The 72,089-nt window shown below is 40.1% G+C and overlaps 2 protein-coding genes and 1 pseudogene across 5 annotated transcripts; 2 read left to right on the top strand and 1 right to left on the bottom strand.

The window, feature by feature from the left end:
* The first annotated feature begins 5,282 nt into the window (after positions 1-5,282).
* Positions 5,283-12,910, top strand: LOC145800988 (ubiquitin receptor RAD23d-like). 2 transcript variants are annotated; one of them, XM_082890938.1, is made up of 6 exons: positions 5,283-5,460; positions 8,979-9,062; positions 10,181-10,226; positions 10,374-10,483; positions 10,566-10,644; positions 11,933-12,910. In XM_082890938.1, exons 2-6 carry the CDS (start codon positions 9,052-9,054, stop codon positions 12,119-12,121), a joined length of 435 nt encoding a protein of 144 aa, XP_082747064.1. In that variant the 5' UTR covers positions 5,283-5,460; positions 8,979-9,051; the 3' UTR covers positions 12,122-12,910. The 2 variants fall into 2 exon arrangements, with proteins under 2 accessions (XP_082747064.1, XP_082747065.1); XM_082890939.1 differs by lacking the exon at positions 5,283-5,460 and having other exon boundaries at positions 8,784-9,062.
* A 12,505-nt stretch (positions 12,911-25,415) lies between these two features.
* Positions 25,416-51,334, top strand: LOC114310597 (L-type lectin-domain containing receptor kinase V.9-like; annotated as a pseudogene). The gene is made up of 4 exons (XR_014341427.1): positions 25,416-25,560; positions 45,394-45,522; positions 45,683-46,441; positions 49,981-51,334. The product of XR_014341427.1 is annotated as an L-type lectin-domain containing receptor kinase V.9-like (transcript).
* Positions 51,335-63,029: 11,695 nt separating this feature from the next.
* On the bottom strand, positions 63,030-68,743 carry LOC114314250 (uncharacterized). Of its 2 annotated transcripts, none has more exons than XM_028260711.2 (8): positions 67,436-68,743; positions 66,837-67,114; positions 66,343-66,432; positions 65,264-65,408; positions 65,036-65,146; positions 64,874-64,956; positions 64,734-64,794; positions 63,030-63,368 (listed from the first exon to the last, which is right to left on the bottom strand). In XM_028260711.2, the coding sequence occupies exons 2-8, from the start codon at positions 67,092-67,094 to the stop codon at positions 63,289-63,291; spliced, it is 828 nt and encodes a 275-aa protein (XP_028116512.2). In that variant the 5' UTR covers positions 67,095-67,114; positions 67,436-68,743; the 3' UTR covers positions 63,030-63,288. The 2 variants fall into 2 exon arrangements, with proteins under 2 accessions (XP_028116512.2, XP_082747063.1); XM_082890937.1 differs by having other exon boundaries at positions 65,273-65,408; positions 67,436-67,615.
* Positions 68,744-72,089: the final 3,346 nt, after the last annotated feature.

The raw sequence follows: 72,089 nt of genomic DNA, 5'->3' as shown, positions 1-72,089 counted from the left end.
GGATAAGTTCCAAGTGAGAATTCCGCAACGAAATCGGACAAGGTTTGGGCCTTTATAGCGGTGCGTGGCTGGAACTTAACATCAAATTGACCCAATTCGACCTCCCACTTGAGAATTCGGCCAGAGAAGTCTGCCCGTTCAAACAAGGCCTTGAGGGGGAATTCGGTTAAAACGACGATGGTATGGGCGTGAAAATAGTGTGCCAACTTCCTTGAAGCCATCATTAATGCTAACGCAAGCTTTTCCAATGGCAAGTATCTCGACTCTGCGGGTAGCAAGGTCTTACTGACGTAGAAGATTAGGAGGTGCTTGATTCCTTCAGCTCGGACAAGCACCGCATTGACTGCATGCTGTGAGACGGCAAGGTAAAAATAGAGTTCCTCGCCCGGCTTTGGTGTAACCAATAGTGGCGGAGAAGACAAATACTCCTTGAGCTCGGCCAAAGCCCGGTCACAATCTTCGTCCCACGAGAACTTTGATTTCAATGCCTGAAAGAAAGGGCGCAGCGATCTGATGACCGACTTATAAATCGATTAAGCACGGCGGCTATCCCGGCCAGATGCTGCACATCCTTAGGCGAGCTGGGCTGCTTCAAATCTTGCACGGCACTGATCTGAGTGGGGTCTGCTTCGATGCCTCGGTTCGTGACTAGGAATCCCAAAAACTTCCCGGATCCCACACCAAAGGCATACTTAGACGCATTCAGGCGCAGCTTGTGTTTTTTGAGAATGGCGAACATTTCGGCCAAGTCGGATAAGTGGTCTCCTGCATGCCGGCTTTTAACCACCATGTCATCAATGTAGGCCTCCATTGTCCGCCCAAGCAAAGGAGCAAACATCTTGGTTACCATCCTCTGAAAAGTTGCCCCGGCATTCTTCAAACCAAAAGGCATGACTCGATAGCAGAAGAGTCCTCTTGGAGTCGTGAAGGAAGTGATCTCTCGGTCGGGCCCATGCATGGCAATCTGGTGGTAATCGCGATAGGCATCCAAGAAGCTGAGCCGATCATGTCCAGCCGTCAAGTCCACAAGCTAGTCAATACAGGGCAAAAGGAAGCTATCCTTCGGACAAGCTCGGTTGACTGTCTTGTAATCGACACAAACTCGCCACTTCCCATTCTTCTTGGGCACCACTACCGTGTTGGAAATCCACCGAGGGTAGTGCACTTCCTGAATTGCTCGCGCCTCAAGCAAGTTTTTCACTTCCTCTGCAACTACCTCGGCGTGATGCAGCATGGATCTCCTTGTTCGCTGAATGACTGGCTTTGCTCCGGGGAAGACATTGAGGTGATGGCAAATAAAACTTGGATCGAGGCCGGACATATCGTAAGGCGACCATGCGAAGACTTCGATGTTGGTCATCAAAAACTCAACCATCTCAGTCCTTTCTTGGGCCGTAGGGCTGGAACCGAGCAGAAAGAACTTATCCGGCCGATCCATATCAACTCGCACCTCCACCAATTCCTCAACAGCTTTGTCATCTGCCTTGGTTCCCACATCGTCAAGAACTCCCCGGTCTTCCAGTCCTTCTATCATTTGAACGAAGCCTTTGGCAGCCCGACTCCCGTTCACTGCCACGAAGCATTGTTTGGACATGACTTGATCTCCCCAAATCTCCTCGATTACCCCCATAGCCGAGGGGAATCTCATCATCTGATGGTAAGTCGACGCTACGGCTTGCATGGCGTGAAGCCATCCCCTTCCAAGGATTAGATTGTAAGTAGAAGGAACTTGTAACACCCAGAACTCCACTTGCTTGACCACGGATCCCGCTTTGACCGGTAGGATAATCTTTCCCAAAGGCCACTCCGGTTATGAGTTGAAACCAACCAGGGGCGAAGTTGCCGGAGCCAAGTCTGTCTCCCGGAGCTTGAGCTGCTTGAATGTGTCGTAATACATGATCTCGACCGAGCTTCCCTGATCGATCAAGATCCGTTTGACATCGAATTCTTTGACACAGAGTGTTACTACCAAGGCATCGTTGTGCGGCATCTAAATACGCTCTAGATCCCTTGAGGTGAAACTAATCACATCTTTCTCTACGGTCTTCCCCCTCTTGATGGCGGGCTATACCGACAAAACCTCCCTCATATGTTCTGCCTTTTTGATCATGCCCCGGAGTTCGCAAACACGCTCTGGTTCCACAATACCGTGGATGACATTAATAACTCCTTGTGGTGGCGCATCTCAGTCATCCTGTCCCCTGGGCTCAACCGGAGCCTGGTTCGCCTTTACGCCCCCGTCAATGTAAAGGTCTAGGTGTCCAGCCGCGACTAGCTCTTCCAGGTGTTGCCTTAAAGGCAAACAATCCTCAGTCCGGTGGCCTCGCTCCCGATGAAATGTGCAACAATACTATGGATTGTAGCTCTTTTGTCCATCGCCCAACTTAGCAGGAAACCGGACATACTCCTCGTCTCGAATTTCACTAAGTATGCGATAGATTGGAATCTTCTGTTTGCGTCGGCCACATCATCTCGAGGGTAGTCATCCTGGTCATTCCGATGTCCTCTACCCCGGTTTTTGCGATTCGAGCCACGGTCTGATTCCTCTGCTCGGTCACTTGAGCGGCTGGACTCTTGCCTAACTGCGTGCACTTTGCCTGCTGTCTTCTTGTCTGTTGCTACCAGAGTTTCTTTCATGGTAGATGCTGACGCATCGTCCTTGACTCTGATGTGCTCATTGATGCGCTGCATGAGCTGGCCCATGGACGTCGGTTGGTGCATGGTAAGCGAGTCCCGCAATCTATGTCCGACCGGGATACCACGCTTGTATTAAGTGATTGCAAGGTTGACCGGGCAATCCAAGATCTCGTTGAAGGTCTCCCAATATCTGGAGTTGTACGCCTTCAATGTGTCGCTCAGTTCCATCTTGACACTCAGTAGGTGATCAACTTCTTTTGGTGTTTTGGTGTTGGTTTTGAAGCGCGTCACAAAGGCTTCGGCCAGCTGATGCCACCTCTCAATACTCCCCTCCGGCAGCCTTTCAAACCACTTCAAGCCCAATTCGCCCAAACTTGACGGAAAGATGAGGCACATAAGAGCATCATTCCGCCTATGTCCGGCCATGACTTGTCGGAAATGACTCACATGCATGTAAGGATCGGTCTTCCCGTCGTACAATGTGAACTTCGGCTGGTGGAAGCCTGCCGGAAGCGGTGTTGTTTCTATTTCCAGGGAAAAAGAGGTGGCGCTCAACCTTGCCAAGTCGGAATCCACAAGGAGTGGCGCAGCTAGGCGGGGTGGATGCATTCCGACCTCCTCGCTGGCATGAACCCCATAGGATAACTGCTGGAAAGCCGGTATCCTCTGTGCCTCCCGCCGGCAAGCCCGTTCCTCCAAGACTGCCCGCAAATCTTCTGATCGAGCGAAATAGGTGTACCTCGACGTCATCGCCAGACGTGAGGGCTGGTAAGTGCTATCTTGCGCATTGGACTTCTCTGCGCGCACATCAGAATCACCAACCTTGTAACTTCGGGTAACAGAGATGGACGGTGTGTGCCGCTGACTCCGACTATCTGAACGGCGGGGTTGGGTGTGCTCACTGTGGTCTCCCACTCCAACTATACCCTTCCCTTTGACATGCCGCTTCAGCTCCTCCATCTCCGCCGCCATTCACCGGATGACGGCGTCCTGGTCGTTCAGCTTATTTTCCAGACGTATGGCGTGTGATTCTCTCCTCCGCCGATGACCGTCTGGACTCCGCGAATGACCATGACTTCTTCCGCGCTTATCCCGCGCGTCTCCCGACTGTCTTCCTGGGAATGTCTCCAAGTCCCTCATTGGAGTAATGGTGGGGTGTCCCTCTCTCCGTCTGCCTGACTTCGGAGTGACTCCATCGATGGCGGACAGCGAAATCTCTTCGTTGTTCGCCATAGAAAGCAATCGGATGAGTTTAGAAGACAAGGTTTTATCTGCAAAGTCTCTCACAGACAGCGCCAATTGTACGGAGAGCAAATATTCAGGCAAGCCCGTACTCCTTTCTTCCAAGGTCCGCTTCTATCCAATCACCTGCGTATACAAAGGCGGTGAGCTACCCGGCGGTGTGTGGCCGGAAAACCCCTCCGACGGTCAAGTTAGAACACACACTAGGGGATAGATAGAGAGGAGAGAGTTTAGTGTAAGTATTTCTTTTACCAAATGTTTATCTGCCCCCGTATGGGGGCCGCAGACATGCTTATATACCTTCTGCGCCCCAAATGTACTCCCAGTGCCCTCTCAACACGTGGCACTACTATCCCATCTGTCAGCATAAACCTTGCTGAGCACCACCTAACCCAACTGCCTGCCCATTCTCCTGGGAGCTCGGCTGCCGGGCAATACCATCTCGGCCATAGTCTGCCATGCTGCGCTTCATGCCCAAGTACTCCAACAGCTAAGCTCAAATGAGGACCGGACTCGGCGGAATCTCGGCAAAGCCGAGCTCGGGACAACTCACGCTTGTCTGCGGTCGACCTGCCAACCGAGCAAACAGGTACCTCGGTCCAACCTTGCCATTCCTGGCGCTGGACTTTTCACCTAACCGGCTTCGTAACCACGGATCCTTGCAGCTCAGTCAATCCACGCGCTGCCTTAACTGAGCAGCTTCCTTCAAGGCCGAGCCACACAACTCGGCCCAACACCTGTTCGGCCCAAATCTGTCTGGCACAACTCTGTCCGACCCAAATTTGTCTGGCCCAATTCCATACCATTAATCTCCCTCTCAATGATTAATTTAAAGGGTTCCAAAATATTTTATTTGGTCCATGTATGGTTAGTCAATATTTATTTATAAATGTAGTTTGACCCATATTTATTAAAATGAAAATATATATTAAAAAAAAATGTTTGAACCGAAGAAGAACAATATATATAATATATGGGCCCTAATTTTTTTTTTTAACATTCTTTATCTATTAGATTTAGTGGAATAAATAATCTTGCCCTAGTTTTGTTACCTAAGTCTTTATCAGTTTTAATTGAATAAATTTTTCCTAATTATTTTGCCCTAATTTTGTTTCATTAAATTGTTTTGTTTATAATTTTAATGATTGAATGTGCAAGTAATTTTTTTATGATTACAAATAATAAAAAAATTATAACTTATCTTTTTATCCATAAACTTTTTTTTTTTTTTTTTGTAATGTAAGAGGAACTCTCATTTTCAAAATTTACGTTAAACCCCATGAATCTCACGGCGGGCCTAGCCGAAACCTCCGCCTTCTCTTCGTGGCTTTTTATAGCCAAGTCCATCACCTGCAAAAACAATAAAATAGTATAATAATTAATTAATTTATATAATAAGGGAGAAGAGTTTTTGAAAATGTATAAAATGTATGTGAGATATATTTTGATCTAATGGTTTAAATTGTCTCAACTAAATTTCAATGGTCAGGATGTATTCGTTTCCCGCCCAAATGCTCTTTGAGCATCAACGGCATCAAAATCTAATGGTCAGAAAATCTCTCTCTCTCCTCTCCATCACAGGTACTCATCTCCTCTCTCTCTCTCATTTCAATTTTTGAACTCTCTCTCTCTCTCTCTCTCTACCTCCATCGGAGCCCATCCCGTGCGACGACCACCGACCATCGCGACGCCGACGACCACCGACCACCTCCTCTCCTCTCACCCTCCTCTTTCGTCTCTCTCCCCTTGCAAGGTAAACTAGAACTTCCAACTTCAATTCATGATATTTTTTGCTTGAATCTGAATTTTTTGTGGGTTTGCAATTCATAATATTTTTTTTGCTTGAATCTGAATTTTTTGTGGGTTTGTAAAGTTAAATCTAGATATTTTTGACATGTGGGTGTTTGGTTGGATTGATTTTGAAATGAGTTTGAATAGATTTTGAATACACTCTGTTTCATAGATATAGATTTTGACATGTGGGTGTTTGAATAGATTTTGATTTTGAAATGAGTTTGAATAGATAAACGTTGGATATGTAAACCCAAAATCTGTTTCATAGATTTTGAAACATTCTTAACCGTTGAATAGATTTTGAAACATTCTTAACCGTTGAATAGATTTTGAATTTGTTTCATAGATATGTAAACCCAAAATCTATGAACCCAAAATCTATGTAAACCCAAAATCTAATTTAACCGTTGGATACACTCTGTTTCATAGATAAACCCAGTTCATACACTCTATATATAAACCCAGTTGAATATATAAACCCAGATTTTGAATATATAAACCCAGTTGAATATATAAACCCAGATTTTTGAATATATAAACCCAGTTTCTACACTCTGTTTTCATAGATTTTGAAATAGATTTTGAATCTGGATATTTTTATTTTTAAAAAATTTTGGGTTTGATATGGGTTTCACTTGATAGATGTATAGTCCAGTGTATAAAATTGATATTCTCCATGTTCTCATAGTCCAGTGTATAAAGTTGTGGGTCTGAAATAGATGTAAAGTCCGTGTATAAAATTGATGAAGGGTTGAAGATGTTCGTAGTAAAATGTTTAAGACCATAAAATATGGTAAAAAATGATTGAAATCTATCACATTCTTAACCTAACTCCCTGAAAGAAGTTCGTGAAATGTACCTTTGTTTTGATGATCTCAATGTGCAATATGAGATGATAGTATGGTCTAATTTGATGCTGACTTTAGCTTATTTTGGGAACCGATTTTTTTTTTTAATTTATTATGAAAAAATATAAAAAAAATAAAAATATAATATGATTTAAATAAGTCAATAAATTTATAAGTTGGATTTTTTTCATCTTTTCAAAAGAGACTAAAGTATCAGAGATTTTTTATACCAACATTTGATATAATGTTTTTAGATCAATAAAAATAATAATTATTAAATGGATGGATCGATGATGAATCTTATCTAAGCTAACTTGATGTCTTTGATGAATCCATTCAATTTTTATTTTAATTTTTTTTTATTTATGCAATGTACGTAATTGAATGATTGAATTTCATTTCAGATTGGGCTTTCTAATGTTTCAATTGCTGAATTTTCATTTCTCCTTGAAAATCTTTCATTCATTCTCTTCTTCTTCTTCTTTTATTTTATTTTGGGAATGTGTGAATTTCAGGTATTGAGTATTGATTCTGATAAGAAAAAGTTGTGTTTTTGAAAATGTATTTATGTTTGGGTACTTTTACAAAATTCATTTCAAAGTCAGTAAATTTGATAAATTACATTTTAAATCAATACTTTTAAATTTAATTATATTTTAATCTTATAATTAATTTAGACACGGATATACATTTTTAAACCTCCAAATCAACCCTGGGGACTTGCTTGGTTAGAATCTATTAGCAGATAAATCAGTAGTTTGAAGGTGCTAAAATCTGAAGGTGTTAGAATCTATTGACAGAAGTTGAACTTTTTGAGCACTTTCAAGTTGTTGTAAGCTTTAAAGACTCTGGAAATTGGGTCATCAAAACGAAGACCATGCGGGCGGAAAGTGATTGGTTGGACGAAAAAAGCAAGCAGAAAAAGCGATAGAGAGTGAAGTCTAAAATAATAAATAAATAAATAAATAAATAAAAGAAAAATAAAAAGAAAGAGCTTTGGGTGACCCACCATCAACCAGGAAGAGGTTAGAAAATTCCACGACTTTTGAGAAATCAAAATATTGTATTTATTATTATTTTTATTTTTAAAATCTTAATTTATTCAACCAGGAAGAGGTTAGAAAATTCCACGACTGTTGAGAAATCAAAATATTGTATTTATTATTATTTTTATTTTTAAAATCTTAATTTATTTTGCTTTTATTGTTTGTTGGACAAACTACTAAATTGAAATTCTTAAACAACATAATAATTATTTATTTGGTAGTATTATATATACCAATGGATATAAATAATAGAATAATTATTTGTTTGCCGGCTGTGGGAGTATTTCGGTGCTTCTTTGTGACTTACATCACCGGAGTTTTGGATTATTTCGTTGTTATTTTATTTGAGTTTTATAAAACTTAAGATACAAGTAAAATTGTTACAATTTTTTAAAAAGAATAGTATTTCTTTATATTTTTTCAATATTTTTGTCAAAAAAATTACAGACTTCATAATAAATTTTAATATAATATGTATGAATTACAATTGTATGTTGATCACAAAATTATTTATATCGTGCCTTCAGGCACGGACATACGCTAGAATATAAAATTTTATGAATTACAACTCTCTAATTTCTGTTATTTGTAATTTTTATTTTTGTTCAAATTTTATGTTGTAGATAGAACATAAAATAAGATAGAACTATTTTATCAAATCAGTTGAGTAGTGGATTGTTGAATAATGGATTGTTGGTGTTTGTTGCTGGAGATAGAACTGCTTTGCTGAACAGTGGTTTGTTGCTGGAGATAGAACTGCTCTGAATAGTGGTTGAATAATGGTTTTTTGGTTTTTAGTACACATTTTTTGGAGATTTTAAAAATTATTTATGATGGCCTCTTATAGAGTTTCGTTTTAAAATAAAACGGATTTTATTAATCTTATTTGAAGGTATGAATTTATCATGGTGAATTTGAGGTATAATGCCTTCAAAATCTGTCACCATTAAAGAATTTGTTACTTTCCAACATTATTCTATTAGTATAATATGCCCTTTTATCACATTTTCCCCATCTTTTTAGTTTACCCTACTATGGTGGCTTAATTTTCGTCTTCACAGCCTTACCCCACCATCAAATACTAATTCTCGAACACATTGTACAATCAAATATGATGTGCCCTACTATGATGTTTACAAGCTTAATAGTCATTTTGGAGGGTTTGAACATTGTGTAGACAGCATAATCAGTTATTTGTTAAAACTGACATTCTGCTGGAGTTAGTGCAACATGTTATGTGCACATCCTTTTTGATATCTTAATTTTTATGTGATTATCCTAGGTTTGCTTGCTTATGGTTGCATCCATTTGAATGGACAAGTAACTTATTGGAAAATAAAAAGAAAAGAAATAGATTCAAGGCATTTTGTCTTCTGCAGGTTGGTAATAATTTGTTATTTGTCTTCTGCAGATTGCAATGATTGGAATCATGGCTGGTGGTGAAGGACTTGATTTTTCATCAGCTGCCTCAGAACCCATCTCATATGTCTCAGGTGTAATTAATTTGCATATCCTTGAGCATTACTGAATCTTCTCTTTAATCATCAAGAAATTGGTGGATGGTTAAAATTGTCTGGTTTAAATTCAGTTATGAACTAATGATTTTCTATTAAGTGGTTTAGGTTAAAGTCTTCTCATTTCTAAATCTTTACCTTACTCTTTATGTATGATGAAGTTATCTTAGCTGGACCATTCAGTGGTCCTGCTTACAAATTTAAGCTGCCAGCCACTTTGTTCTTGATATCACTGCAATTTTTATTGTTACTCTTTTAATGTTCTTTCAATTCGCAACCCTTTGTTTTGAATTGCGATTTCAGATTTTGCCTTCAAAGGCTTGCGAAGAAAGTAGAAAAATATTTTAGGTGAGATTCTCATTTCTGTTTATCTCAATCCCTCTTTGTTCCTCTTCTTTATCTCTCCCTTCTCTCCGACTGGCTTCAATTCGCAACCCTTTGATTTGAAATTTTTGAATCATTTTTTTCATGGAAATCTTATAAGCCTCCTCGAGTTCTTGAGTAGCTAACATAGTTGTTTATTCTGAAATCTATGCTTTCCAGATTTATTCTGAAATCTATTCTGAATGAGTTTATGTCGTTCATTCTATTTATTTCTTTTGTGTAGTATAAGTTTGGTTGCTGAGAAATTTGGAAGAAAAAGGGGAAAAAGACTCTATCATTTAGAATTAGAAGTCACACCCTTTAAGTGTTTGTTTGAATGGGTCTGAGAGGTTCTTCCATTTTTTAACTGAATCGACAGTTGGGTTTTCTTGAGCTATCCATTTCATGGGTTTGTGCTGCTGGGTTTTCTGGTTCGGGTTCAAGATGGTATTACCATTGAAAATACTGAATTTATACACAAAAAAAAAAAGCTTAAAAAAGTGAGATGAGAAAAAATCCCAAACTGTTTAAGAACATTGAATTATTGAAGAACATTGAATTTTTTAAACACACACCAAAAATTTAAGAACACAGTTTTTAAACACACAAAATGAAGACACAGAAAATTTAAGAACATTGATTTTGTTTTTTTTAAACACACACACAAATTTTATGAACACTGATTGTATTAACAAATAAATCAAACTAATAAACATTTCAATTTCCTATTTCAGAGCAAAGCTTTGCGAGCTATGGTGCAGGCCAATCCACAAATTTTGCAGGTTCTTATCCGCCACTCTGCAGCCAGTCTTTTTGTTTGTCCATCTAACATTTAAAAATGAGAACATTTTATTTTTCATTTTTCTTCTGAAAAAAAAAGAAGAAAAAAACCCACTCTAAACAGCCTTAGTTACTCTTCTTATTGACAGCCCATGCTTCAGGAGCTAGGGAAGCAAAACCCTCACCTGATGAGGCTTATTCAGGAGCACCAGGCTGATTTTGTTCACCTGATCAATGAACCTGTTGAAGGTGGAGAGGGGTATGTTCTCTGGTTGGTTATATTCATTTAAATGATAGTTATGAATGTTCACGGTCCTAATTTGCTGTTAATATGTTATCAGTAACGTACTGGGACAGCTTGCTGCAGCAATGCCACAGTCTGTAACAGTTACACCTGAGGAGCGTGAAGCCATAGAACGTGTAAGTATTGCCTTTTCCTAATTTTTATTTGAATTTAGATGTGTTTAGTGTGGTGGTCTTGAAGTGATCTTTTGATAGGGGTTTTTTTCCCAATACCTATGAATTCTATTGGATCCATAACTATACATTGGAAGACTCCTTTGGATCTCCTAGAAATATATCCATCCCTGACCCCTCACATCAATTCCATGATCCTCTTAATCCTTTCTCATTCGAGTCCAACATCTGTTGGAATTGATACTTTGGATCCAGTTAGATAATATTTTGTAAATTTTAATTTTTTGTCAATTGTCCTTTATGTAAGCCACTTTATTTATTTGCATTTTTTTTGTCCAACTCATGTTTTTTGTTGTTCAAAAGTTTGACTTTTGTATTAGATGCTTGCTCTATTATTAGAATCTTGCGGTTTGCGATTCAGGTCATGATTCGATTTGCAATTCATGCATATATTGATACAAATCTATGGGTGAATCTATTATTAGAATCTTAATTGAATGTTTTGGTGGTCATAGGTTATGTTAAAGGAATAGTTTTGGTGGATATAGCAACCATGGTTTAAAGGAATATTATGAAAATATTCAAAGTTTGATTTTTTTATTTTGTATTCAAACAATCTGCCTTATTTTTACAATCTGCTTTATTTTTATTTTATATATGGAAAGTATTTTTTCTGAGTTCTGAGGTACGGAGATAAATAAGGATTATAAGATTTACGTGGTGTGAATGAAACTGATTTTTGTGTTTGGAAAAAACTCTGGGAATCTTGAATTCCCTCTAAATGGGCAGTATTCATGTGGAAGTGTCTTCATAATATAGTATCTGTGAGATGATAGTTAAAGATAAGAGATATTCCCAATCCAGTGTGATTGATTTGCGAATGCGGCCGAAACCATTGAACATCTCTTTTTTCAATGTCATGTATCACAAAGAATTTGGAGAGGTACTTCTAGGGGCTTGGACTTTACCTGTGGCCACCCAGTTTGCTTTAAACATGGTGGATCAATTGGGTTACAATGATTAAAGAAGAGGACATGATTGTTCAATCTATTGCCTTGCTATGGGCAATTTGGAGGCAGCGAAATAGTGTGGTCTTCCATAATGAAAAGATGACAATAGAGCAGAACTATTTCAATTGCTAATGAGATTCATCAACATTGGACTAACTGTGCATTCATGTTTTCCAATGATAATATCTTAGAATGTCTTACTGATATCTTTGGAAAAAGATGGAAATACAGAGAATTGTGGTCTTCTTGCTAATAACCTATCTTTAAATTCTGTTTTCCAGTTATATACATGTGTGGTAGATGGAGCATGGAAGTGCAAAAATGGAGAGACAGGAATAGCATGGGTCTGTTTCAATGAAAATCAAGACATTGTCTATCAACAAGCTGATTGTCTATCAATGAAAATCAAGACATTGCAGAATCCATTTTTAAGAAGTAAAACATGCTTTGGGAATTTTGAATTTTTATAATGAGCAGATGTTTTGAAGATGTTTTCATAAAAATGGAGTGCAGTAATTTTGAATTCAAAATTTTTTATAAAAACATCTGTAATTTTGATTTTACAGATGTAATTTTGAGCAAATGTTTTGAACAAAAATGGAGTAATTTTGAAAATGGAGTAATTTTGAACAAAAATGGAGCAGGTGTAATTACTGCACTCAATTTTGATGATGTTTTTGTAAAATTACTGCACTCCATCTCATTAATTTTTTATTTCAAAATTTTAATTTTTGAATTCAAAACATCTGTTTTATAAAAATTCAGAATCCATTAATTCAAAATTTTGAAGTAATATTACTTTGGGAATTTTGAATTTTTACAAAACATCTGCTCATTTTTAAAACATCTGATCAAAAATTACTGCACTCCATGTAATATCCATTTTTATAAAACATGTTTTTATAAGAAGTAAAAATTACTTATGTTCAAAATTACATCTGTTTATAAAAGTATGTTTAAAGCATCTTTATAATGAGCATCTGTTTATAACATATGTTTTTGAGATGATAAGTAACATCTCAAAGCATCTTTATAAAACATATTTTTGTAATCTGTCAATAAATAAAAATTTATTAGTGACAACATTTTTAAAGTAGAAAAATTGTCAGTAAATCCAATTTGAGGGGTGCATTAAGTATTAGATCCAAGCTTTGGTCTTTGTTGTTTATAAAGATTCATGTTTGTTTTTCTTATGTAGTTAGAATTTGATTGGCAGCAGTAATACTAACTGGTGTATATTTTAATTTTAATTTCTTTTAAATTACAAAGTACTGGTTGGTGTGCATTATTAGATATTTATTATTATTATTTTTTTATATTTGATTTGTTTTGAATTGTAGAGTGTAGTCTATTAAATATATTTTTATAATTGCATTTTTATCTTAAATTTAAATAGTGTTGCGATTACAATTATATTATAATCCTAATATTATTTACACCGTACCTACAAGTACGGACATACGCTAGTATATATATATATATATTAGTAGTGTGGTAGGTGAAACCACCACCACCGTCTCTTTCCTTTATTTATTTATTTATTTATTTTATTTTATTATGTAATTATTATAATAATACAATTATAAAATTAATATATATATAATGGAGATTGTCAGTAGCCTCGACATCTCCCATTTTCTTTTTGTTTTATTTTTATTTTTTAATTCATAATATATAATATTATATATAAAATGTTTAAAATGTACTATTTACAGTAATTTATATATAAATACTTAAAATATGTAAAAATACATAAAATTATACAAAATTATAAAATAATATAAATAAATAAACTAATAAAATATATATTAAGAGATTAAATGTGAAACAATTAGATACTAATCAGTAATGACATATTGTCTACGATAGCGAGTGACTTTGAAATCGATCCTCGTTTCTGGTCTTTGTCGTTTCTGGTCTTTGTGAGTGTGCCATCTTTTATTTAATTACGTGATTAAGTATTATTTTTATTATTGATTCTTCATTATACTTGACCTATCCATGTGGACTGAATTGGCTATTGATCGAAGCGAATATAGAAGATGCACATTTTTATGTTGCATCAATTGGCATGAGTTATCAGATGATATTGCAGGTGAAGTCCGGCCTGAGGAGCAAAGAGCCTATACTCGCTTAATGTGAAGAGAATCTGGCCTGAGGAGCCCTTGAGTTGCGTTGAAAAACATTGCATGCACAATACATTACATGCGTATTACATATTCATTGCTATTGAGATGGGATAGGCTGATGATTTGCTTTTGATTATGTTTCAGCTTATACTTGTGGATGTGATGACTAGTTGTACTGTATTATTACTTGCTTCCATTTTTGTTCATTGAAACTCATTACATACATATCTAAATTATTATGAAATTAAATATACATATCATATCTAAATTATTATGAAATTAAGATTGTAATTTTTTTTGCATAGCATTTGTGTGATAATTGTTAGAAGAAGAAAATAGTGAGATTAAAGTAGTATCCTACTTTCTTAGAATTTATTAAATTGATTTATCCCTAATGTGTAAATGTGTCTCATATTGATGTCCATACTTCATAGAAAGTAAGAGTAATTTAATAATATAATATATTAAAATTTGATTTCAACAATTTAATAAGAAAGTAAATTTGCGTTTAATATTTTTGTATTTCACTTAAGTGTGAAAACGACAAGCCCAAAGACAATATAAATAGTATCAACTTTATATTTTAATGTAATTTTCATAGGACTTACTAAAAAATGGTAAACTTGTTATTGACTCTATTCTTCTTCTTTAGAATGATTTATTGTCATTCTTTGAGCTTATATATTTAATACAATATTACAAAAATAAATTTTTTTTTTACAAACGTATCCTAATTATATTTATATCTTTATATTTAATACAATATTACAAAAATAATTTTTTTTTTTACAAACGTATCCTAATTATATTTATATCTTCTTCTTCTTCTTCTTTATTTTATTTTAATTTTGTCATAGTTGTAAGTATCACTGTGACCGTTACAAACAACAATACTAAACATAGAACATACCTCATAAAATGATTCTGTTCATATATATCAAATGATGGAACCCACCATAAAAGTTACATTTTCGCTCATATTACTCCATCTATATACCGCATATATCAGATGGTGGTGGAGATCTCATAAAAGTTATATTATCACTCAAATTACTTCATTTATATTTTATAGGAAAATATCCACCCCTCTAACACGCCACAAATTGTCCTGTTTGGTTGTGTTTTAAAAACGTGATTTTATACCTACATTTAAATATGATGTTTGGAACGAGTTTTGGAAACACGTTTTCAAAACTCTGCAGAGAACTCTGAGAAATGCGCGATTTTCAGAATTTTTTTTTGTAAATTTTGCCTAACCGGTCATCTCACCAGTTGACCGAAATAGTGACTTTTTTTTTTTATTTTGTAATTGATATGTTAATTTTTATATATTCGAAAAAAATATTTTCTGAATTTTTAAAAAAAATTATGTGTTTAAAAATAATTTTGAGTTGTATGTTGGGTTATGCATTGTAAATTTTTATATGAAATATCAAATATCACATCAATAATTTCCTACTCAATTCAAAACTCTTTTCAAAATTATTTTCAAACTCTTTACCAAACAAATTTTTCATATTCAAATCATAATTTCAAATCTCAAAAACTCAAAATACAATTCATACTTTCAAATTATAATTACAAAACTCTACCAAACACAACCTATTTCCAATGAGTTAAAGAACTTTTGGTTCTTCCGTTCATTCCTATTGAGATAGGATAGGCTGATGATTTGCTTTTGAGCAAGTACTTATGTTTCAGTTTATACTTGTGGATGTGATGACTAGTTGTACTGTATTATTACTTGCTTCCATTTTTGTTCATTGAAACTCATTACATACATATCTAAATTATTATGAAAGTAAATGTACGTATCGTATCTAAATTATTATGAAATTAAGATTGTGATTATTCTTGCACCTCATTTGTGTGATAACTTTAGAAGAAGAAAATAATGAGATTAAAGTAATATCCTAGAATTTATTAAATTAATTTATCCTTAATGTGTAAATGTGTCTCATAGATGTCCATACTAGTAATTTAATAATATAATATATTAAAGTTAGATTTCAACAATTTAATAAGAAAGTAAATTTATGTGTAATATTTTTGTATATCACTTAAGTGTGAAAACGACAAATACAGGAACAATATAAATAGTTTCAACTTTATATTTTAATGTAATTTTCATAGGAATTACTAAAAGTTGGTGAACTTGTTATTGACTCTTAAATTAATAACCAATTTCTTTAGAATGATTTATTAGCTTATATATTTAATATGATATTACAAAAATAAATTTTTTTTACAAACGTATCCGTATTTGTATCTTTTTCTTCTTCTTCTTTTTTTTATTTTTTTTATTTTTATAATTTTGTCATAGTTGTAAGGCCTATTTTGGGAAGTGGGTTATAATCCATTTCCCATATTATAACCCTTTTTTTCTCTCACAAAAAAGCTGCTTATAAGTAGTTTTTTACCAAAAAACTAATTATAACCATTGTAACACCCTCAAAATAATATATAAAACCCACCATTCCTGACATGCATTAATGTTAAAGAAATAAATATTTTTTCATTCATCAGAGTAGTTCTTACAAATGTATTACATGTTGACAACAAAAGTAAATGTCCAACGGCTTACAACTTTCCAAGCCAATACTTGGTTACACAAAAGATAGTACTAACTCATATCATATTAAGCTCTTGGCCTGAATTTACGTATAACACAACAAAAGATGTCAAAACAACAAAAAAGAGTCTTCAACTCCCAAAAACCTTCCAAGCTATGTCCTTGGAGGTAGCATATCACCTGGACCTGAAAATGATATCCCATATAGGGTGAGTCACAACCCAGTAAAAATATACTAAACCAAATATAAGCAATGACTAAAACGATAGCATTAGATTAATGGTTAACACTTACAAACCAATTATATCACAATACAGTTCCATGACACTTGTGTCCATGTTACAATCCACTTTACTTTACTTATCAACTCATTTCATAAAGGTGGCTCAGAACCTAACCAGATAATTTAATAACAACTTGTATTAAACACTTCTTACTTCACAATAGATACACATAATTGCTGTATCAACTTCAAACAAACACTTCCATACTTCATATATGATATACATGTTTGCTATATCAATATTTCAATAGATACACATATTTGCTGTATCAATGGAGTACATCTCATATCTCCTCCCAAACAATGTCCGGTTTAGGAGTCCATCCCCTATCTTCCCCTAAACCGTGGAGTACATCATCTATCTCCTCCCACACAACACAATTTATATAAACACATATCATATACAAGGTTAATCAATACATAAATTTGATGTATTAGTCCAACTGTCACATTCGGTGACATGTTCAATGTGATTAGTTTCGATTTTCCCTAATCAACATGCAGTATCTACAACAATCAAGACTATCCTCCACCGATAGCCCAAAGCAGATATTTCTAAACAGAACATAAATGCAACAATAGTTATAATATCGACGTTTTCCATAGGTGAGTGATAAATTAAACCAACTACACCATTCAATTCGATAATGTCCCAATTTCATTATTCTCAATTCAATTTCACATTTTTCCAAATTAATTATATAAATTAATTGTTCATTACAATTAGGGCATTTTCCCAATTTTTCCAATAATAGCCCTAAGGCTCAATTTTCACCCATAATCCATAAACAACCTCCATTTCAAGTCTACAACACAAATATGACTCAAATATGAAAACCCCTCTTTTAGAAATTACAAAACAAACCCTAACTTATTCAATATTACCCAACATCACCAACTAATCCAAATGACCAAAATTAAAGACAAAACTCATAAGATGGAGTAGGTTATCCCTACCTTGAAGTGATGAGCTCAAATGGAGAAGATGACCAAAACCCGAAGTGCTCCAAATCCGAGATTTTTTAGATTAAAACGAAGTCCAAGCCATCCTCTATCTTTCTTACAAAGGACTTAGGGTAGAAACACACTCCATGTAGATCAATCCTTAGAGAAGATATGTAGAGAGAGAAGGAGAGTCGATTCTAGGGTTTGTATAATGAAGGAGATGAAAAAGTGATATTCAATCCCGCTGCTGCCTATTGATATAACACAGGCTCGCTCGAGCGAAGGATTGGTCGCTCGAGCGACAAGACACAAGGAACTCTCGCTCGATCGTAGAAGTCTCGCTTGAGCCAAGAGTGCGAAGCTTCAGGTCTGCAATTTAGAAGCATGCTTGAGCTACAGAATGCTCGCTCGAGCGAAGAAACTCAAAACATACACCTCGCTCGCTCAAGTGAAGGAAAGCTTGCTCGAGCCAAGAAATGCTTCTCTCATGTCCAGTACTGGACGTAGATGCAAGCTCAAGTGAAGGACCTCTCGCTCGAGCCACCAGATACAAAATTCAGCTCTCGCTCGAGCGAAGGAACCCTGGTGTAGACACCCCATTTTTGACCGACCATAAGAATCAGACGTCACCAGTTGAGCACTCGGTGATATTGCATATCGTGCTCGTTCAGAAGTTTTAGATTCACGGCTGCGAGCCTTACCTCCGGACTTCCGGACTCTTTTGTGCTTCGCCTCGGTTTGCAAACCAGACCCTTTTTTTCTGTCTTCTCTTCCCGAAGGGAGAGAGAGGTCTCATAGATCATCTCTCAATGGCCGTAGGCTACGCTTCGTGGTCGTAGGCCATTTTTCCCATTTGGAGCCCGGTTTTCGGTTTTTCGGAGCCGTTGGCCGTGTGCCTCGATTCGGGACCGCCTAACCACCTCCGTTTGCTCTGATTTTTGGAATGCAACCTATTTCCTCCCTTTTGAGGGACACTGTGGCCCGAGAAACCAACTTCATGGCCGAACGCCACCTCCGATGCTTAACAGCCCATTTTCGGGGCCCCGGGCCGCGCGTTTCGGTCCCCCGAACCTCCGTTTTGCATCCGTTTTGTTTCATTTTTGGTGGAGACCATAATTTCATGGTTAGGAAGCTTGTAGGAGGGTGGAAGGCCAGCAATTGTTCTAAAAAGCCAGCTTTATTTCTTCATCGCTCTCCGTCGCCCGTTTTCCTCACTAAAAAGCTAATGTTGACCACCCCGGGGCTACTTTCTTCAGCCCTAAACCCCATATTTGTGTTGTACACACCTGGGAGGCCACCAATATTGATAGGCCGGCCAGTAATTGTCCTTGACCCTTTTGAACCCCTCTAAAAAGCTAGCTTTTCTCTCTCCTGGGTCACTGTTTCTGGTTTTTCTCTACAGGGTTGTGTTGTGTTGTGCTCATCTAGGAGGCCACCTTTCTGGGTAGGCCGACCAGAAATTATGATTGACCCTTTTGACCCCTGGTTGGCCAACCAAGGGAGGTGGCTGGCCGGCCCCCTGGACCTTCTGAACTTGGTCGGCCAGAATCCTCTCACCTGGTTCCTTCCAGCTGTGTATTTTGTTTTCCCCCAGACCCTGTATTTGGGGGGTGCCATTTTGGGGGGAAATTTGAATTTGATTTCCCCCCCTTTTCCTCCACTCCTCCCTCTATAAAACCAGAGCCCCCAGCCATATTTTGAGGGTTACAAAAATTGGTCTTAGGCTCTTGCATTGATCCTCCCTCTCCTTCTCTTTCAAGCATCAAAACCTCTTAAGTCCTACACCATTTACCCTACACCTCTTAGCACAAGGCCTCCATCCTCCATTCCGGCAACATGAGGCTGCTTTCCAGAGGTGAAGAGCTCCCAAACTTGGCCCCAAAGTTGTTGAAGCTTGGTTCTACAAGGGTGAGTCTCATTTTCCCTCTTTCTTGCCTTGTGTTGCATGCTACCTAAGCCCTAGTTTCCTGCATTTTTGGGCTCCGACCCTAACTGTAAATAGTCATATTTTGAGCCCATTTACATGTTTGATCAAGGACCTCTTGCTGTTTGAGGTCTTCTACTATCACTTGCCTCTTTAACTCTCTTTTAGGCCTTTTTTTTGCATAGTATTTTAGGCTTATTTGTGAGTTGTTTTGGACTTTTCCATAAACTGTAAAATAACTTTTTTTGAGCCCCTCTTCAACATTGTTGAAGGGCTCACCTCTGTTTGAGGTCTCCTGCTATCACTTGTCTCTTTATCTCTCTTTTAGGCCAATTTTTGCATAGTATTTTAGGCCTATTTGTGAGTTGTTTTGGACTTTGCCATAAACTGTAAAATAACCTTTTTTGAGTCCCTCTTAAACATTTTTGAAGGGCTCACCTCTGTTTGAGGTCTCCTGCTATCACTTGCCTCTTTATCTCTCCTTTAGGCCAATTTTTGCATAGTATTTTAGGCCCATTTGTGAGTTGTTTTGGACTTGGTCATAAACTGTAAAATAACATATTTTGAGCCCCTCTTCAACATTGTTGAAGGGCTCACCTATTTTTGAGGTCTTCTGCTATCACTTGCCTCTTTATCTCTCTTTTAGGCCAATTTTTGCATGGTATTTTAGGCCTATTCGTGAGCTGTTTTGGACTTTTTCATAAACTGTGAAATGTCTTTTTTTGAGCCCCTCTTCAACTTTGTTGAAAGGCTCTCCTCTGTTTGAGAACAGAAGCTACCACTTGCTTCTTTACCCCTCTTTTAGGCCTTTTCTTGCATGATAGTTTGGCCTTATTTGTGATTATTTTCGTGGCTTGATGTAAACTGTAAAGTGCCTTGTTTTGAGCCCCTCTTCAACTTTGTTGAAGGGATTTTTTTCATTTGGGGCCAGCTTCTGTCCCTTGTGTTTAATCTCTCTTTTAAGGCCATTTTTGCATGATAGATTAGCCCTATTTGTGTTCATTTTTTAGACTTGTTATAAACTGGAAATATGCATGTTTTGGGACTGTCTTGCTTCTGTCTTCATGATTCATCATCAAATAATGCATGCTTTGTATAGCTATAAGTCATTCCATGCGCCTAATTTTGAGTTTTGGGGTTCATCTCGTGCATCGGGTGTCATGTTTCTATGTTTCGGGGCTGTTTTGTATCATATTCCAGCGCTAAAACTTGCATGTTTGCATACCATATTCCATGCCTTGCCATGCTTTGGTAGAGTGGCATTTGTGCCTTAGGTTCGGTCCTCGGTTTGCGTGCATGCGTGCACGTACTTCGAGTGTCTCATTTTCATCTAATGGCCACTGCTGTGAGTGTGGCTGAGGTCCACTCATGTTGGTGTAAGTCCATTGTGCATTGTGTATGCCATTTCACTTCATAGCATTGCGTATGCTAGGCTGCATGTTAGAGCATTGTGTATGCCTTGTTACATCGTGCATTGTGTATGCTATCTCATAGCATTGTGCATGTTAGGTTGTATGTTAGTTGCATTCATGCATGTCATGCATATTGCATTGTGCTTGGGATAGGAGTTAGCCCGAGCATGGGAAACGAGGGACGTTTCATACTCCGAGTGACGGAACGTGTCTCAATTCCTGGTTGCCGACACTCCGGCTTATCCATGATGGAGTCTAGGCCTTGTCGTGTCCTTATGTGCATTCATTTCATATTGAGTCATGCAAATCGACTCCTCGGCCATCATGCATCGAGATGCGTGATTGGTGGCACGAGGATCGAGGACTACACTCCCTAAAGAGTAGTCATGTATACATATGTGAAAATACTTTGCCATGCCCCTTTGTTGCTCTCTGTTACAGCAAATCAAGAATCAGCAGCTTTCAAAAGCCTTGCACAGCATTCCGACATCAATTGCAAACAGAGGCTAATTGGGGCATCGCGATGGATTTCTATGCCAAAGCAACCCGGACATGCATCATTCATCATCCGAAGCAGAGTTGAGGCAGTCCCTAGCTTGCATGCTAGTTTACAGCTTACCTAGTTTAATTTGTTAATTAATTAGGATTCTGTAATTATTTGGATTGTAATTATTATTTGGACTGTAATTATTTATTCGGGACTGTATTATTCTTTCGGACCCTCTGCGCGAGGGCAATGTTGTAATAAGTGTGCTTGTGTGTGATGTATGTCTCCCAACCCCACGTCTTTCTCCCTTTTATTTACCAGCTTATGATGGTTAGATTAGGGCATGTTTCAATTAGCATACAGTATGACAGCATGTTTTTCATTCCTTCATCTGTATTGCATGCACCGGGCTCGGCGCATCATACTAACTGTATTGTATTTTCAATTCCAAGTTGAATATATGTTAGCTGTAGCATTTCATACGCCATGTTTAGAATAGCCGAGCCTGCTATAGTTGGATTTTTGCATGTGTTGCATAAGGCATTTCTGTATAGTTAGGATCATGCATGGATTTCTAATCAGCTTCTGTTTTGGCTTGCAGTACTTGGTAAGTTTTATGCTTTAGCATCCTTGCATGTGTGTGAGTGATTGCCATGATAGCATGCTTACCATGAGGCTATATGCTTATGTGATATAACTGCCTGAATGCCTGTGGGTGAAGGTTGGGTTATTTGGATTGGAACGAATCATCAACTGTGAGTTTTAAGCCCACTAGATAGTGGCAAAACCATATTTTCTAAGCCCACCCGAGGGTGGCAAAATCTGCACTTTAAGCCTACTTGCGAGTAGCAAACCATTTTCAAAACAAACATGAAGTGTTTTGTTCCAATTCAGGCGACCCGGTCTATACTTGTATGCTGTGCGCATCACATAGTAAATCTAGGCTAATAACCGGAATAAGGACACGTAATGTTTTCAAAACTAAATATCATGGTTAGTAGAGGCCGATCTTTGATCGGGCGAGCGGGGGTGCTCACGAAGTGACCTTCTCCAATCGTACCCAAGTTCCCGAGTCGAGGCAACTTTGGTGATGACGAACACGTGGCCTTAGGCAACGAGTCAGGGTTTCCTAAATTTCTCCAAAATAAAATATTTATGTGGCGACTTTGTATCTGGCAAAGCAGTCCATGTTTGGCACTTCTTTCAAAAAAAATCTGTTTTCAAAAACGATTTGCCGGATTTGGACTCTTTGTTTCAAGATTTAGAACCGTGACAATTTGAGTCCTGAACTGTAGTGAGCCCAAAACGAACAAAACGGGATATCCCTCCCGGGGCGTTCGGGGACGTCTACAGTTTTTGGCAACTCCACTGGGGATTTAGAGAACTTGACTCAAACTCATGATATCTTGTTTTGACTACACTTATATGTTTCTTTGCTTTGCATTGCATTTGCATTGGTGTGCCTAGGACACCGTGTTTGCCATCTGCTATTCCTAAACGGTTTGCCGGAGGCTTGTCTTGTCAAGGCATGACCATAAGGCTGACCGGTTATGGGCTCTGCCAGAATGGGAACACAAACCCCGGTTTTACCGGGGCACCCTTTTGACCATTCGACCTAGTGCATATCAAAATCCATAGTGACCATTCCAAACTAGGACAGGTTGTTTACCCGATTTTTGGTTGTTTGAAACCACTGCATGCGTAGTGAAACCCTAGCTCCTGACAAAATAGGACAGGGAAACCCTACCCCAACATAGGAGTGTTTTGGCTCTCACTTGCTTGTTATGTACTTTAGAGTGCGTCTCTATACGAATGCATGTATCAGTTTAGAAGTTTGGGCATCAGGCCTGCGGGCGCCGGTTCAGTATTTTAAGTATCAGACCTGTGGGCACCAGTTCAGTGGTTTTGGTATCAGGCCTGCGGGCACCGTTTCGGTATTTTCGGAATCAGTTATCTGCGGGTATCGGATTCAGTTATTCGGGAACAGTGATTTGGGGATAACGACCAGTATTTGAGAACAGTATTTTCAGCTTATCAACTGCGTGTTGTAATGCCCAACTATGTGTTGTGTGTTTATTTTAAGCCGTTATGCTTTCCGTATGTCTGGTTGTTTATTTCCTTATTGCTTTATTTATCTTTTTGCTAGGGGGTAGTTTTAGCACAATTGCTTCCGACCAAGCAGATATTCCCCAAGCACTCTGGACGAGAGGTCGCCGACTCAATCTATCTGAGGATCTGGTTGACAGACAACCAGTGTTCCACTCTCTACCCCCAGTTATCAGACAGAGGTCAAGAAGGCGCAGTGTGTCCAAGCAGAGGCTGCCAGAACAGTGGGTTACCCCGATAGTGGACAGTCAGATTGAGATCCCAATTGTTGCTATAGAGATAGACCTACCAGTAGTTCAGACAGATCAAGGCAGTATGGTGGCACCGACAGGAGTTGAGGAAATGATACGTCAGATGCAAGAAACCATGAGAGCCATGCAGCAGGACGCCGTTCGCCGGGATGAGTTTGCCAAACAACAGGCCGAGGTCATGGCCCAGCAAGCAAAATTAATTGCCAGGCTGCAACAACAAACCGAAGCATCTGCTTCACACCCAGCTCCTCCCCCACCGGGAATCCCGACACCCGAGGAGGCACTAAATGTACAGGCGGATACGGACATACCAACGGGGCCAGCTCCGTCCCCAATTCTGCCCCAGCTATCTAAAGCACCTACGTCCGTCAACCAACCAGACTCCCCCTTCGAGTTCGAGATAGACCATACAGCACTGAAATTGAGCAAGCTCGAGAAGCTATTCAAAAAATCCCAAGGGGTAAAGGCTATCCCGGATATCGAGGACGAATATACTGACGTGGCCGTGACGTTGCCGGATAGATTCAAAATGCCGCAGATCGATCGCTTCGACGGATCTAGTGATCCCATGGTCCACCTCCGGCTATTCTCAGATATATTGCGGCCAATGGGCCTCACCAGACCCCAGAAGCTTTCGCTATTCGGTCGGACCCTATCGGGTGTGGCCGCTATCTGGTATGCGAAGTTAGAGGATGATGTCAAGCGAAGTTGGGATGAAATGGCCGAGGCCTTTGTCGCGCAATACTCTTACAACACCCAAATCGAGATTACGACCCGGGACCTCGAAATAACAAGGCAGGAGCCTAAGGAGAGCTTCTCGGATTTCGTAACTTGGTGGAGGGCAAAGGCCTCGATGATGACTTTAAGGCCCACCGATAAGGACCAAATCAGGATGATTGTGCGCAATCTCCAGCCAAAATTGATGCAAAAGATGATTGTACTCCATTTCCCCACCTTTTCGGATCTACACGAGATAGGAGTACAAATTGAAGATGCAATGAAACAAGGTCTGATTGACCAAGACAGAGAACAACCCCGAAGAACCTTTAACCGCAACAACAATGTAGGCCCAACTGGTGCTGCAACTGCAAGAACTTCGGAGGTAAACATGGTCACCACCATTCCCCCCTCCCCTTCCAAGGCCCATGGCAGCCACACCCTTTTCCGGCGCATCTGGAAGTAATACACAGACCACCAAATACCAACCCCGTGGCCAAAGAACCTTCACTCCATTGTATATGCCCTTGTCCAAGGCTTTAGGGGTACTAATCAGAAAAGGACATCTAAAACCCCTGGAACCGAGGCCATTGCCAAATCCACTCTCCACCTCTCATAACCCAGCCAAATACTGCGCATATCACCAACAACATGGTCATGACACTGACCAATGCTTCAGATTACACCATGAGATTCAGGATCTCATTGACAAAAATGTGATTTTGCCGCCAAAAAAACCCAACGTCACAACCAACCCACTCCCTACACACAACCAAGCTCCATCTCCCAAAAGAGTCAACTTTATCCAGACTGGGGTCATGCCTTACGATCCTAGCATCTATATCACCCCATCCCACCTACCTAAGCCGGAGGTGTTCCTTCCTGATTGCACTGCTTCTTTGTGCATGTTGGACATCTCCACAACCCAACCGGAACTAATGGTGGTGACTATCGAAGATGGGACAAGGCAGATTTCAGAGGAGAGTGGAATTGTCAAGTCTGGGATTGAGCAGTCTGGGAATTCTGCTGAGGAAGCCTATGATCCGAGTGAGTACATCCTGTCAACGAGCCAGCCTGAGCCAAGTATAGAACTGCCAGGGAAAGCAAAACTGTGTGTGATCCGGGGGGATAGATTTGAGCAGGGAACAGATGACGTGGCGGCTGTAGAAGAGGATTTTGCCAACCTACAGTTTTTCGATGACCAAGAATCAGGGGGCGCATCAATTAACTGGTTTGATTATGAGGAATCAGCAGAAGCTACTGGGTGGTTAGATGATCAACCAAATGTGTTGGAAGAGTTCCAATCAGGACAGGGCCCGGCAGGGGCGAGAGTATCAGTTGTGGCTGGAAGGGCCGGAAGCCAGAGTACATTGCCGGAGAGCGCCGGTACGAAGAATTTCGCTCGAGACTTAAGCACTGTGGATACAGAGCAAGTTGAACAACAAACCGCACTGACGCAGTCAGAACAAGAAAAGTTTTGGAATTCTGAGAGAATCAGGAAGGCAAAAGCCCGTGAAGGGATTGAAAGTGCTGTGGGCCCAAGGACAGAAGATGCTGCGAGCATGCGGGCTGGAGGTACTGTGGGTACAGTTGTACCGGAGCTAGACAGATGTCTGTTGACCCGCTCACGGGATGTGGTGGGAGAACGATGATTTATGTCTTGCCCACACAGACGAGGATTGAGGGAGCAATCAACCAGACGGCACCTGGTATCTCGATGAGGTTGATCACATGACAAGGAGCAGGCGGTATTTCAAACCCCCACACCCGGACCAGCCAGAGGCGTCAGGGAAGGATAAGGAGGCTGAAAGACATAGAGAGAAACAAATCGAAGAAGAGGCTGTACTAAAGCAGTTAAAGAAGATACAAGCAGACATCTCCATTTGAGGACTGCTTATGCATCACGAGTACACAGACAGGCTGTCTTATCGGCCATGGACAAGGCCAAGCTCTCTATAGAAACCACGCGGGAGCAACTGGTGGGATTAGTCTTTCTGGGAGGAGCTACCCCAATGCTGACTTTTTCTGATAAAGAACTACCACCTGAGGGTGCGAACCACAATAAGCCACTCTACATCTCTGTGGAGTGTAGAAATAAATGGATACCGGTGGTTCTTATTGATACCGGATCCGCCATCAACGTATGCCCAGCAAGGATAGCCTATGCCATCGGTTTAAAGAACGCCGACTTCATGCCAACGGCCCAGGTGATTCGGGCGTATGACAACACAAGCCGGGAAGTAATGGGGACGGTAAAAATCCAGACCAAGGTTGGACCAGGACAACACGAGATAGACTTCCACGTCTTAGAAATTCCGGCAACCTTCAATCTGCTTTTGGGGCGGCCGTGGTTGCACCAGGTGAAGGCCGTCTCGTCTACTCTGCATCAGATGGTGAAACACCCCTATGAAAAGGGAGTAGCCATTGTTTTCGGGAATTCGTCAATCCATCCACCTCCGGAGGTATCTACACCAGTCCTAGAAATTGAGCACGGCATGGAGGACGTGTTTATGTTGGGATTTACCTTAGCTGAGGCTCGGGTTGTGCAAAACATCATGGCTATTAATGAGGGAGTATATGTTAGCGCTCAATCTGTATACCTCATGAACAAGCTTCAACATATCCTCGGGATGGGATCAGGGAAGAGCGGCCGGAAGGGCGTCGCAGCATTGGCGGAAGTGCCACACAACCCGCATATCTTTGGTTTGGGTTATCTGGCCACCAAAGAGGATTGGCTAAGAAAGGGTAAGGAGATGGCTGGGAGAGCCAGAGCGAAGAAGGTAGGGAAGCCCTTTGACTTAATGTATCGGCCCATTTAGGGTACCCTGAACGGACGCTTCGTCCGGGAGGGGGAGGACTTTCCATTCTGTGGCTTCCCAGAGCCGTGGCTAAACGCGGAGAGGAAACGCGTACCGGGTTTTGAAATTTTCTTTGATCTGCAGTTATCCGGGGATGACGTTGCCGAAGAGTAGACAGACCCATTGACTGAGGTTGAGCAGAGCAAGAAAGTACAGTCTGAGGGCACCGAACTTGAGATGGGGGTAGCGCTGGCGTGTCTACTTTCAGATCCTTCGATCGACCAGAAGTGCTTGGGGGATAACTTCTCGGTGTGCATGCTCGGGAATGAAACAGCTGCGGGCCTACCAGCAACTATCTTGGATGCATCTATCGTGCCCTCTCTCACTTGGCAATACGAAGAGGGGTTTTTCTCCAGCAACACCGGGTCAAGTAGTGAGCCGGAATCTGATTCCACCGAGTCTTGTGATTCGGAATCAAGTTCCAGCTCGACTGAGTCTGAGTCTGGTATTCCAGGGGGTGACAACCCGGATACCACAGTCCTGTCTAGGTCGTCTTTTTCTTTCTCTTTTGAGTCTGTTGTAATCGAAGAATCGGATGATTTGGATGTACTTAATGAGAATGCTGTAGCTGTGGTTTCTGAGTACTTTTCTGTGCCCTTGATTTATTGCATTAACTCAGACTTTCAAAATTTTGATGAAAACGACGAGGAAGAAATTCCTCTGATTTTGCAACGCCTAATTGAACAAGAGCAGGAGAGGTTTGTTAAATCCTTAATGGATGAAATCACTACAGTGAACATTGGTACTGAGGAGGACCCGCGGCTGGTCCAGATCAGGTCCATGTTGTCTTCGGAGGAAAGCGAGCGCTTAGTCGCTTTATTAAAAAGATTTCAAAGACGTTTTCGCATGGTCCTACGAAGACATGCCTGGAATCGATCCTGAGATTGTACAGCACCGGATCCCTCTTGACCCTGAGGCCCGACCCGTCAAACAAAAACTCAGAAGGATCCGCCCGGACTGGGCCCTCAAGATTAAGGAAGAGGTCACCAAGCAAATCAACGCAGGGTTCCTGCTGGTATTCGAATACCCGACTTGGTTGGCCAATATAGTTCCGGTGTCGAAGAAAGATGGCAGGATCAGGGTGTGCGTAGATTTCAGGGATTTGAACAGAGCTAGTCCGAAGGACGACTTTCCCTTACTGCATATCGATGAGTTGGTGGATTTCACAGCAGGGCATGCTTTGCTTTCGTTCATGTATGGCTTCTCAGGATACAATCAGATAGTGATGGCACCAGAAGCCCAGGAAAAAACTGCCTTCACCACCCCGTGGGGGACATACTGCTACAGAGTGATGCCGTTTGGGTTGAAGAATGCTGGAGCCACATATCAACGGGCCGCGACCACGATATTACACAACATGATTCACAAAGAGGTTGAGGTGTACGTGGACGACATGATTGTCAAGTCCAAGGAAAGAAAGGGCCACTACACCACCTTGCAAAAGTTCTTTCAAAGGATCAGAGAATTTCGGTTACGGCTGAATCCTCAGAAGTGTACATTTGGTGTTACAGCAGGGAAAATGCTGGGGTTTCTGATTACACAAAGAGGTATCGAGGTCGACCCTTCCAAAATCAAGGCCATCTTAGAAATGCCACCACCAAGGACTGCAAAGGAGGTGCGAGGCTTTCTGGGTAAAGTGCAATTCATAAGACGGTTTATCTCAAAATTAACCTTGACTTGTGAACCACTTTTTGGTCTCCTGAAGAAAGGCAAGAAATTCCAATGGGACGGCCGATGCCAAGCTGCTTTTGAACAGATCAAGGAATACTTACAGAACCCGCCCGTGTTGTCACCGCCAGAATCGGAGAAACCGTTGATATTGTACCTTTCAGTGACTGAGATCACAAGGGGCTGTATGCTCGCACAAGAATCTGAAGACAAAGTGGAAAGAGCCATCTACTATCTGAGCAAGAAGATGCTAGAGTATGAGACTCGCTACACACCATTGGAGAAGGCTTGCTTAGCTTTGGTATGGGCTACCAGGAAGCTGCGGCACTACCTGTTAGCTCACTCTGTAATGTTGGTTTCACGACTCGATCCCATCAAATACCTTTTCGAGAAACCGGTACTTACGGGTAGGCTAGCTCGTTGGTTGCTGTTGCTTTCCGAATTCGATTTGAAATATGTGACGCGCAAGTCGGTCAAGGGAAGAGCAGTAGCAGAATTCTTAGCCGACCATCCAGTGGAAGAGGGTGAAGCAGTCGAGTACCTATTCCCAGATGAGGCCATTCTGCACATCGACGATGAAACTTGGAGGATGTACTTTGATGGAGCGTCAAATCAGTACGGGTATGGGATAGGAGTGCTGCTGATAGCACCTGACAAATCCCGTATCCCTCTAGCATTCAAACTCCGATTCAAAGTCTCAAACAACGAAGCAGAATACGAGGCATGCATTGCTGGTCTAGAAGCATCCCTAGAACTAGGGGCAAGACGGTTGGACGTCATCGGGGACTCGAACCTTGTTGTGTCTCAAGCAAAAGGGGACTGGAAAGTCAAAGAAGAAAAGATGATGATGTACCACCAGACCTTGGACTTGTTGATTCCTCTGTTTGAGAAGCTAAACTTTGCTCATCTACCAAGGGAGAACAACAGGTTCGTAGATTCTTTAGCAACTCTATCTTCCATGATAGACATCCCGTTCAGAGTCCGGATGCGTCCAGTCATCATTGACCAAAAATTTACGCCAGCCTACGAGTCGATTGCTGCTATAGATGAGGTTCAGGACGAAAACCCCTGGTATTACGACATTTGGAATTTCTTGGAGAATGAAGCATACCCGCCAGGGGTAAATGCCAAGGACAAAAGGGCAATCAGAAGAATGGTCGTTCAATTCATCATCTGTGGGGGTAAACTGTATAAGAAAGGTCATCTGGGAATGCATAAGCTGTGTGTTGAAGTCGAGGAATCGAAGCGCCTGATGAAGGCCATCCATGAAGGAGAATGCGGTGCGCATATGAACAGAGTAATGCTACCGCGGAAGATCCTCAGACAGGGTTACTACTGGTCTACCATGGAGGAGGATTGTATCGGTTTTGTTCGGCGATGCCACAAGTGTCAGATCCATAGAAACCGCATGAACATCCCGCCGTCGAAGCTGTACAATATGACTTCAACATGGCCATTTTCAGTCTGGGGAATTGATGTGATCGGGGCCATCACTCCAAAGGGGTCGAATGGGCATGAGTTTATCCTGGTTGCGATAGATTATTTCACGAAGTGGGTCGAGGCCCAATCCTATACGGTGTTGAAGGCTTTACATGTTGCGAAGTTTATCAGAAACAACATCATCTGTCGCTACGGGGTCCCAAACGAGATAATTTCAGATAATGGTTCCTACTTCAAGAAGGGAGTGATTGACTTGTTGGAAAAATACAACGTGGCTTTTCATAAGTCATCCACGTACCGACCGCAAACCAATGGAGCGATTGAGGCCGCCAACAAGAATATCAAACAAATACTGCAGAAGATGGTGGAAACCTACCGGGACTGGCCAAATAAGCTGCCGTTTGCTCTGTGGGGCTACCGGACTTCAATCAGAACTTCTACTGGGGCGACTCCATATTCATTGGTTTATGGGATGGAGGTCGTTCTACCCATCGAAATTGAGGTTCCATCTTTGCGAGTATTAGCCGAGTGTCAAATAGCCGAAGCGGATTGGCAGTAGAGCAGGTTTGAGGAACTCATGCTCTTTGATGAGAGAAGACTGAAAGCACTGTACCATGTTCAAGGTTATCAGCGCAGAATTGCCCGGGCTTTCAACAAGAAAGTTAAGTTCAGGAATCTAAAGGAAGGAGATTTGGTGCTCAAGGACAACCGAGCTCCCATCCACGACCCAAGGGGCAAGTTTAGACCCAATTGGACTGGTCCCTACATCATTAAGTTTATCTGGTCAGGTGGAGTTATGGTTCTAATGGATCTAGATGGCTTGGAGTTCTCACAACCAATCAATATGGACAAGCTGAAGAAATATTACCCTTGAGAGGCTCGCTAGGCCGAAAACCCGGAAGGGCGACCTAGGCAAAACTCAGAGCATAGAAAATTTGAAATTATAAAAACTGAGCTCGCAAGGTTGAAAACCCGTAAAGGGCGGCCTTGGCAAAAGTTAGAGCGTAAAAGGAGAGTGAAAATACCCGAGCAAACCTGAGCCTGAACTACGTAAGGCTTGATTCCCATCTTTGGGATACGTAGGCAATTTCATCCTGAATTTCAGCCATAAACATTTTCCCCGATCAACTTTGTCCATTTGATCATCTCGGTCATCTTTGTCCGTTCAGTGTTCAAAGAATTTGATTAAGATCTCCTGTGAAGTGCTTCTCAGATTAGGGGCAACTTTCCGTTGCTGTGCAGTGCCACGGTACTATGCAGACTAGGGGCAACTTTCCAGTTGCAGGGGTCCGGGGTTGTGCATCTCAGTGACAGATCTCAGGCGTGTCCAGTTCTGATCCATATCGAAAATGGTTTTGAAAAGTTTTAATAAAAGTCGATTTTGTTCAAATTAATCTTTTTACAACTCAGACCATTTTTGGACCAAAGCGGAAAATTTTCAGTACTACAACCTTCAATTTCATTGATTTCAAAACAGAGTTCTCCTGCTCTTGCATACGATTGAAGTTGCTTTTTATTACATTCATAAAGAAAACTTGAAAGTACTAATAAAGCCGGGGCATAGTCAAGTCAGGTGTCCCTGCGCCCCCTCCCAGAGCTAGTCGAAGCCTCTGATGCCAAGCTGGGCCCAATCTGTGCCTCTTCATTAAGCCAATCCAAGCACTCGTCAGACAAAGTGCAACTGAAAGTGGGAGCGGGGGCCAGGAGTTCTTTAGTCCTCCATGCTATAACATAACGGGCAAGCTGTGCGCCTCGAATTGGGAATATGGCAGGATACTCTATCCCCTCTGGCGGGCAAGTCTGATCATGACCGAACTGGCGCAGGAATCGGAACGGAAAGTAGAATACACAGTGCGTCAGACCAATCAATTGGATCCCGGTCTGCCGAGACATGCTATAGCTCATTGCCGGGAGATTGAGCCAAGGGCAGCGCCAAGCGATGCGATCTGCAGACAAATTGCACATCCAGTCGAACCACCATCCCTTATCAAGGGCATCGACTAGGCGTTGACGAAAGAAGTAGCTGCGAGCTGGGTAGGCTGGGCAAGAGTCCACAACTGGCAATTTATCCATCAACCATACCTGGGGAGGGACGAAAAATGAGAGAATAAAAAATAGAGAGATATGCGATGAGAGAAAAGTAAGACAAGGGTTTTGCGAGAAAAACCGAGCCTGAGGGTCGAGTGATGTGAGCAATACATATGTAAGATTGGGTGGGAAACATTACCTGCAGCAGTAGTGGACTCCCCGCAAATCTGGTCGTCTCTCGGCGATAGAAAGCGTCCAAGCCCATCAGCATTTTGGCCAATGTCATCGCAATACAACTCTTCCCATCCTTCAAGCCTTGAGCAACTTCAATCAAGCGAATGCTGGATCCACCAAAGCCCGATGCAAGCAGAAAGTGAGATAGCATACACAAGCAAAGGGCATGTTGTCGGAAACCTTGCCAATGATGGTCGCCATGATCACCGGCGTCAGAAAAACGATGAATCAATCCGAGGATGTCCAGTTCCCCATTACAGATCAGAGACCGAGCGTCATGAGTGGTGAGTCCACACATTCGTCCTAAAGCTTGGGCGTGACCAAAGCGAAACTGAGGCAAGATCTCCTCATAACGTTCAGATTCCATCAAAACTTGAAAATCTTCGAAAGTTGGACATACCTCTTGCCCGCCGAAGCTAAACACATGTGTCACCGGGTTCCAAAACCTTGCTGCAGCATGGAGGAAAGGAAGATGCAGCGAAGTACGACCCAGCGTGAATAGTGCATTCAAGCCGAAGCCCCGAAAGTTTAACTTTTCCGAGCCATCTAAAGTAGCGATCCAAGTTGTGAGATTTTCGACGAGAAACGCCTCCATTTTGGTGCAAAACTGAGATGAAATGAATCAACCCCGAAGCTAGGACTTTTAAAGAGGATAAAGCACTGTTCGGGGGGACACGTGTCAAAAAACTAGTGGTTGCTGGGCTAGGTGGCCGGCCAGCCACCTTTTCCGGCAGGCCGGCCACCCCCCTCCTCTCCAATGCAAAAAGCTGGTCGGCCAGCTCCCAAAGGTGGCCGGCCATGCTGTGTTGTATGCCTCTGGCCCTGCTTTACCTTCTAGAGGAGAGTTCCTAGCATTTCCATGCATCGGGAGTGTCGAAAGTGCGAATTTTCCTCAGTTTCGGATGCGTTCCGTCACCCAGATCGTCTGAAATACACTTTGTTTATAGAGTTGTTGTTTAGTTTTGCTTATCGAGTTGTTGTTTTGCTTATCGAGTTGTTGCTTTGTTTGTCGAGCTGTTTTGTTTATTCAAAGACTTGTTTATTATGGTTGTTGAATTTTGTATTTTGGGTCGTTACTCTTTGTTTAAGTCAACATTGTTGTGTCTTGCTTATCAAGTTGTGAACTTGCTAAGATTCTGTTATTTCTTGGTGAGTTAAGTTGTTTTAGTTTGTTGTGTCGGTTCACTACCTGACTTGGCAATTTTCAAATGCACATTTCCATTCAAATCTCATTTTTGTGCAAAATGATGCGATGCGATGCGATGCTGAGAACGTAAAATACAACACTTTTTCAAAAGCTGTTTCATTCCAACATGCTTCCTTTGTTACAACATTTTACAACAAGGGTGCAAGTTTTACAGAAAAAAAAAAAAAAACTGCCTAATAAATGTACAATGTGCTATAACTGCTAGTAAAAAGGTACATAAAGTAGGAAACAAATGCGTCGATGCTCTCAAGAGCAGGAATAAGAGGCCCTCTTCGTCCTCTTCTGCGGAACTGGCTTTGCACCACCGGCACCATCTGAGTCGGAACTGTCATCCTCGGGATCCTCCTCTGCCTCCTCTCCACTCCCGGAACCAGGGTCGGAACCCTCCTCTCTGTTAGCAGATGTCTTTGACTGACGATATGTAGCCTCCTCCTCCTCTTCGTCCTCACCAGGCTCCTCCTCTACAATATATGCTCTGCGTCTGTGGGATGACTCCCCTCTCCCGGCCCCGCGAGAAGGCCGAGATGGCCCGGCTCCCCGAGAAGGCCGAGATGGCCCGGCTTCCCGAAAAAGTCGAGATGGCCCAGCTCCCCGAAAAGGCCTAGATGGCCCGGCCTGTGACTGAGCATACACCGGAGGCATCTGAAAATGAAGAATGTAGTTTGAATACATCAGCCAAACACATGTATATCAGATACAGATGCAAGCAAACTACATGAAATGAGGGTGCATGCAGATACAGTATATGAATGTGGTGTGTGTCAGATGTGCTCTACACAGGCAGCCTATCAATGCAGTAAAGATGTTCAGGATCAACATGTCATCAGAAGTATGATAAATGCAAGAAAACTAAAGGGTACCTGGACACCCATAATGGACAACTACGCCTCTCTCCGCAGGACCATGCCCTCAAGAGAGGCTACCATCTCAAGCACCTCCTCCATGTACTCCCTGGGTGGCTGCAGGTACAAGCTCAAGACATCAATGAATAAACAACTGCCAAAGTATCTGTGTGATAAAATGGGAAATAGTGGAACATACCGGTGGTGGGTCAGGATCACTGACATAGCGGTGGCCAGGCATTGGAGGCTCTATCGGAATCGAAATCGGAATCGGGGAGGTACTCCCGAATTGCTATCCCATCAACTCAGTCGGCATATCTGGCCATCCAGGATGATGATGAGTTGGAGGAATCGGGGGAACCAATCCACCCCCACCCCTGGATGTACCAGCCCTACTGGTGGAAGGGATATCTGTAGTCCGAGCCCGGCTCGATGAGGGCATACCAGCGGGTCTCCTCATCGGAGTACGGACACCTGTCAACGGAGGCATCAAGTAGGTGTGACGGTAGGTCGCGTACTCCCCGTCCTCTATATACAGCAATGCATTAGTGCCCAGCCTAGCGTCAATGACACCCTGGGGGGTAAGCCCATCGGCGAGCCGCATACCGTCCGGAGGTGCTGAGGGAACACTCGGCTCAAGAAAGCCCATAGTCTGACGAAGGAAGCGCTCCCCTAAAAACCAAGCCCTACCAACTGGCCCCTCGAACAGGATCCTGTACCGAGAGGCACCCCAGGCTTCGGCAAACTGGAATCGGAGGTCCCCACCCAAAGGCAACCAGGGCTGCCAGGTGATCTGCGGATAACCAATGCATAGGCTGATCAGAAATCGTAGATATACGAAATAACCAAAGATGAAAACATTGGGAACTGGGAGTTTTAAATTACCTCTAACGGCCGCACCGTGTCAAAATACTGTCGTAGGTAGGGAAGAGTCTCCCGAGGCCGCGGCCGGTACTGGCCCTCGAAAACAAGCGAGTAAGGGGTCATAAGAGGCACCTCCACCTCCAGCTCTGGCGCTAGTATGGGAAAGTATGCAAAGACCCATAACTGTGGAAAACAGGGCAAAAGCCATCAGAATATAGAATGCTGAGTGCAGAATCAGAGTATAGAATGCCGAGTGCAGGATGTCAGGACAGAGTATAAAGTGTGCCGTGTGTGCAATATACATGTGAATCAAAAGGGCAGAAGGTACCTCCTAGGCTCTCCAGTAGCCGCCAACTATGTTCCCCCGTCCCTGGGAGGTCGCACTCATATAACAATAGAGGGTAGCCAAGCTGGCGCCACCCCAATCACACCGACTAACCTCTGTGAGGTCTGCCAGGGCACCCAGCAGATGTAACCCAACGGTGTTCCCCCTGTCGGAGAACAGAGTGGTCCCGAAGAGGAACATCATAAACCCGCGGGCGTACTGTGCAATCTCTTCCAGAGTCTCGGGCTCAGTATGCCTAAATTGCGAGGAAAACCAAGTGTACCGGACTCGGCCCGAGGATCGATCGACCGATGGGCGAGCTCCCAATAAGTAAATCCAGGCGGCCTCCCACTGGCCCATGTCCTCGTAATATGGGATCGCCCAGCCTCCCACGTCAAGGCCGATCAATACGGCAAAGTCAAATGGGGTCATGGTCATATCCCCGGCAGATGAGAAATGAAAGGAGTTGGTGGTGTCCCACCGCCTCTCCACTAGGGCGTCCATCAATGTCCTGCTAGCTGGGTAACGAGATATCCCGGTACAAAAGGGCCCGAATCTTGCTAAATCAACCCAATCGCGGATGGCCTCTGGGAGCTTCGCATATCAATCTCTCGCAACAATGGAGTCGTATCCCCGTGTAACACGGGAAGACACCTGCATTCACAGATGAACACATGTATTCAGTTTCAGAATGAAATAAATAAGCTGCGTGCAAATGAAATGTATAAGCTATGTGCAAAATCAAATCAGATATAGAATCTGGGCTGTGTGTTCAAAAAGTTCAAAATTTGGGCCGTGTGTTCAACATCAAATATTTGGGCTGTGTGTTCAAATTTCAAGATCAGTGGGCTGTGTGTTCACCTCAAAATTTGAGCCGTGTGTTCAACATCAAGTATTTGGGCTGTGTGTTCAGATTTCAAGATCAGTGGGCTGTGTGTTCACCTCAAAATTCGAGCTTGTGTTCAACATCAAGTATTTGGGCTGTGTGTTCAGATTTCAAGATCAGTTGGCTGTGTGTTCACCTCAAAATTCGAGCCGTGTGTCCAACATCAAATATTTGGGCTGTGTGTTCAGATTTCAAGATTAGTGGGCTATGTGTTCACCTCAAAATTCGAGCCGTGTGTTCAACATCAAAATATTTGGGTTGTGTGTTCAGATTTCAAGATCAGTGGGCTGTGTGTTCACCTCAAAATTCGAGCCGTGTGTTCAACATCAAGTATTTGGGCTGTGTGTTCAGATTTCAAGATCAGTGGGCTGTGTATTCACCTCAAAATTCGAGCCGTGTGTTCAACATCAAGTGTTTGGGCTGTGTGTTCAGATTTCAAGATCAGTGGGCTGTGTGTTCACCTCAAAGTTTGGGCCGTGTGTTCAACATCAAGTATTTGGGCTGTGTATTCAGATTTCAAGATCAGTGGGCTGTGTGTTCACCTCAAAGTTTGGGCCGTGTGTTCAACATCAAGTATTTGGGCTGTGTGTTTAGATTTCAAGATCAGTGGGCTGTGTGTTCACCTCAAAGTTTGGGCCGTGTGTTCAACATCAAATATTTGGACTGTGTGTTCAGATTTCAAGATCAGTGGGCTATGTGTTCACCTCAAAATTCGAGCCGTGTGTTCAACATCAAGTATTTGGGCTGTGTGTTCAAACTTCAAAATCAGTGGACTGTGTGTTCAGATCTCAGAGGTAGTATGTGCTGTGCGTTCACAATCAATTTATAGGCTATGTGCTTAGAAATTCAAGTGTTTGAGCTGTGTGTTCAAAAATACAAACAAAATGCTGAGCCATAAGCTAAAGTGCTCAGGGCGAGCTACGTGCTAGGATAAGCTGAAATATGGTGCGCAAATGTGTTCGGAACAAGCAGATAAGCATGCATAGTGAAAGCATGAAATGCACGGGAAATACAGAATATATTACAGAAAATGTAAAAGCAAAGTAAATACCTCTCGTGCCTCATGGGAGAGATGAGACTCCGGCTCTCGCAAAAGCAGATCCCCGGGCACTCGATCATCAAAGTCAGTAAAGAGATAAAAAACAGCCCGCGGAAGGACATGTGCTGGAGGGTCGTACCTCTCGGGTATGAATGGTCGAACCCGCGGAGGCAGAGACATAACATCGGGATCACCTCCGGCGCCTGGAGGACCTCCACCGTGAGGAAATTGACCCGCCATTTCAGAAAATCTACAAAAGGGAGCAAAAATGAGCAAAATGAGCCAAAATTGGAAAAAGTCAACAAAAGTCAACTCCCGGGAAATGAAAAAGTCAACAAAAGTCAACTCCCGAGAAAATCTTCCAAATATTGAGACAAACTTACCTCAAGTGGTGAAAATGAGAAAAGAAGCACCGAAATCAAAATTTAATCGGTCCAAAGTGACGAAAACTGAAGGATTTCGCGAAAACAACTTGCGTGCAGCGTTGGAAAACGCGTATAGAGCGCAGATCTGAGAGGGAGAATGCTCTAGGAAGGGAGAGGGACTGATTTCAGAGCTGGAGTTATGAGGAAAAAGCCTTTGGCCGTGTGTATTTAAAGAAATGGGAGCAAAATGACCGAACTGCCCTGGATTTGGGCCAGGGGGTCGGCCGACCACCTTTTGTGGCAGGCCGACCACCCCCTTTGCAAAAGGCTGGTCGGTGGCCTCTCCCTGGGCTGAGGCCTAGTCGGTGGTGTCCCCCAGGTGCCCTCCAAGCTCTCTGCAAATTTTGGGAAGGATTCGAGTTCCTGGGACCCGAAAAGTACAAGAGAAGTGCACTTTCTGTCGCGAAATCGCCCTACCGGAACTTCAGCTCCAACTTTCGATGCGTTTCTCATCGTTACTCGTCAAAAGTGAGATGTATCCCTTTTGAACATGTTGCGACCCCTCCGGGAGGTAAACCGGAGGTCACGTTTGAGTCGCCCTCATCGAAAACTTGCATTTCTTTGCTCGTCGTTTTATGACAAATTCGCATTCAAGTTCATGTTTATTCTTGCATTGTTATGAACATCGCTTGCATTCTCATGCACGCCGCTTGCATTGTTGTACGCGTTTCATTGGTATTGTCATACCTCCATGCTTAACTTGCGTTGTCACGCACATTTCTCCTTGCATTGCAATGCACTTTTTCTATCGACACCGCGATTGTCTGCATTCAATATCGCTTTGAAAATATGTTGTTAACAAGTTGTGCTTGTTGAGTTTCTCTCTTTTCAGGGCACGATATTGTATGTACGGTTCATTTGAGAGTGGTGCGACCAGACGAATCGCGCAGGTATTGTATCTTCTCCGTGTGAGACATGGCGAGAATTGAATAATTCTCCGTATTCTTAACTACATGAAATGTAGTATTGCTTTGCATTCTTGCTTAAAACTGTAGCGTGTGCACTTCATTACAGCTTGCTGCTTTGCATAATCATTGAGTTACACCCGGCTTTGTGCATGTCGCTTTGCATTCTGCCCCCCGCCTGCAGGCACGCCTGCGGGCACATTTCTCTGTTACCTGGTATGTTTGTCTAAGTCTTCGGCCTTGCCAAAAATGGGTCGTCTCTGGGCTTTAACATTCACTCCCGTCACTTATGACTTCCGAGTTCTGTCAAAGAGGGGCAACTGTAGACACCCCATTTTTGACCGACCTTAAGACTCAGACGTCACCAGTTGAGCGCTCGGTGATATTGCATATCATGCTCGTTCAAAAGTTTCAGAGTCACGACTTCGAGCCTTGCCTCCGGACTTCCGGACTCTTTTGTGCTTTGCCTCGGTTTGCGAACCGGACCCCGTTTTTTCTGTCTTCTCTTCCCGAAGGGAGAGAGAGGTCTCGTAGATCATCTCTCAGTGGCCGTAGGCTACGCTTCGTGGTCGTAAGCCATTTTTCTCGTTTGGAGCCCGGTTTTTGGTTTTTCGGAGCCGTTGGCTGTGTGCCTCGGTTCGGGACCGCCTAACCACCTCCGTTTGCTCTGATTTTTGGTATGCAACTTATTTCCTCCCTTTTGAGGGACACTGTGGCCCAAGAAACCAACTTCGAGACCGAACGCCACCTCCGATGCTTAACAGCCCATTTTCGGGGCCCCGGGCCGCGCGTTTCGGTCCCCCGAACCTCCGTTTTGCATCCGTTTTGTTTCATTTTTGGTGGAGACCTTAATTTCATGGTTAGGAAGCTTGTAGAAGGGTGGGAGGCCAGCAATTGCTCTGAAAAGCCAGTTTTATTTCTTCATCGCTCTCCGTCGCCCGTTTTCCTCACTAAAAAGCTAATGTTGACCACCCCGGGGCCACTTTCTTCAGCCCTAAACCCCATATTTGTGTTGTACACACCTGGGAGGACACCAATATTGATAGGCCGGCCAGTAATTGTCCTTGACCCTTTTGAACCCCTCTAAAAAGCTAGCTTTTCTCTCTCCTGGGTCACTGTTTTTGGTTTTTCTTTACAGGGTTGTGTTGTGCTCATCTGGGAGGCCACCTTTTTGGGTAGGCCGACCAGAAATTGTGATTGACCCTTTTGACCCCTGGTCGGCCGACCAGGGGAGGTGGTCGGCCGGCCCTTTGGACTTTCTGAACCTGGTCAGCCAGAATCCTCTCACCTGGTTCCTTCCAGCTGTGTATTTTGTTTCCCCCCAAACCCTGTATCCGGGGGTGCCCTATTGGGGGGAAATTTGAATTTGATTTCCCCCCCTTTTCTTCCACTCCTCCCTCTATAAAACTAGACCCCCCAGCCATATTTTGAGGGTTACAAAAATTGGTCTTAGGCTCTTGCATTGATCCTTCCTCTCCTTCTCTTCCAAGCATCAAAACCTCTTAAGTCCTACACCATTTACCCTACACCTCTTAGCACAAGGCCTCCATCCTCCATTCCGGCAACTTGAGGCTGCTTTTCAGAGGTGAAGAGCTCCCAAACTTGGCCCCAAAGTTGTTGAAGCTTGGTTTTACAAGGGTGAGTCTCATTTTCCTTTTTTCTTGCCTTGTGTTGCATGCTATCTAAGCCCTAGTTGCTTGCATTTTTGGGCTCTGACCCTAACTGTAAATAATCATATTTTGAGCCTCTTTTCATGTTTGATCAAGAACCTCTTGCTGTTTGAGGTCTCCTACTATCACTTGCCTCTTTAACTCTCTTTTAGGCCTTTTTTTTGCATAGTATTTTAGGCCTATTTGTGAGTTGTTTTGGACTTTTCCATAAACTTTAAAATAACTTTTTTTGAGCCCCTCTTCAACATTGTTGAAGGGCTCACCTCTTTTTGAGGTCTCCTGCTATCACTTGCCTCTTTATCTCTCTTTTAGGCCAATTTTTGCATAGTATTTTAGGCCTATTTGTGAGTTATTTTGGACTTTTCCATAAACTGTAAAATAACCTTTTTTGAGCCCCTCTTAAACATTGTTGAAGGGCTCACCTCTGTTTGAGGTCTCTTGCTATCACTTGCCTCTTTATCTCTCTTTTAGGCCAATTTTTGCATAGTATTTTAGGCCCATTTGTGAGTTGTTTTGGACTTGGTCATAAACTGTAAAATAACATATTTTGAGCCCCTTTTCAACATTGTTAAAGGGCTCACCTATTTTTGAGGTCTCCCGCTATCACTTGCCTCTTTATCTCTCTTTTAGGCCAATTTTTGCATGGTATTTTAGGCCTATTCGTGAGCTGTTTTGGACTTTTCCATAAACTGTGAAATGTCTTTTTTTTAGCCTCTCTTCAACTTTGTTGAAAGGCTCTCCTCTGTTTGAGAATAGAAGCTACCACTTGCTTCTTTACCCCTCTTTTAGGCCTTTTCTTGCATGATAGTTTGGCCTTATTTGTGATTATTTTCGTGACTTTATGTAAACTGTAAAGTGCCTTGTTTTGAGCCCCTCTTCAACTTTGTTGAAGGGCTTTTTTTCATTTGGGGCCAGCTGCTGTCCCTTGTGTTTAATCTCTCTTTTAAGGCCATTTTTGAATGATAGATTAGCCCTATTTGTGTTCATTTTTTAGACTTGTTATAAACTGGAAATATGCATGTTTTGGGACTTTCCTGCTTCTGTCTTCATGCTTCATCATCAAATAATGCATGCTTTGTATAGCTATAAGTCATTCCATGCGCCTAATTTTGAGTTTCGGGGTTCATCTCATGCATCGGATGCCATGTTTCCATGTTTCGGGGCTGTTTTGTATCATATTCCAGCACTAAAACTTGCATGTTTGCATACTACATTCCATGCCTTGCCATGCTTTGGTAGAGTGGCATTTGTGCCTTAGGTTCGGTTCTCGGTTTGCGTGCATGCGTGCACGTACTTCGAGAGCCTTATTTTCATCTAATGGCCACTGATGTGAGTGTGGCTGAGGTCCACTCATGTTGGTGTAAGTCCATTGTGCATTGTGTATGCCATTTCACTTCATAGCATTGCGTATGCTAGGCTGCATGTTAGAGCATTGTGTATGCCTTGTAACATCGTGCATTGTGTATGCCATCTCATAGCATTGTGCATGTTAGGTTGTATGTTAGTTGCATTCATGCATGTCATGCATATTGCATTGTGCTTGGGATAGGAGTTAACCTGAGCACGGGAAACGAGGGACGTTTCGTACTCCGAGTGACGGAACGTGTCTCAATTCCTGGTTGCCGACACTCCGGCTTATCCATGATGGAGTCTAGGCCTTGTCATGTCCTTATGTGCATTCATTTCATATTGAATCGTGCAAATCGACTCCTCGGCCATCATGCATCGAGATGCGTGATTGGTGGCACGAGGATCGAGGACTACACTCCCTGAAGAGTAGTCATGCATACATATGTGAAAATACTTTGCCATGCCCCTTTGTTGCTCTCTGTTACAGCAAATCAAGAATCAGCAGCTTTCAAAAGCCTTGCACAGCATTCCGACATCAATTGCAAACAGAGGCTAATTGGGGCATCGTGATGGATTTCTATACCAAAGCAACCCGGACATGCATCATTCATCATCCGAAGCAGAGTCGAGGCAGTCCCTAGCTTGCATGCTAGTTTACAGCTCACCTAGTTTAATTTGTTAATTAATTAGGATTCTGTAATTATTTGGATTGTAATTATTATTTGGACTGTAATTATTTATTCGGGACTGTAATATTCTTTCGGACACTCTGCGCGAGGGCAATGTTGTAATAAGTGTGCTTGTGTGTGATGTATGTCTCCCAAACGTCTTTCTCCCTTTTATTTACCAGCTTATGATGGTTAGATTAGGGCATGTTTCAATTAGCATACAGTATGACAGCATGTTTTGCATTCATTCATCTGTATTGCATGCACCGGGCTCGGCGTGTTATACTAACTGCATTGTATTTTCAATTCCAAGTTGAATATATGTTAGCTGTAGCATTTCATACGCCATGTTTAGAATAGCCGAGCCTGCTATAGTTGCATTTTTGCATGTGTTGCATAAGGCATTTCTGTATAGTTAGGATCATGCATGGATTTCTAATCAGCTTCTGTTTTGGCTTGGAGTACTCGGTAAGTTTTATGCTTTAGCATCCTTGCATGTGTGTGAGTGATTGCCATGATAGCATGCTTACCATGAGGCTATATGCTTATGTGATATAACTGCCTGAATGCCTGTGGGTGAAGGTTGGGTTATTTGGATTGGAACGAATCATCAACTGTGAATTTTAAGCCCACTAGATAGTGGCAAAACCATATTTTCTAAGCCCACCCGAGGGTGGCAAAATCTGCACTTTAAGCCTACTTGCGAGTAGCAAACCATTTTCAAAACAAACATGAAGTGTTTTGTTCCAATTCAGGCGACCCGGTCTATACTTGTATGCTGTGCGCATCACATAGTAAATCTAGGCTAATAACCGGAATAAGGACACGTAATGTTTTCAAAACTAAATATCATGGTTAGTAGAGGCCAATCTTTGATTGGGCGAGTGGGGGTGATCATGAAGTGACCTTCCCCAATCGTACCCAAGTTCCCGAGCCGAGGCAACTTTGGTGATGACGGACACGTGGCCTTAGGCAACGAGTCAGGGTTTCCTAAATTTTCTCAAAATGAAATATTTAGGTGGCGACTCTGTATTTGGCAAAGCAGTCCATGTTTGGCACTTCTTTCAAAAAAAAATCTGTTTTCAAAAACGATTTGTCGGATTTGGACTCTTCGGTTCAAGATTTAGAACCGTGACAATTTGAGTCCTGAACTGTAGTGAGCCCAAAACGAACAAAACGGAATATCCCTCCCGGGGCGTTCGGGGACGTCTACACCTGGCTCGAGCGAAAGATCTAAAACAAAGAGCTCGCTCGAGCAACAAAGTCCTCGCTCGAGCGAAGACACCAAAATCTGGGTAGCAGCCATTTGCTCCTAAGCACACCAAACCTGTAACACACTTGCCCAACACATCCTATAACTCAAAAATAAGGAATTAAAGGATGACAACAAGGTATATATGACAACAAGCTCCACGGAACCTAAGTCCGGATATAACAATCAAATGAGAAAAGACCGGGATCGCTATAACCATCTTCCCAAACTATCCCTAAGTGTCCACTATGACTGTTACAAACAACAATACTAGATATAGAACAAACTTCGTAAAATTATTCTGACCATCAATCGTGCTGGGGACCCCCAAGTGGGGGGTGACCCCTAGCACCCCCAGCTCCACGTGGGGGGTTGTATTTTCAAGACTGAAAAAAAATAAAAAAATGAAAAATTTTAACCAATCAAAAAACAGTGAGAATGATGGAGTCACCTCCCCTGAGGTCCAAAACATTTCTCTTCTGACCATATATATCAAATGATAGAGCCCACCATAAAAGTTACATTTTCGCTCAAATTACTCCATCTATATACCGTATGTATCAGACGGTGGTGGAGATCCCATAAAAGTTATATTATCACTCAAATTACTTCATTTATATTTTATAGGAAAATATCCACCCTTCCAACACGCCACAAATTATAGATTTTCGATGAGTTAAAGAACTTTTGGTTCTTCCGTTCAAATGACCTTTCTTCACTCGGCTTGCTGGCGCATGCTATGACAATATATGTAAATCACTTTTTGACTTGAAGGAATAAAAGAACTAGTTTGTCCCTTTCTCATTTCTGGGTAAATTATCTTAATAGTTAAATTTAATTCTCATAAATTAATAATTAGTGACGTTTTTTTAATGGTGTTTGATAAAAAAAAATATCATTAATTATCGTAGAACTTATTAGACAATAAGCCTACTTATTAGAACCTATAGATAATGAGCAATACTAGGTATCATGAAAAAACTTTCATGAAAATGATCATGAAAGATTTATGACCCTTAGATTACACTTAAAATAAAGCACCACACACTAATCAAGGTAATCCAAAGGTCATAATTCTTTCATGATCATTTTCATGAAAAAATTTTCATGATCCCTATTTCTTTCTTCCTTTTGGAAAATAATACAAACCCAAAAGTGTCAAAGAATGTAGTGACATACTATATTCATTCTTAATAGGTTCCAGACACTCAATTAATGTTGTGCTGTCATATTATATTCTGGACTTTATTTTAAGGCTATTTTCCTTTTTCTTTCTTCACTCTGAAGGCTGCTACACCAACTCCACGTGAGAGCAAAGGCGGATGTCATTCAACAACTGCTTCTCACCGTGTGAAATTTGTCCATTTCATTGCTGGGATATCAGGTAAGTCGTTGCAAATTGAGACTAGAATAGTAGTAGTGAAGTTTCCTTGTGAGCTTCTGCAACACTAATTTTAGATTTCCGTGGCATGGAAAATGCGCGTGGATGAAGTTAGGATTTAAGGAGACTCTAGTTCAGTTTCTGTAACTAGTGCATTTGTAAGATAAGCTAGTCATGTCTAGTTTCATGATCAAGGTGTTACTTCTCCTGAAATTTGCATCTTCCAATACTACTCCAGATGGCTTCATCTTTAATGAAGACACACTGAAGCTGGATGGAGCTGCGAAGCTTGATTCCAAAGGCCTATTGACGCTAACCAATGCCAGTTTTTCACAACAAACGGGTCATGCTTTCTACAACAATGCCGTCCAATTCAAGAACACAAACAACGGCAGTGTCATCTCCTTCCCTACTACTTTCATCTTTGCGATTGTACCAGAGTACAAACAATTTGGTGGCCGTGGAATGGCCTGTGTTATATCACCTTTCCAAAAGCTCCAAGGAGCTCTACCTGGATATCTTGGGCTCTTTGATGATACTAACATTGGGACTAGTTCAAATCATATTGTTGCTGTTGAGCTAGACACCTTTCAAGACTTCGACATGGAGATAAGGGACAAAGACAGCAACCATGTTGGCATCGATATTAACGGTTTGAAATCAATCAAATCTGCTAGAGCAGGTTACTTTCCTGCAGGTAAAAATGGTAACTTCACAGATCTAAACCTCCAAAGCGGTGACCCAATGCAGGTTTGGGTGGAATATAATGGAATAGACAAGCAACTTAATGTTACCCTTTCTCCAATTAATGTACCCAAGCCAGACATCCCACTCTTATCATTGACGCTAGATCTTTCACCAGTCATTCTTGACTCCATGTATGTAGGCTTTTCATCAGGCATGCGTAGGTTTTCCACATCTCATTATGTTAGTAATATAATATAATACCTAAATATAGTGCAACTTCCGGTGGACATCATCATAGCATTGTTAGTAATATATAATTGTATATAATTGTAGCATGCTTTCCTTTACCTTTAGCATTTTCGGTGGGCATCCTCCAAGGCATCCGAGGCATCCATTTCTCTCTATAAAAGAGAGTGTCTTCTCTGTGTAATAAATATTCAATACATCAATAATAATACATACAATTTATTCTCTGTATTTCTCTCTTTATTCTCTCTTTATACATCAACTCTAATATGGTATCAGAGCAAGGTTAAGAATTTAGTGATTCCGCTTCACCGGCGGGCGGCAGCCTCGCCTTGGCCGTCCGCCGGACAAATCCAAATTTTTTAATTCTCTCTCTCCTTCCTCAACAAACTGATTCATCAACACCACCTAAGACTGGTGCTGCAGGCCTTTCCTTCATTACTTGTGGAGATTCTTTGACAAGTGATTGAACCCATGATAAATCAGGCTCTTCTCCATTGTTTCCAAGCTCAAATGATGACGATCTGCGAAGTCTACAATGGAAGCAGAATTGGAGCCAAGATCGCGCGAACTAAGGCTGCGAAACTGTTGTTGCCGCTTCTCACGTTGAGCAAGCATGGAAACCCGAGAGCCACACTCTCTCTCTCTCTCTCCATGGACCCAACTGTTGTACGCCGCCGCCGCCATTATCACCCTCCTCCTCATCGAATCCAGAAGCAGTGGAAACTGTAATATCAAAGATTTTTACCAACATCTCTTCCCTGAAATCGGCCTACATACAGCTCCAAACTGCTCATACTCCTTATGACCCTGATAAAATCCAAGCTGCTGATAAACTCGTAATTTCGGAACTTGGGACTTACCTGGCCTGGCACAGATTGGGGAGAGAGCGTGGTTGGGGAGAGAGAGTAGTAGTGGTATTTTTTTTTTTTTTTTGTGCCAAGGGACAGAAATCATCACATTCCTTACCTTTTTTTTTCTTTTATTTTATCCTTCACTTTACACCTCACAAACCCATGCATCACAGCCAAACACACGGCAGCAGCAACCCAGCACACACTCCACACACCCGATAAACACACAACACACACACACGGTTTAGAGAGGGAGGAGACCACACACACTACACAACTGGCACACAAATATTTTTTTTAATCAACCCACTCCCTCTCTCTGGTCCTTTTTTTTTATCCCCTAGCCCACTTTCATCATATCCAGACCCACCATTCATCCCACTAGAGTATATATAATATATATATATATATCTATATTAACATTCGCAGAAATCATCATTCATCCTTTTGTCCCCTCATCCACTTGTATATTATTTTATTATACATATATTTTATTATTTTAATATTTTAAAATATATTAGTGTCCTCTCTCCACCCAATCACTGAGCCATACTTCCGTAGGCACTCCTCATTTCACCAATCATATATCTTTTTTTTTATCACAAAAAAAAAACCAAAAAAAACAAAAAAAAAAAAAAACAAAACAAAACAAAACAAAACAAAACAAAAAAAAAAAAAAAAAAAAAAACATCAAACATTCTCACCACTTGATTTTTTTCTGCATGTCCTTCCTACCATCCGGGTTTGCACAACACATTTGTTTTATTCATATCAGGGATCAACCCCGATCACACTTTTACAACCAAAAAAAAAAAAAACAAAAACAAAAACAAAAACAAAAGAAAACAACCACGTCCACAGGCGGGATTTTTCTTCTCTACTCTGCCGCCGGTCTCTTCTTCTTGCCTCCGTCCTGGGCGGCCCTTGACGGTGCTGCCTCCGTATTTCCCACTCCACTGGGCACGATCACTCCACCCTGCTCCTCCACTGCAGCATATGGCGGCCCTCCAAATCGGAACATCACGGTGGCCTTCCGCTTCAGCTCCTTGTTTTCTGCCCTTAGCACGCTTATCTCTGCTCGCGCATCCTTATACATGCGTTGGAGCAGAGCCAGCTGGGAGTTTAACTGCTGCACCTCATTTGTCCTACTCTGCAGCCGGTGCGACAAGTTTGTCACCGCCGTCATGGACTCCACACATGCCTTCAAAGTATACTGATTCGCCTCCACATCCGTTTGCACTGCCATTTTTTGCTCCACCGACTGCATCGGAAAGTTCAACGGAGCAAACCCAGTGGTGTTTGGTTGAGGTTCACGGGACACCGCACCAGTTCTCTCTCCTGTGGACTCGTTCAGGTCGGGAAAGAGAGTGAGCAGCCCACGGGACGACGAAGCCATTTTCTGGGCAACAGAGTATTACAGACTCTCTCTCGCAACAGAGTGTTACAGACTCTCTCTCTCAGCACAACGAAGAGTTTTTCCGAGAAACTCGCAGGTTTTTTGTCTCAGCCTCTGCCTCAGCCTCAGGTTCAGTCTTGGTTATATAGCCGAGGCAGCCACGCGCATCGCGCGCCTCTTGACACCGACAACCTGGCATGCCTTTTCATGGCACGCCTTTTGATGACATCGGGCACGCCTTTTGATGGCACGCCTTTTGACAGATTGGGCACCCCTTTTGAGGGCACGACTTTTGAGGGCTCGATATCTACATCCATGTATATCTTTTGGGCAGCCTATATACACACTCATACAGTGTCTTCTACACCAGTCAGCTTTATCAATCCCTTTGTTTCAACCTCAAATAGGTTTCTATCTTCACACCTATTTAAGTTTGAGGGGGGGTTATACATATATCATGGTGAGCATGGTTACACACCATGGGAACCGCTCAAGCCACCCCATGGCGCACTCCCTAAGTCGCCTCCTTGGTGCACCACCACAAGCTTCTACAACGGTCCGACATGACCCCGTAAACTGTCCCGACATTGATTCCGGTCAGCTTTTACATCGGTCCGACATGACCCCATAAACTGTCCCGACATTGATTCCGGTCAGCTGCTACATCGGTCCGACATGACCCCGTAAACTGTTCTTCTACAACGGTCCGACATGACCCCGTAAACTGTCTGCTACACCGGTCCGACATGACCCCATAAACTGTCTTCTACATCGGTCTGACACGACCACACAGTGTCTGCTACAACGGTCCGACATGACCCCGTAAACTGTCCTGCTACACCGGTCCGACATGACCCCATACCGTGTCTTCTACAACGGTCTGACACAACCATACAGTGTCTCCTATCCTATTTTACTTTTATTTGTCAGTTCATTTTCTTATTTTGTTACTCTCTCCAAACTCAAGTTGGTTCCTATCCTCCTTGAGTTTGAGGGGGGCTGTTAGTAATATAATATAATACCTAAATATAGTGCAACTTTCGGTGGACATCATCATAGCATTGTTAGTAATATATAATTGTATATAATTGTAGCATGCTTTCCTTTACCTTTAGCATTTTCGGTGGGCATCCTCCAAGGCATCCGAGGCATCCATTTCTCTCTATAAAAGAGAGTGCCTTCTCTGTGTAATAAATATTCAATACATCAATAATAATACATACAATTTATTCTCTGTATTTCTCTCTTTATTCTCTCTTTATACATCAACTCTAATACATTACATACTGGGCTGGACTTTTAAGGTGAATGGTCAATCTGAACCAATTGATCTGCCCCGCCTCCCCAAGATCCCTCAGAGACGACTCAAGAAAATAAATGGCCACAGAAATTTTGCATTTGCATTTGCATTTGGACTTCCCTTCATAGGATTTCTTGTCATCCCAGTCATGATCATTCGTGCTTTTTTAAACTTAAGGAAGGAGTTTGTAGAAGTGTTGGAGGATTGGGAAGTCCAGTATGGCCGTACAAATTCAGTCATAAAGATCTATCTATTGCCACGGAGGGTTTCAAAGAGAGTGAACTTCTTGGCAGGGGAGCCTTTGGTAGAGTGTACCGAGGTGTGTTACCAACATTGAATACAGAGGTTGCTGTCAAAAGAGTTGCCCATGATTCGAGACAAGGAATGAGAGAATTTCTAGCAGAAATAGCAACCATAGGTCGGTTGCGCCACCCAAACTTAGTCCGCCTCCTAGGCTATTGCCGGTGTAAGCAAGAACTCCTATTGGTTTATGATTTCATGCCTAATGGAAGTCTAGACAAGTTTCTTTATGGCCAACCAAAGCGATTGCTAAATTGGATGCAAAGATTTAAGATCATCAAAGACGTAGCATCAGGCCTGTTCTATTTGCACCACCAATGGATACAGGTTATCATTCATACAGATATCAAGGCCAGCAATATCTTGATCGACAGTGACTTCATTGCAAGATTAGGAGATTTTGGGCTTGCCAAATTATGCGACCATGGAGCTGATCTTCAAACCTGTCATGTGGCAGGTACTCTCGGCTATATTGCACCTGAGCTGGCCCGTACTGGAAAAGCAAATACAAGAACTGATTTGCTTGCATTTGGGAAATTTATGCTAGAGGTTGTCTGCGGTAGAAGGCCAGTGGAACACCGGGCATCTCCCGAGAAGATAATTTTGATAGACTGGGTGTTGGAGTGCTTGGAAAACGGAAACATTCTTGAGGCCATTGATCAAAGTCTGGGAGCTGAGTATGTGATTGAGGAAGCTGAGTTGGTGTTGAAGCTAGGGTTGCTTTGCTCTCATGCCGTGGCTACAGCAAGGTCAAGCATATCTGATGTGGTGAAGTACTTGGAAGGTGAAGCTCAACTACCTGATAACTTGAGTGAAATTATTAAGTCTCAGGATTTCGGAGAAGCCTCAAATGGAAAGGACGTGCCACTTATTTCTGTTCCATCAATAACGATCACAGAGCCATTCATCTCTAGAGGCCGTTGAATTGCTTGATCTCTTTTAGCAGCAGCTGCTCTGTAAGTACTAAACTATTTCTTAGAATTTGATTTCTTCATGTAAAACAAACAAGTATATTACCTCTGCCTTTTGCAATTTTCTGGGCTTTGTCTAATGTTGTTTGGGTGAAAGTTAACTTTTGTTCTGCGCAATCCAATTAAGTATCTTCCATAGTTTCTTTATTAAAACACTGACAATATATGTGGGAGGGAAATGCATTGTTTCAACATATTTAAACTTTGGTAACATTAGTGAAAATTAAGTGCAAAGATTTCCTAGAGCTTCCAGCAATAAGTAAAAGAGGAGGTGAAAAGTGTTGGATTGGTGGACCCTGATAAGTACTGTTCACTTAACCCTATTATTCACTCAAACATTGGGTCCAACGGAGATTTGGGAGGGCCTCCTCCCAAGGGGGAGGGGGTCCGGGGGGGTTTACCCCCTGCTGAAATTTTTGGGTACTTTCATAATTCCCATGTGCTTCCATATAACCCTAATTTTATACTTATAAATAGATGAATGGGCGCCTCTTTTAGGTTAAGAGAGAGAGTTGTATTTTTCTGATCATAATGAAAACCGTAGCAGCTGTGGACGTGGCCCTATTCTGGAGTGAACCACGTAAATCCTTGTATTCTTGTGTGTGTGTGTTTTGTTTGATTCGTTTTTTCTTCCTTGTTTGTTATTTCGTGTCTCACCGATCTTGGTTAGGAAAAGTGAATTCCTAACAACAAGGAACAAGCTGTACAAGCTCTCGACGAGCCTCCCAAAGTCCTCACTAATCAAACTTCTGTCCTTTTTTGCAGCAGCAACAGTGTAAGGCATTGATATATCAGCAAGAGCAGAGTCTTCTGTTTTTATGCAAAAGCAGAAAATCGTGAATATGTGTCTCTTGGGCAGGAACAATAAGCTTGTAATCTTCTCTTTGTAATAATTGTATTTTCTAAGAACCCTTCAGACAATTGATTTTCTGCTGAACATAATATGAATTTTCACTTCTCATTACTTCCATTTCCTTCTTGAACTCATTGAATCCCATTCACACTTCCATTGCCCCAACATGCATATCAACAATGATTGGTATATTCAGCTTCATTGAGATGATAGGACCAAAATGTTTTTGGGTTTGCCAAGAATGCTACATCTATTGACTTTTAATTGAAGTTCATTCTCCTACTTCTCAGTTGCAGCCAAACATCTCTCAGGATGAGAAACTCAGATGGAAAAGTTATTCTCAAAATGAATGAGCTATTATTGGAACAATCTTCTGTGTAAATAAAATAACTTGAAATAAATTCAAACAAAATAAATAAATAACATACCAAATTTATTTATCAAACCGAATTAAAATTAAGACCAAGTCGAGTGTGTGACACTCTGTCCTTAAGACAGATTCGCCCCGCTACGGTGCTTACGGTTGAATGGCGTCTATCTCCCAGGATACAATGATCTTCACAAATTTATAGAAGCATTTCAAATAAATTTGTTCGGCGAACTAAACCTATGATCTAACTCTCTGAATTTTATTCTAAAACTAAAATGAAGAGTAATACATACAAATGAAATCTGGACAGCAAAGAAATAGATTTCAGACTGTTTTTTCCCCGGGGTCAAAACTGTTGGACAGGCTGAATTTAAATAGGGCCGAACAGGTGTGAAACACACCTGGAACAGAAATAAGCTCAAGCCGAACAGGTGCAACATATTTCAAACAAATATAATTTAAATTTCAAACAGATTCCCACCGTTGAATATGAACATCAATATTCAAACAATGATTTGTCCGTTAGTGGACAAATAAAGAAACTGTTGCAACTTTAATTAATCTATTTGGAATATATATATATATATATATATATATATTAAACTATTAGTTTAATAAATAAAGGAATATGTATAAATTTTAAGGAATCACTTAGGAACTTAAAATTTTGAATTTAGAATTAAATTAAATTCTTACAATTACAAATTTTAGGAAACTACTTAGGAATCCAAATTTGAATTTAGAATTAAATTAAATTCCCATAATAATTTTTATTAAAAAAATTCAAATGAATTTTATCTAAAAAATTAATGTTAGACCCGAAAACGACGTTAACTTTCCATTCACTCATAAATGATTTTGACGTACCGTCTTCACTGTGTGACTTGCCACGCGGCAAAGAACACTTCATCTCTTCGGACCCATCCCAAAAGACGTTTGGGGCCCATTCAACTTGAGCTAAAAAATATGCCTATATTAAACCATTTTTCCAACAATCCCCCACATGAATGGAATTTGACAGAGAGAAAATTCAACAACATGATCTAATTACAGAGAGTACAGAAATTGGTAATATTCTGCAAAGGATAGGTAGCTTTTGGCTTTGAACCTTCCCTTGTGAGACACTATCGGATTTACTAGCTAACCAGTGAACATGATGTCTTGAACTGTTCAGCCGTTTGTGTAAACCAAGACAATAGAACTCACACAGTATATTCCCAGACACAGTTTAGTTCTCACTATTGTGTTTATTTTGGCCCTGAACAACCTGGTCTTTCATGAGTGCTCTAAAGACTTGTAGCCCGTCACAAATCTTATAGAATCGGCCCAGTTCACACTCACATAGGTGATTCTTATGAAGAGTATCCTGACATACTCCACTAGGTTTACCTAGATATAAGAATCATTAAAAGTATTACTTAACCTAAAACGCTGCAGACATCACTATTTCATCATAGAAATTGGTAGGAGTTGGACTCCCCAGTGATCCTTCTGAGTCATTCACAACTCGGTTGTCCCTTTGAACCTAGATCTTGGGATCTCCAGTCAACTAAGTTGGGTTACCGTTATGGTAACTCTTATTTAATAGGCTTAAGTCCCATTCCCCTCGATGAATTCTCAACTTGCTCTCTTGCTAACCCTTTGGTTAGTGGATCCGCTATGTTGTCTTTAGACTTAACATATTCTATGGAAATAATTTCATTAGAGAGTAGTTGTCTCACGGTGTTATGTCGACGACGAATATGTCGAGACTTATCGTTATACATATGACTCTGTGCTCTACCTATTGCAGATTGACTATCGCAATGTATGCATATAGCAGGCACTGGTTTTGGCCAAATTGGAATATCTTCAAGGAAGTGGCGAAGCCATTCTGCCTCTTCCCCTGCTTTGGCTAAAGCTATGAATTCAGATTCCATAGTAGACCTAGCAATACAAGTCTGTTTGGAAGATTTCCAAGATACAGCCGCCCCACCAAAAGTAAAGATATACCCACTGGTGAACTTCGAGTCTCTAGTATCCGATATCCAATTTGCATCACAGTATCCTTCAAATACTGCTGGATGTCTAGTATAGTTAAGCCCAATGTTACGAGTAAATCGGAGATATCTAAGAACCCTTATAATTGCTTTCCAGTGTTCTACTCCCGGATTGTTCGTATATCTACTTAATTTACTTACTGCATAAGCTATATCTGGGCGAGTGCAGTTCATCAAGTGCATTGGCCCTGTTTGGTGCAGCTTAAAAGCTACTTATTTCAGCTTTCAGCTTAATTTAAACTATTTTGATATGTTTGGTTTAGCTTAACAATGCATCTTATAGCTTTTTGTAAGTCAGAAATCAGCTTATTCTTTGAGTGGGGCAGGAGATGCTTAATTTATAAGTCAGAAATCAGCTTATGTTAATAGTTATAAGCTATAAGCTGTTAAGGCATAAGCTATAAGCACTTTCCCACAGCTCTACCAAACAGGGCCATTAAGCTTCCAATAATTTGGGCATACTCTAATTGAGAAATACTTTCCTGTACATTCTTAGTACGATACAAATTAACATCTACAGGTGTTCTAGCAAGATGATCATCATCTTTGCTGAATTTGTCAAGTATTTTCTCAATGTAATGAGATTGTGACAAAGCATATCCTTCTGATGTTTTGGTAATTTTCATACCAAGTATTACATCAGCAATGCCCATGTCCTTCATGTCAAAATGTTTATTCAACATTTTCTTAGTAGTTTTAATCATATCATTATTACTACCTATGATGAGCATATCATCTACATAAAGACATACAATGACATAACATTTGTCTGTGTTTTTAATATAAATACATTTGTCACACTCATTAATTTTAAATCCATTTGACATCATTACCTTGTCAAATTTCTCATGCCATTGTTTTGACGCTTGTTTTAAACCATATAATGATTTAACCAATTTACGCACTTTCTTTTCTTTTCCTGGAACAAAAAACCCTTCTGGTTGTTCCATGTAAATTTCTTCATTTAACTCACCATTTAAGAAAGCGGTTTTAACATCCATTTGATGAATTTCTAGATTGTATAGAGATGCAATGGCAATTAGCATTCTAATGGATGTTATTCTAGTAACTGGTGAGTATGTGTTAAAGTAATCTTGACCTTCTTTTTGTCTAAAACCTTTGACTACAAGTCTTGCCTTGTATTTGTCTATTGATCCATCCGCTTTCAATTTTCTTTTGAAAATCCACTTGTACCCAAGAGGTTTACAACCTGGTGGCAAATCCACTAATTCCCAAGTGTGATTTTGCAATATGGATTCAACTTCACTGTTGACAGCTTCTTTCCATAAAGGAGCTTCAGGACTGGACATAGCCTCTTTAAAAGTTAAAGGCTCATTTTCTAACAAAAATATTAGGAAATCTGGACCAAAAGATTTTGAGGTTCTAGCACGTTTACTACGCCTAGGTTCCTCTTCCTCATTTTGATCTAACTCTTGCTCTTGATCATGATCTTGATCATTACTAGTAATAGCATCAAAAGACCTCTTATTATTACTAGTCTCTTGTCCAGTCTTATTTGGAAATACATGTTCAAAGAATGATGCATTTCGAGACTCAATAATAGTATTTACATGCATTTCGGAATGTTCTGATTTATGAATCAAAAACCGATATACACTACTATTCTTAGCATAACCAATGAAAATGCAATCAATAGTCTTAGGACCTATCTTAGTCTTTTTAGGACTAGGAATAGCCACTTTAGCCAAACACCCCCACACTTTTAAGTATTTGTAGGATGGTACTCTTCCATGCCACAATTCATAAGGTGTTTGATTCACTTTCTTTCGGGGTCCTTTATTTAAAATATAATTTGCAGAAATTATTGCTTCCCCCCACAAGTTCTGAGGTAATCCAGAACTGATTAACATGGCATTCATCATTTCTTTTAAAGTCCTATTTTTCCTTTCAGCAATTCCATTTTGCTGAGGTGAGTAAAGAGCAGTGGTTTGATGAATTATCCCATGTTCTTTACAAAACTCACCAAAAGGTGATTCATATTCACCACCTCTATCACTTCTAAGTTTCTTGATTTTCTTACCAAGTTGATTTTCAACTTCATTCTTATATTGAATGAAAGTTTCCAAAGTTTCATCCTTAGTTCGAATTAAATAAACATAACTATATCTAGTATAGTCATCTATAAAAGTGATAAAATACTTTTTCCAACCTCTAGTTTGATTTAAAATCACAAATGTCACTATGAATTAATTCAAGGTTCCGTACTTCTTTCAATTGAATGAAAAGGAGTTTTAGATAATTTTGCCTTAACGCAAACTTTACATAATTTTGCCTTAACGCAAACTTCACATTTATGATTTGAATCAATGTTAAATTTAGGTAAACATTCCATATTAATTAATCTACGCAAAGATCCATAATTAACATGTCCTAGTCTACCGTGCCATAAATTTGAAGACTCAAGCAAGTAAGAAGAAGATATAGTATTATTAATAACTAAGGGTACAACGGTCATTACATTTAACTTGAAAAGGCCATCAGACATGTAACATTTCCCTACATACATCCCGTTTTTGGTAAGTACAAACTTGTCACTTTCAAAAACTAGCCTAAACCCATTCTTACTCAACAAAGATCCGAAAACTAAATTCTTGCGAATATCCGGTACACGCAGCATATTGTTGAGAGTGAGTTCCTTTCCAGATGTCATCTTGAGTACAATTTTTCCTTGTCCTTCAACTTTGGAAGTTGAGGAGTTGCCCATAAAGAGTTGTTCACCATTGTCCACTATAGAATAAGATGTGAACATCTTTTTATCGGCACAAATATGGCAAGTAGCATCAATGTCCACCCACCATTCTTTAGGATTTCCAACAAGATTTGCCTCAGAAACAACTGCAGAAAGATTGATGTCATCGACACCATTGGAAATATTGTCCACTTCGGTCATATGGGCTTGAGCAGGCTTCTTGCTTGTTCTTCTTTTGCTTTTGCCTTTGCTACAGCAATCTTTGGCCCGATGTCCCTCTTTGTCACAGATGTAACATTTGCCATTAAACTTGTACTTTTTATTTTCCCCCCCTTTAGAGCCTTGTGATGAACTTTCTCCAAAAGACTTTCGTTTCTTGGTTTTTGAAGCATGTTCCACCACATTTGCCTTAGACTCCATAGGAAGCCTACCAGCCCGCTTTTCAGAATTGCGGTTGTCCTCCTCAATCCTCAAACGCACAATTAACTCGTCTATAGAAATTTCTTTGCACTTGTGTTTGAGGTAGTTCTTGAATTCCTTCCAGCCTTTTAGTAATTTTTCAATTAAGGCTGCAACTTGAAAGGATTCACTGAGAGACATACCTTCTACGTGAATGTCATGCAGAATGAGTTGGAAATCTTGAGCTTGGCTGATCACAGTTTTTGAATCAATCATTACAAAATCCAAAAATCTGCCAACCACAAATTTCTTTGAGCCGGCATCTTCCGTTTTGTACTTTTTCTCCAATGATTCCCAAAGTTTCTTTGCTGTCTTGATTGGACTGTAGACGTTGTATAATGTATTGTCAAGTCCGTTCAAGACGTAATTCCGGCAAAGGAAATCGGCATGTTTCCAGGCATCAACCGCAGCAACCACTTGCCGGTCGGTTTCATCCTCTTTCAGGATAGGAGCATCTTCACGGAGGAAACGAGCCAGGTTCAGAGTTGTAAGATAGAACAACATTTTCTGTTGCCATCTTTTAAAGTCAGTTCCTAAGAACTTCTCTGGCTTTTCACCGTGATTTACCGGTACTGTTACAACAGGAGAGGGGGTTGGCGTCATTGCAGCCACCACAGTAGTACTTGTTTGGGCATTTGTTTCAGTAGCCATCAATTCTAATATATAAAACAAAATTATAATTAGAATTTATACTACACAGAAAATAAAACCAAATTCACAGAATTAAATTCTGTAAAAATAAAAGAAACAAGAATGTAACTTTTATTTTCCAATTAATTTGAAAATAAAATAAAATTTTATTTAAACAAATTAATTCCACACAGAAAATTAAATTCTGTAAAATAAAAGAAATAAAAACTATAACTTTTATTTTTCAATTAATTTGGAAATAAAATAAAATTTTATTTAACCAAATTAATTCCACACAATAAATTAAATTCTGTAAAATAAAAGAAATAAGAAAATAACTTTTATTTTTCAATTAATTTGGAAATAAAATAAAATTTTATTTAACCAAATTAATTCCACACAGAAATTTAATTTCAGTAACACTTTAATAATTAAAATACTGAAAACAGAATTTTAATTAATGAAAACTTAGAAAATAATTTCTAAAAAACCAAAATTAATTTTCTGACAAAATTTCACAAAAATATATTCTGAATTGTTAATGACACCAGTGTCGTACTACTAGTTGTTGTCAAAGAAAAGAGACAGTATATTACTATTATCTATCAAATAGCATATAATCACTATTTGTTTTTCCAACCAGAATATTATTTTGTAAATCCACAAAAAATAATTTTTCTTCCGAAATTATTTACAAAGAATGAAAAAGGAAAACAAACGAAAAATTCTGTAAACAGAATAATTCGAATCTGTCTTAAGATTGTTGGAACAATCTTTTGTGTAAATAAAATAACTTGAAATAAATTCAAACAAAATAAATAAATAACATACCAAATTTATTTATCGAACCGAATTAAAATTAAGACCAAGTCGAGTGTGTGACACTCTGTCCTTAAGACAGATTCGCTCCGCTACGGTTCTTACGGTTGAATGGCGTCTATCTCCCAAGATACAATGATCTTCACAAATTTATAGAAGCACTTCAAATAAATTTGTTCGGTGAACCAAACCTGTGATCTAACTCTCTGAATTTTATTCTACAACTAAAATGAATAGTAATACATACAAATGAAATCTGGACAGCAAAGAAAAAGATTTCAGACTATTTTTTCCCCGGGGTCAAAACTGTTGGACAGGCTGAATTTAAATAGGGCCGAACAGGTGTGAAACACACCTGAAACAGAAATAAGCTCAAGCCGAATAGGTGCAACATATTTCAAACAAATATAATTTAAATTTCAAACAGATTCCCACCGTTGAATATGAACATCAATATTCAAACAATGATTTGTCCGTTAGTGGACAAATAAAGAAACTGTTGCAACTTTAATTAATCTATTTGGAATATATATATATATATATATATATTAAACTATTAGTTTAATAAATAAAGGAATAGGTATAAATTTTAAGAAATCACTTAGGAACTTAAAATTTAGAATTTAGAATTAAATTAAATTCCCACAATTACAAACTTTAGAAAACCACTTAGGAACCCAAATTTGAATTTAGAATTAAATTAAATTAAATTCCCACAATAATTTTTATTGAAAAAATTCAAATGAATTTTATTTAAAAAATTAATGTTAGACCCGAAAACGACGTTAACTTTCCATTCACTCATAAATGGTTTTGACGTACCGTCTTCACTGTGCGACTTGCCACGCGGCAAGGAACACTTCACCTCTTCGAACCCACCCCAAAAGACGTTTGGAACCCACTCAATTTGAACTAAAAAATATGCCTATATTAAACCATTTTTTCAACAGCTATATGCTAGCCCATCTCACTAAAAAATTAAAAATACAAATCTAAAAGTCACAACTTTTGTAAAAACATAAGCCGAGTGAATAATAAAGCCAAAATATAAAGAACAAAAGCATTTGTATCAGAAGGAAGAAAAAGCTCGACAAGTCACCAACTTCTGCCCACTCTATTTTTTTGCCCAAACTGTTCTCTCTCTCTCTCTCTCTCTCTCTGTGTCAACTATTTTTCACTTTTCCAAAACTATCCCTCTTTGGGATGTTAAATTTTAAATCAATGGGACAGCCATAAGAATTGTGTATTGATCTTCACGGCACAAAAGAAATCCATTTGGAACATTTATATATGGATTTGCATTTTTATAAAGGCAAATCAATTTGGGATTTGTTATATCTGTAATCAAGTGAAGAATGAGAATGAAGTAGCACTTCATAGTTATTGTTTTATTATTATTTCAATTTCTAGTTAAGAGTTCACATAAAAGTGAATTATTTACTTTGAACCCATTCCTTTATAACAGCATGACTTACTTCCATGTAATTTGAAACAGTGGTGCTTTTATCCCAAATTTATTTTGTAATATCAAACCTTTTCTACATGTCCACCTCCAACGACTAGCTTTGTCAAATGCAGTAGCCATGTGATCATTTCGATCTATGTCTTGAATAATTTTTGGGAACTGATCTCTCACAATTGGAATGTACATTTCCTTACACTTGGTTAAGGCCGATTTTACCTTTAGATGCAACTTTGGATTGGATTTAATAAACTCGGTTGTGAAGTTTAAGAAAACGAATCCTTGTTCTTTCACAGCTACAGTAGCAATGAGGCTTAGCCCTCGTAAATCTGCATTTTTGCTTCGAGGGTCTGACCTTAAAGTTGAGAGACAAAGGTCAATATGGGGAAATGCCATGGAACAAGTTTTTGTTAGTAAATCAACCTGAGCCAAAGTTTGAAACATGGTCAAAAGAAAGATGAATGAAAGAAATGATAATATCTTCATGATTAGAGGGCAAATGAGGGAGGAGAAGGTGGAATGATCAATCACACAAATGAGTTGGCTCTTTTTGTATACAGGTTTACTTTTGTCTTAATGTACAAGTATTGTTGATCTTTCATTTACTCCGTTTATATCTTGAAATTAATTTGCAAATATTGTTTTTTGGAAAGCAAATCCATTTAGATATTGTTTGCCACAAGAAAGGAATATAATAAATAATAGCATAAGTGTGTGTGCGTTTTTTTTTTTAAACACAAAATGTGACACAAATGTCAAAAACACGGAATGTGACACAAATATCCTACCTGCCAATTCGTCCATGCCTGCTCATAAATCTAAGTATGCAGTGATTTAAACACAGAATGTGACACAAATGTCTCATTATAGAACTAACTTTTTGTAAGACATCTGTGTTTGATCTCTGTGTTCCTAACATTATTTTATATATACACATGTTACTGCACATCTCGTATGACATACTAGATTGAGCTATGTTGCCTTCCTAAGATCCGCCCTGACCAACAAGGAAAAGATTTTCAAGATGTTGGCATTGGCAGTTGTGTTACCCTTCATAGAATTTGTACACCTTCCCAATCTTGCTCTTCTAATCTCAAGGAAGAGGAAGAAGTTTATAGCCCATTCAAATTCATTTATATGGATCTATCCATTGCTACAAAGGGTTCTAAAATGGTAAGTCTTCTTGGGGCTTTGCTTCTTTTCTCTCTCTCCAACCAACTACTCACTAATATGTTTAATCTGTTCTTTCACACAATTCAATGGAATTAAGGAACACCACATACTTAAAAAGTCAGAAATACATATTATTTTCATGTAACATGCCAAGTGTCTGTTAAAATTCCAAAGTGTGGTTGGTATAGACACAAGAACATTGTAGTGTAACATGCCAAGTATTTGACAAAATTCTCAAATCAAATAGAAATAGACTATTTAACTTCTTTAACAAACATTGCTCCCCTCCCCCCCCCCCCCAAAAAAAAAAAAAATTGAGAAACAACATTCACATTTTCTGTTAAACCCAAACAAAATGGACCCCACTGCTTCTCTCAAAAAATGAAGAGAAGAAAATGCACTGTATTGGAATTAATATGTGGTTGAATGAAGGGATAAAGAACTTTTGGTTCTTCCATTTTCCCTTTCACACCTCTTTTCTCTCTTTTTTTCTTCATTTGGCTAGCTGACCCACATTATGATAGCTATGCTTCAGTCACGTTACATTCTTGATATGGGTTTGCGTAATTACTCTGACTTATTTCCCCTTGTTTTATTTTTTCCTCACTAGGAAGGCGGGCTGCACCAACTCCAGTCAAGAGCAACATAATCAACGTTGGCAGATTTTTGCTTTTTGTCATTTGAAAACGTTCGCAGATTTTTGCTTTTTGTCAAAAACAGAAAAACAGAAAATAAATAAACATGTTTAATAAGTTATTAATGGTGGTAATAGCTTGAGGTACCCTCCAGAGTCGTTAGCCAGAGGGCTGCCAGAAGCTGGTCAGAGATCACGGGCAGAAAGGTGTCCGGAGTTAGCTAGAGGTCCCTAGAGGTGCCAGAGGCCAGTGGCAGCTGTGGGTGGTGTTGGAAGAGAGAAAAAGAACGAAAACTTGCTTTGGACACAAGTAAAAACACCCTTTTTGTTTCAGATTTATTTGACAACTTTGAAATCAATTTCCAGTTTTCAAAAAAATAAAAACGAAAACAGAAAACAGTAAGGGAAGCATTACCAAACAAATTTTAGTTGGTTTGGGCTAGTGTTCAATGCAACCCAACCTCAGATCGACTGTCAAGCCTTTTGCCAAACTTTTAACAGCAAACCATTGTATGATTTCCCCAGACTTTTTCCAGCAACATTTTATTTCATCAATCAACCATAATCAACACTTGCATGGTTATAGCTTCGTAAGAACATAAAAAACTTCAATGAAAATTTTCTACATCAATCATTTGAAAATAATAAAGCATAAATAAACATAAAAATTTATGTTCCTTAATCATATTACAAGTGCAGGATAGATAACAATCCCTACTTTGAAAAAATTGAAAATTGGAAGAAACATGCTATGATTCAAAATTCCACAGAACCTTGGTTCATGGCACCAAATGAATACATATAACACCACAAAATGAGATGTAAAGCGCCGAATATGTAGATGATACTTTGACTGATTGCTGGGCTTACAAGATTTTCCACTTGTGCTCCAAACCACCACAAATTCTGGAAATACAGCCTACTGCACTCATTGGATAACCAGAAACTGCACAAATTGGGTGTTGGGATTTGACAGGGGAAAAAAAAAAACTGAGAACAACAAAAGAATGTATCATAATTATGCAACCAATTAACAATTGATATTAAACAGCATAATAGAACATAATCTTCTAAGTTTGGACCAATATCTACTCGAACAATCAGTTCTGGATTAGATCTCTACGTTACATGGGGGTCAAAGCATGTCCACGTGTAACTTTTCTACCTCCCATCTAATTTAGTTTCAAGTGTTGAATATGCATATATATACCATCTTGTGTGGTGTCAATATGGGTATTCCAGGCTGAAGCAAAGGGTCCAAGAAACATCGGCAAACAAACAAGATGAACAACCGCAGAATCCTTAGGAGACTTATGCAGTATGCTCATGAGAACTTTGAGTAAAGTGGCATGTATATGTGACTTAATGGACCTTAAAACTTTGTAATATATGTATATATAGTTGGATATATAAACTGTTATAATGTCAACCAACCCAAAATTACGGTGCTACTCCATAGATGGATTTGATAGTAGAAGACTATACATGATATGTTATTTGCTCACAAGTATATAGAAGACATTCTTCAGCAACTTTCAACCAACAAGCATACCTTGAGGATTAATACAACTTGATCAAGAATGCAATAAATTCCAACACAACCAATGCACAATATAGTTTGTAATAGATAGGCGTAGAGGAAGCACGGGTACTCCAAAATGGATGCTGTGTCGGTGTCCAATACGTAGGAAGCACAGGGTGCTCCAAAATAGATGTTGTGTACATGTCCGACAAGTATCGGAACACTAACATGCCACACTCACGTGTGTCCGCGTGTCAGACACGCCTATTTTTTTGTTTTTTCCTGTAGGACACTTTGGGGACACTTCACTGACACGCGTCCTGTGTTCCGGTGAATTTTTTTTTCATAAATATTTTAGAAAGTTGATTTGGATCAAAGTAAAAAAAATACACCCACATGTATATATATACATATTGATGCCACTTTATCTATGTGTCCTAAATTTATATTCATCTAAATAGCAAACAAAAGTATATTGAAAATTTTGCCATATTCCCTCCGTGTTCATGTCTTATTTTTTTAAAATCGTTTTGTCCCATGTCCATGTTCGTGCTTCTTAAATAGGCATTCAATCTCCAATAGTTCGCACACAAGATATGCCAATTCCTTCAGCACTATGTAAATAAGATGCTAAACCAACTAAACCACTACCATCTAGATAGCACTGACAAAGATGCCAAGTACACCAAAGAGAGGAAATTAGATGCGAAAAGATATGTGTAGGAGGCGTAAATTCTACTACAAATATATATTCAAGAAAGTTAAGAAAAAAATTCAGAATTAGCTTACTTGAGATAAAATCATCTGCATAATCCTTAATATCAATTTTCCCATAGGCCATTGCACCAACCTGTACATGCATGGGGTCAAGAATGTAGTACCAAACAAGTGCATACAAAATTTTAAAGCATAAGTAGCTTTAGACATACCACAAAAACAAAATTCACATCATCGCTAACAGCAGCCACATAGTCTCTTATATCAACCAATTTTTCTGAACTATAGGAGAAGCCTGATATGCAAGAAAGCAATTTTATCATTTCTGCTTGATGCGAATTCATCAGATAAGAACACTTAAAAGGATTGCTTACCTATTTTACGAGAGTTGAGCGGTAAATATTGTGTCACCGGGTTCTTGATCACACGCAATAGTTTTTCACTCTCACCAACAGCAGTTATACTCAATTTTTGTAGCAGCAGCGCTGAAATGATTATTAAGAGACTTAGAAAGTAGGAGAAAGACAATGGAATTCCTACAAGGCAAAACAATGGAAAGAAATAATAGTATATATAGCAAAATAAGTGTTTGGGTAACTTACACATCATACCAGAAAAGCGCTTATATGTCCTCGGAATACGAACATATGGTTTAATTTCAAATAGAACACCGTTCTCCGTTTTCACATACAATGCTCGTAATCTCCCAGCTTTATTTAGGGGGCTATCTAAAATTGCTAGGATAGCCTGGAAAGCATAACTTTATGATCAGTGTGGTTGGAAAAAAAAGTTAATAAAATTTAACATAAGCCTCATAAATACTAACTAGAGAAGTAGCCAACTGGCTGCTACAAATATTGTAAAGAAACTAAGTTTTGGACAATGCAACTATGTAGAACAAAATGTAAGCCGATCAAAATGGCCAACGAACTCCACATCGCTGCACTATTTTGAGGCTGAAACCAACAAGTTCTCCTGAACTGAAGCATCCTTGTTCACTACCAATTGCCAAATCAAATAAATCAGGAAAACAAATCCTCCAAAGGGTGACCATACCACAGTCAAGCCAAAGCTTCACTCTACTCCCATTACCCAATTTAAAAACAATTCTCTTAGTAAATTCATCTCACCTTCATAATGCTCTTCCAAAAACCCAACCCATACGGCCCATGACTGTCCCCAATTCCCTCACAAAATAACAAAGAGGACGGGAATATGGTATAAACACTCAAAATAGCTTGGTTTTAAGGCTACACAGATTACATAGTTGGAATGTAATTAGACAGTTCTAAATGTGGAGTGGTTCTCCTTCCACTATGGCCCTCTTTTATTTATCTCCTGCAAAAATCCTCTATTTCATAGTTTTTATTTTTTTTTAATCCTTTTTGAATGTTTCATCTTATAATAGGAGAATTAAACCAAAGAATAAGAACCAGCTTTTTCTAATCATTATACTCGGTGTTCTAGACTGAAAGTGATACAATGTTTTCTGAATATGGGTGTTCTCAAATGAAAATGTACAATGTTTTGGGAACATAAATTGTTGGGATGCTGGTGTTTCCTGATAACCATGATTTAGACTTATACATACCAATGTAGACCATACGTAAACAGCAAAAAAAGTTAAAACAACCGAACCTTTCAACAAAAGTATCTGGACCGTAACACCAAAGTTCAGTACCTGATGAGCAATATCTGGCCGGTAATCAGCAGGATTTTTGTTATTACTTCTCAGAAATTTGTCATGATCTGAGTTCAAAAGCTGGTAAAACTGTATGGATATAAAAAAGCTGTTAGGCAAAATTACATGCATCATGTGTGCGTGCACACAGATGAAGAGATACTTTAAACCCAATGATGGAAGATCCTTGAGAAACCCAACCAAAATTCATGATGAAAAGCTGAAGCCTATATCCTAAAGCACTTAATGCAGACAATAAATAAATAAAAAGTCCCTCAACAAACACAAAACTACAACAAAAATTTGAAACATTCCCCTATGACGGAAGATCCTTATGAAATCCCAACCAAAATGCTGAAGCCTAAATCCTTAACCCTCAAGAACACAACTACAATAAAAGTTTGACAGCACCATAATCCTAAACCCAACAAAAATAAGTTTAAGAAAGAATATAGAAATCGAAAAAGACAAAGATAATAAAAATTTATACAGACCTTTCCGAGTTTTGCAACTTCCAAAGAAGCCTTCTCAAGAATGAAAATGGCCCCAGTCTGGGCCTTGTGATCATACGGTTGAATCGGAATACCGGCAAGTTCGTCTACATTTTCTGTTTCTTTCTCTTCATCTGGTGCATTTTCTATCTCCTCTTTACCCATTACCCCATCTATTTCCTCTACCATAAACTGTTCTATGTCTTCTGTATCATATTTCTCTTCTCTACGCTTCCGTTTACGCGGTTTTGTCCGTGCCATTTTGTGGTTCAAGCTTTAAACTTTTTTTTAGAAGAAAACAAGATCAGCATTGATACAATATTTTTTATTATTCATAAAAATTAGGAAGCAAAGAACCAAAAGGACTGAGAGACTGAGCTTAAGGGAAGTAGGTATAAATTTTCTTGTAAGTAGAATCTTTTATAATTTGCATGTTTATGGGGAAAATTAATATGTTTTCTTTCTAATTTCTTTCCCTCAAATTCTCAGCAACCAAACAACAATACAAACCAATTGTCAGCATAATATATAAACAGATCCAGAATAGAGACCACATAGATGAAAGACTCAAACTTTGCAATAGTATCTGAAACTGTTCTCACCTTCTTTCCTGGCGCTGTCAGAAGAAGCGGACGAGGAGGAGGAGAGGAGACAACGGCGGTCGTGAGAGGAGCGCGAAGAGCAGTGAGAAGCAGCAAGGCTTTGGGCTTTTTAACTAGTTTAGGGATTGTTTGGGCTTCTCCATTTTTGGAGACTTGCAAACTGGTAATGAAATCTATTTCGATTTTTAATTTATTTTAAGTTATATTTTTTTTATGCGTGTTTTTAAGAAAAAAAAATTTAAAAAAAATTAATTTTTAAATAAATTTTCAAAACAACCAAATATGATTAAAAAAAAAAATTTAAAAATGTGCTAAAATAGGAAAAGTCAAACAACTTTCAATTTGGTTGTCTTTTCTTTTCTGCAAAACTTTTTTTTTTTTTTAATTTTATTCATCAGTAGCGATAGAATATATATATATATATATATATATATATTTTATGTGAGTTTTATTATACACGTCACATGTTACAGGTATATTTAGTTATGATATTTTTTAAATTATGATCAATTTTTTTTCTTTAATTATGATATTATTTTAAAATTTTAATTATGATTTTTATGTATTTGGTTATGACTTTTTCATTTTTTTTAATTATAATTCAAAAAATATAAAATTATGCCATTTTCAATAAGGTGCATAGTCTTTCCTATGTATTTAAAGTTTTCTAACAATGACAAATAAAGAAAAATCTATTTTATATTTATTTTTTTATTATTTTTATTCATAAATCCAAAATTTATACATTATAATCTTTAGAAATTATGGAGTTCTCTTTATCTCTCTTGCATATTTATTAAATTGTCAATTTTATTACATTCTCATCATCATTAAGGGGTGTTTGGGAAAATAATTTTTTCTAGAATAGTCAGTAAAGATAAAATAACCTAAAATAATTAATAATATCCAAATCACAATTATTTTATTTTTTCTCTCACAACTATCAAATTAATTATAAGAAGTCAACTATTAATAAGCCAGTCATGTCATAAAGGATCATGGTGTTTTTTCCCCTCTTGAAATTTGCATCTTCCAATGGTACTTGGGATGAGTTCATGTTTAAAGGCATGTTTGTTTTCAGAAATAAAATCGAGAGAATTGATAAGATGGGAATTGATAGTGAAGTAATTAATAAAATTGTATTTGTTTTTATGATAGTTTTTAGTGTGAAATTGTTAAATTGTTTTTATATAAAATAACAAAACAAATAAAACTATGATTTTTACATAACAAAAAATACAACAACATTAGACATTAATGTTTAAAAAAAAATGCCCAACATACAAAAAAAAAACAAAAAAACAAAAGTATTGCCCGGTAACACTCTAAGCCAACACAAGCTATTTTATAATACCATCTCTTTGCCTGAACTATCAATCTCCTCGCCTAAGGCCTTTCAAAGGGGGATTGAATTGCAACGGGTGACCACATATTCCAAAAATAAGTGTGAAGCTCGCTCATTTTGTACTTCATTTTTTATTGTAGGTCTTCAAATAAATTCATAATTTTTTTGAATTGAATTTACAAATTATGACTGCATGGATACGTCCGGAATAATCTAAATAGCTAGAAACACTATTAGATTGTGGTAATTGGAATTCAGATAGCTTAGATTTAGCCAAAAATAATCTGATCGTTCAAATCTATTGAGATTTGTGCTTTGCAAAGCCTTGGATAATTTCTCCTGGATCAATCAGCCCGTGTCAACGTGACGTCAAAGGTTGGTTTTGGCAGCTCGACTCTGAGGCTTAGAGGCTCGACTCGGTGGGGCTCGGCTATAACTCTACCTGCAATGCATTGAACAATTTCTTTTGTTTGCTGGTTTATCTAGTTTTTATCGGTAAACTTTGACCAGCTCGTACGGCTTCATTTTAGCTCCGATTTGCTTAATTTTTTCTTTGTTGAAATTTTCTCAACGAGTGCTTCAATTTGGTATACTCAAAAATGAATTTTGAGAACTTTGATTTCTAGACAAATTTTGGACTTTGCTATGTTCTGTTTAGGCTCTTCTAGCTCTGATACCACTGATGAGATATGAGAATGGGATCCCAATAATGTATTTTAAGAACATAATTTGAAAAACACACTCAATTTTATTTATGAATTTTGAATAGAAATAGTATCTCTAATTCTTCTGACGGAATATTTTATTTCTCTATCTCATGATCTTGCCCATTTTCATCAACATCAATACAATCAATCTATTTACAGGCCTAAGCCCAGATATGAACACCTGATGGCTATAAGCTGGTGTGGGGACATAATTTTTGAATGACAACACGTGGCCGAGGTGGCACCGAAGTGTCAACCGAGGTGCCACGTGTTCTGGTCATAATGTCGAGGTCATCTCGGCTAGGTCGAGGTTATCTACTAGAATACCGTAATCTAGAATAAGCGGATAAGGGACAAGAGTCCTAAACTGGAAGAGGACTTCAGTATAGATAAAGATAAGACTCTTAGAGAGTTTATCCCAATCTAACTGGGAGTCCAAGATTAGCATTGAGACAGAATCCATTGGAGCTAGGCCTCTATTGGGATTAGGTCAGTATTGGTTATAAAAGAGAGGCACCCTCATGGGTCTAAGGTATACTTTTTATGTTCTGAATAGTGAGTTAAGCACTTTTACTATCTTTGAGAGATAACTGACTTGATCGCCGGAGTGCCCCCGGGTGGACGAACCACCGCCGAAATCTCTTCTTTCTGTGACAGGTCGTTCGGGCTTAATTTATTCTGCCAGTGTTCTCCAGCTGAGTACCAGTTTGGCAGTGTGGTAAGAAATTGACTCTCACAATTTGGCGCCGTCTGTGGGAAAGAAAGAATAATAGATGACTAGCAACAGACAGAAAGAGAAGGTTGGGGACGACATTCTTACTGAGAGTGGGAAACATATTGACCTTGACATCGAAGAAGACAACTGCAACGAATAGACTCGTGATAAGAATCACGAAGAAAAGGACGTCATGCAGGAGGGCGACGTACCAAAGAAGCCAGACCGAGGCGGGTATTATAACAAGGACAACCTCCAGGTATGGAAAGAAAGATGCTTGCAGAGGGACGACGAGATGAAGGGAATGGCGAACAAATTGGCGGACCTGGAAACGGTCGTCAACTTCATAATGCAGAACAATGCCATGCAGCCACCATTCTCGTTACAAGATACGCCTATTTAAGCGGCCAAGAAAGATGCTCGAAAAGAGGCGCAAAAAACAGTTCCTACAATCCCTCAGCACGATAAGACCAAGGGACATTCTCACCAGACTTCATGGGAGGTCGGGCATGGGGAATCAATGAGAGGAGAGTCCTAGAGAACACATCAGACCAAAGAAGCTAACCCCAAAAAACATCAGCATGTTCAATGGAATGAGCTTTGTTTCGATGCAACTAATAGAGAGGTCCAAGAGGACTCATAATGACATTGGGAATAGTGAACCAAAAAGGCTGAAGTCAGGAGATAGCCGAGCTCCTGGACGGACCATGGAAGATCTGAGGGATTACCTATAGAGGAAGCGACAAGATACCGAGGTAACCTCACCGGTCAAGCCGAGAACACCATTCTCAGTAGAATTAGAGAAGCTTGAAGCCCCGAAGAGGTTTAATATGCGGAGATTCCAGATATACGACGGTAAGTCGGACCCTAACTTTCACGTCGGCTTGTACCTGAACTCAATGGCACTATACACTGGGAACGAGCCGTTGCTCTGCAAAGTATTCCCCTCATCCTTCGGGAAAATTGCAGCAGACTGGTTTCACAAGTTGCCAAAAGGAACTGTGAAAACCTGGGAAGGCCTTGCCGAGATATTTGTGGCCAGGTTCGTGACGAACAAACTACAACCATTAAGGGTGGATGCCCTGATGGCTCTAAGAATTTGTGAGGATGAAATCCTTAAGGCCTATGCCAAAAGGTACTATGAGGTATTCAACCGAATACCATGATGCAACTAGGAGACGGCGATCGTGTCCTTTAAGAACGACCTGAAAGATGACTGCCTGCTTCGAAAGTCACTAGCAAAGACGCTACCCAAAAGCATAGAGGAACTCATAGCCAGGATCGAAAAGTATGCCAGGGCCAAGGAGGACACGTCGAGGACAAAGGCGTCGAAACAAGAGAAGAAAAATGCCTCGCCAAACCGAGGCCGAGGTGATGGTGGATGCAATAAGCAAGAGGCAGGGTTAAAGGCTACACAGGCAGTCACAACCATATTTCGAATTCCGATTTACAAAGTTCTGGAAAAAATCAGGAATCAGCCCTATTACAGAGCACCAACAAGAGTTCCTGGCAAGTTTGTGGGAAGAAGCCTTGGCAAGCACTGTGTTTACCACAACAAAGATGGGCATTTGACTTAAGGGTGCAGAGCCCTAAAGGCACACCTAGAAGACCTGGTAAGACAAGGTCATTTAAAGGACCTGGTAGATGAGGCCAGGACAAGGGAAGAACAAGCAAGATTGCCTCAGGCAGCAACAGCACCGCCCCCACCAACACCACAACAATAAGTAGGCAGACCTCGAGTGATCAATGTGATTCACTCGAAGGTTAATGAGAACGAGATTCATGGGGGAACTCATAAGGTAAAGCACTTGCAGCATGTGTACCAGGTCCGGCAGAAAAGACCTAGGGCAGACGAGTGCCAGGGACTAGTGGTATCCTTTACTAAAG

The sequence above is a fragment of the Camellia sinensis genome, chromosome 10 (assembly GCF_055761805.1).
Source record: "Camellia sinensis isolate YWXY chromosome 10, ASM5576180v1, whole genome shotgun sequence".
NCBI classification, from domain to species: Eukaryota; Viridiplantae; Streptophyta; class Magnoliopsida; order Ericales; family Theaceae; genus Camellia; species Camellia sinensis.
Note: the sequence above shows the minus strand (reverse complement) of the source record. Positions and strands in the feature narration are given on the sequence as shown.

What these genes read in the sequence shown, in the direction of transcription:
- LOC145800988 (XM_082890938.1), top strand. An exon ending in CCAATCCACAAATTTTGCAG is followed by an intron (nt 10,227 to 10,373) that starts GTTCTTATCCGC and finishes TCTTATTGACAG; the next exon opens with CCCATGCTTCAGGAGCTAGG. An exon ending in AGCGTGAAGCCATAGAACGT is followed by an intron (nt 10,645 to 11,932) that starts GTAAGTATTGCC and finishes TCTGTTTTCCAG; the next exon opens with TTATATACATGTGTGGTAGA.
- LOC114314250 (XM_028260711.2), bottom strand. Translation starts at nt 67,094, where the DNA reads ATGGCACGGACAAAACCGCGTAAACGGAAGCGTAGAGAAGAGAAATAT. An exon ending in GCGCTTTTCTGGTATGATGT is followed by an intron (nt 65,147 to 65,263) that starts GTAAGTTACCCA and finishes TAATCATTTCAG; the next exon opens with CGCTGCTGCTACAAAAATTG. An exon ending in TGCAGATGATTTTATCTCAA is followed by an intron (nt 63,369 to 64,733) that starts GTAAGCTAATTC and finishes CAATTTGTGCAG; the next exon opens with TTTCTGGTTATCCAATGAGT.